This window comes from Saccostrea echinata, unplaced genomic scaffold, assembly GCF_033153115.1.
Source record: "Saccostrea echinata isolate AGI-Se365-2 ecotype Australia unplaced genomic scaffold, CSIRO_AGI_Sech_v1 ptg000053l, whole genome shotgun sequence".
Classification (NCBI taxonomy): domain Eukaryota; kingdom Metazoa; phylum Mollusca; class Bivalvia; order Ostreida; family Ostreidae; genus Saccostrea; species Saccostrea echinata.
In genome coordinates, this window is record NW_026889802.1 from 1,307,104 (window position 1) to 1,379,192 (window position 72,089).

At 33.0% G+C, this 72,089-nt stretch overlaps 5 protein-coding genes across 6 annotated transcripts in view; 4 read left to right on the plus strand and 1 right to left on the minus strand.

The window, feature by feature from the left end:
* Window positions 1-393, plus strand: part of LOC133204476 (tetraspanin-5-like) — a 14,953-nt gene extending 14,560 nt beyond the window's left edge. Inside the window, exon 8 of the mRNA XM_061340216.1 lies at window positions 1-393. This exon is cut by the window's left edge and continues 1,254 nt beyond it. The gene's annotated coding sequence lies outside the window, so the exon portion shown is untranslated.
* A 10,025-nt stretch (window positions 394-10,418) lies between these two features.
* Window positions 10,419-22,931, plus strand: LOC133204488 (glutamate dehydrogenase, mitochondrial-like). Its single transcript, XM_061340228.1, has 12 exons — window positions 10,419-10,904; window positions 11,437-11,637; window positions 15,758-15,844; window positions 16,003-16,091; window positions 16,280-16,378; window positions 16,783-16,920; window positions 17,005-17,142; window positions 19,283-19,363; window positions 19,545-19,668; window positions 20,108-20,202; window positions 20,328-20,390; window positions 21,352-22,931. The coding sequence occupies exons 1-12, from the start codon at window positions 10,514-10,516 to the stop codon at window positions 21,469-21,471; spliced, it is 1,626 nt and encodes a 541-aa protein (XP_061196212.1). The 5' UTR covers window positions 10,419-10,513; the 3' UTR covers window positions 21,472-22,931.
* A 5,271-nt stretch (window positions 22,932-28,202) lies between these two features.
* Window positions 28,203-38,608, minus strand: LOC133204377 (uncharacterized). The gene is made up of 9 exons (XM_061340093.1): window positions 38,590-38,608; window positions 36,612-36,759; window positions 34,525-34,744; window positions 33,586-33,675; window positions 32,050-32,121; window positions 30,295-30,424; window positions 30,072-30,181; window positions 28,633-28,726; window positions 28,203-28,411 (listed from the first exon to the last, which is right to left on the minus strand). The coding sequence occupies exons 1-9, from the start codon at window positions 38,603-38,605 to the stop codon at window positions 28,239-28,241; spliced, it is 1,053 nt and encodes a 350-aa protein (XP_061196077.1). The 5' UTR covers window positions 38,606-38,608; the 3' UTR covers window positions 28,203-28,238.
* Window positions 38,609-41,741: 3,133 nt separating this feature from the next.
* LOC133204432 (CCR4-NOT transcription complex subunit 6-like) lies at window positions 41,742-45,991 on the plus strand. The gene is made up of 4 exons (XM_061340158.1): window positions 41,742-41,862; window positions 42,864-43,127; window positions 44,981-45,079; window positions 45,888-45,991. Exons 1-4 carry the CDS (start codon window positions 41,742-41,744, stop codon window positions 45,989-45,991), a joined length of 588 nt encoding a protein of 195 aa, XP_061196142.1.
* Window positions 45,992-69,252: 23,261 nt separating this feature from the next.
* The window catches only part of LOC133204471 (uncharacterized), a 19,073-nt gene continuing 16,236 nt past the window's right edge, over window positions 69,253-72,089 (plus strand). The window contains exons 1-2 of one of the 2 annotated variants that reach the window (XM_061340210.1): window positions 69,253-70,427; window positions 70,890-72,089. The exon at window positions 70,890-72,089 is cut by the window's right edge and continues 257 nt beyond it. In XM_061340210.1, the coding sequence (XP_061196194.1) occupies window positions 70,408-70,427; window positions 70,890-72,089 (1,220 nt within the window). In that variant the 5' untranslated portion in view covers window positions 69,253-70,407. The remainder of the gene's footprint in view (window positions 70,428-70,889) is intronic. The other variant, XM_061340209.1, reaches the window with a different exon arrangement.

Sequence of the window (72,089 nt, forward strand, 5' to 3'; positions counted from 1 at the left end):
CACCCACTCATCACTAACACACACACACACACAGTGCACTTTCTTTATAATAAAGAAGTGTACATAATTAGATATGGCAGTTAATCATGTAATTTATTTTAAAAAAAAAAAAAAAAGTCAAATTTGTACTTAGGCCATTCCAAGTTTTTTCTATGTTTAGCGCCCGCGTGCGCCTTGGTTTTTGACACTCCATACCAGAAAAAACAAACAGAATCAGGAGTCCTGAAATCAGTTATTCTGGTCAATTTTTTTTAATTCTGTCAATTTTTTATAAATATTTGTCTTCAATATGTCATATTAGGAATATTTTAAGCATTTAATACCTCAGTTTTGCTGAAGAATAGATCTTTCAACGAGGAAAATAGATTTATCAAATCTTTTGAACAACGTCATTTTTACGACTATAAAGTCTTTGTTTTATTTTTTGGTTTGTGTGTTTTTTGCGATTAGGTAGGTAGGTTTTTGAAAGATGGGTGGAGGCTAAACAGAGAAAAAACTTTGAATGGCCTTATTTGTAGTGCATGTCTGTGGAATCATTGGAATTCATGGGAGCAAACTTTCATAAGTTCTTCTGAAAGAACATCTTTTTATGTAAGATAAATCATGTACCTGTATTGTATATCAATATCCTCAAGGGTCATGTAAAATTAGTAAATTATGCTAAAATCCAGGAAAATTAAACCCCATGAAATTTAATGGTTTCACATTGTTATTTTTGGAGGGTTAAGGTTTAGAATGGTTGTATTAATTTTTGGGGACATTAGAACTGTGTTTAGTCAGGTTGTAATCCGTCCTCCAGGTCATAAGTTTTAAGATTGGTCATGCATTTTTATGCATCATTTTCATTAGGTGCATGTCATTAATAGTGTATTCCTAATAATTCATATGTTGTGTAAAGCCCCCGCCCCACCCCTCCCCTTTGTTTATGATAAGAAATACTTGGTTGAATTTTGCAACAAACTAGTTGACTATGCTTGATATTTAGAAGATCAGAAAACTTCAGTAATTTACCCTCCCAAACAGTAATGTGTTATTAATGAACATTGCAGCATACAAATAAAGAAGTGTATCATGTTTGTGGTTTAAAATGCTAGAAGCAAAAAGCTAAAACAGGTACAGTTGATTAGTATGATTACATTTAATTATATTTTAAGAAATTTTATTGTTGTTAACAATTTTTTGTAGAATGTTTCAGATATCTTTTTATGTACTTGTATATGTATGTAACTCTTGCGAAAAATAATTCTATTCTAAATAAAATAAATTGGCAAAAAATTACCAGAGTTTTGTAAAAAATCACAGAGAAATAAATAGTCTATTTTATTTTGTATAGGTGTGTTATAGTTTTATTTGGTTATAAGTACCGGTAATGTAGTGGACTTTGATAAGTGGAACTCCTGTATGGAATCCACTACAGATTTTTGGGTACCCTACCATTGTTGTAGTGGTATGAACATTTTATTTGAAAGAAGTGTACTTTCCAGTGTTGGTTGTTTTGTGTAGCCCAACGACATGTACAAATTACAATGCCAGCAATTCAATGTAGTTTTATTCAGTGCAGAGGGAAAAAAAGGCAAATTTATGACAAATAATTAGAGATTGGGGGGGGATACAGCAACTTGGCCTATCCTCAAAATTTTGCCAAAACAATGTTCTGACATATGAAATTTAATCAGGTACATAGCATTATTTGGATTGGAGGGGGGGGGGGGTCCGAACTTCCCTGGAATTTGCGGAGTTATTAATTGTACATGATAAAAGAACTAAAAAATGACCTCGGACACCACCTAGGAAACGTGGACCCCTCTTTAGTTGGTAGAGAGTCATACTTACGAAGTTTAAGAAGTGAAGGAAAGCCTACCCCCCTTTCCGACGAAATAGGTTTTTCACGTTTGGGAAAGGGTTTTTTCTTTGTCAACAAACTTCTGGGTTGTATTTTTTGGAGTTGGGATGCCCCCCCCCCCTCCCCCTGTAAAAAAATTCCTGGATCTACATCTGGGTAATTGTCTAAACTCAAAAAAAATCCACACATTTCGGGGGCGGGGGCATTTAAAACCATAGTGTAACAAAAAAAGGGGAGCGGTTTTTCAATGACAATGTCCATATAGCAATTTAACAGCAAAAGTCTATACTTGGAAAAAAGGGGACAGCCCCTCCGATACTACATGTACGTGCCTACAAATAACAGACAGGATATTGTTCCTCAAATTAGCAGTAATTGCAACAATATAAACATTGGCCTCCCAGCACGGGAGACTATCAAAGTTATCTGAAGAATAAAGCGCCCTATGGTTTTTATGGTGGTATGGGATAGTGGATACCAAACGAAATATACCAGGTATATATATATATCCCCGAAATTCATAATTATAAAGTTTCACTTTGGAAAAACTTCGCAAAGACTTTGTTATAGTTTGAACAGTCTAGTCTTTCGTTTTTCATTGTTATGAATAATCAAAAGAAAATGGGGTCTTATGCAAATGTGTAGGTTTTATAGCAAAAGTTTGGCGTTTATTCGCGAAAGTTACGCGTTATAACGCGATTTTTTTTTTTACCTACGAAAATGGTTGTCCGCATGGTGCAGTGGTTGTCTGCTCTAGAATCGCGGAGTAAGGAACTGGGGCCCGTTTTACAAAATAACTTACGAGTAAGACCAAAATTTAATTGTGCTTATTTCTTTCTAATTTACATTGATTTTGAAAATGGTTTTAAAAAGAATTTAACAATTAAGATATTTTAATGCTAGGAATTTCAAACAGCATGATTAATCTTGCAAAATTTTACAATCAACTATAAAGTTTTTGATCTTAGTTCTAAGTTCTTTTGTAAAACGGGACCTTAATCCTTAATTACGTCGCGGGTTCGAATCCACTGTAGGACGTGGAGACCGGTCCAGTGGATGAGACCGTATTTAAACCGAGGTCTGATGTCGCAGAGGTCCCGTGTCGCAGTAGGCATGGTAGGTGTTGGCACGAAAAAGAATAGATCCCTCACGGAGTCACGCTCAATGGCCCTAAGTGCCGAATGTAGGTATACATTTGCAGCCCGGCCTCCACCGGCAAGCGGTGGCCTCTCGGCCATCTGAGTGAAAAATCATCGAGAGGGACGTACATTAAACGACAAACAAACAAATAAACAAACAGACTTACAAAATGAGCTCAATGGACTTTCGTATTTAAGAAATTAAAGAATATAAATTTAAAAAATAAATTTAATCAACAATTATCCTGTCATTTTTCTCATTTTATTTCCAACTAGATTTGCTTGAAATTGCAATAATTTTCTGCATAATATCATTACTTATATGTTACTATAGCATTTCACATGGAAATATAATAAAAGCGTGCTCAGAAACTTTTATCTTGAAATTATTGAAACTACGAATTTCGGGACGCGTTTGATTGACACATCCTTGCACTTTCACAAAGTAAACTTTATCCTTAATACTTGAGAGAAGTAGAAATTTTGTTTTGTATTAATGAAAAATATTAAAACTATAATCCAGAAAATTCAGAGTAGAAACGTGTGAAAGCAAAACCTACTCGCCAGTATAGTCAGTCCGTGGTCAGTGATGTGTGCAGAGTTTAACAAATGAAACGTAAACATTAACAAAAACCAATAGTCCCCTCCGGTTTCACCGGTAGGGGACTAACAAGCATTCTTAGAGTATTGCATTAGCAATACTAGTCCCCTACCGGCAAGTGTAATCTGGTTCCCGTTAAGAATTTCCGTAAAAAATCAATGAAGCAGAACGAAATGCAAAACTTGATCTATATATATGGCACGCCAATTTCACAAAAATTAGCGAAACTTAGTTTCACAGTTGATAAACTAGGTTTATCGACTGTAAACTATAGTTTACAAACCGTGAACTATATAGTTAACGATTCGTTAACTATAGTTTTCATCTGTAAAACTATATTTAACGGTTGTTAACTATAGTTTACGAATGCTAATCTAAGTTTATCTGTCTGTAATTAAACGTTAACAATAGATTTTGTTGATAAACATAGATTCACATCTGTAAACTATAATTTACAATCGTGAACTATGGTTAAGAGTTGTTAATCATAGTTTCACAAATCGTGAAACTATATTTATCAGATAAACTATGTTTTACATTCGTTAACCATAGATTTCTGTTGTAAACTATAGTTAACTGTCATTTATACTCACAAACTATATTTAACAGACGTAAACTATACTTATCGATCGTAAACTATAGTTTTGAGAGCTAAACTATGATTCACATTTGCCAATCATAGTTTATCGTAATAAACTATAATTCACACTCGTAAACTATAGTTAAGAGTTGTTAAATATAGTTTATGAATCTAAACACCTGTTAACTGTTAACGATAGTTTTCAGTTCGAAATTTCGCGGCACCAATCGCGAGAAGCAATAATGGGGTATATATGTCTCTGGTTTTATCAGTGCGGAGAATATTAAGGACACGTGTTGGGCATTATCTAAAGCAAAGACCGAGTTATATATAATCAATATTACTTTCTCTATTTAAAAAGGATTAATTGTATTTGTTTTAAAATGTCGTGTATATATACATTTCCTATGGGGAAATTTTTAGAAATATGATAATTTTTTTTAAATTTTTTAAAAGACAGAATACTACGAGATTTTTGCTCAAGCAGAGGAGGGTGAAGCGCGTTTTACAATGTGCCAAGCATTTTCCCGCCACATCTCATCACCAAAACAAAGAAACTGAAAGAGAGGAAATGCAGTGGCGGATATAGATAGGGTTGTGGGGGTTTCAACGTCCTCCTTTGAATTTAAGAGAGAGAGAATGAGAGAGAAGTCCCATATATTTGTTGTGTTTGTTCCGTGAAAGGCCACTTTTATTTATGTATGAAGAAAATTCGGTTGTTGAAAAATAAATTCCGCGCCTGCAATGTTACATGTACTGTGTTATGTCTTTATTTACAGATGAATATAAGATATACATGTATTTTATTAATGACAGATCACGCATTTCGGTCTCTATTTTTCTCTTTTAAATAAAAAAAATAAAATTTTAATCAATAATTTTCCAGTCATTTTTCTTTTTATTTCCAACTAGATTTGTATGGCACGCCGATTGCTTCAAAATTATTTTCTGCACAACGATTACGATTTTATACACGAGCTTGATGAAAAATACACGAGTAAAATAAAAATGCACGTATCGGTAAAAATTGCACATAGTTTGAAAGATTTTAACACAAACATAACGAAAAATACACGAATCCGAAATGTTTTACACAATTAATGGGTATAAAATGCACAAACGTAAAATCAAAAACTGCACGAGCAGAGGAAACTAAAAATTACACAAACAATTTTACTGCGCATACAGCTGCGCATATCATTAGTATGCACATAGAGTATTCATTGTGTTCTTGGTTTTCTGTACTCTTTATCTCTTCTTGAATGTTGGATGTAATCGAGAGAAAATGGCGTTGACGATGATATGCATGTTTGTTTGCTTCTCTATTTCTTTGCAAAAACTCGATCCGATTTCTAGCTAATGCCAATCAAACGAATGAAGTGTTTTCTTGTGAACTGTGTGAAAAAAATTAAAAGTTGTTCGGAGATATTATATTTTTCTTATATTGACCGAGATCCTAGCCAAAATATGGAGGTATTATATGATGCCGGACATAAATTGTGACAAGAAAGAAATCGCGTGTTTGTGTTATAATGCGGGGGAAAAAGTACCATTGCATATGATGGACTCGACTCTGAACTAAAAGTAATACACAGCAAACTCTAAATTCCTAACGATAAACAGATCTTGCTTTAAACAATGATAGAATTATTAATTTATTTTCTTTTTTAAATATACGCTCTATGGCCTTTTAAAATTATCTAACTTCTAGATACAACTTTAAAGGAAATTATTTGTATAAAATAAAAATTAACACATGCATAATAAAACGATTAATAAAGTGGATTCTTCATGAAAATGATGGCAGAATTATTGCTGATTATAATCATTAAATTGTAGAATTTATTTCTGTACTCCTCATTTGCACTAATCATGATTTCATTTGAGCAGATTTTTTTTCATTTGGGAGTTAGCTGGATATATTTTTTTTTTTTATTTTCAAAAAAATTAAAAAGTGGGGATTACCTGAACTTAGATATACACAGTATGTTTTTAAAGTCAAACATAAAAAAATATTTCTAATAATACATGTATCTTTACTTATAAAATATGAGGATATCAATTTTGGTTGGATATCTGTAGCCTACACTGTTAAGAATTCCTTCCATGATATCGCATATTTTCAGTCAAAAACTACCCAATAAACAACAAGTTATTCCTAAGGGAAAGCGTTACCCTCATTCGTAATGGCGATTACTTGATAAATGTTTTCACTTTTAATAAAAAGGACCAGATAAAGGAAAAATATATACTCTATGTGCTTTATATACATGCGGTTTTGTGTTTTGTTACTTAAAATTTGTCCAAATGAAATAACAAAACTCTTCTCAAATGATCCTGGCACCGGTTAAACTAATGACATTAGTGGCGGATCTGGTTCGTGGATGGATTGAGTCGCAACATCTGAATCTATGTATTTATTAAAGTTTCAAATCGTTGGACAATAATGATACGTCAGAAATTTTAAAACATGGTGAATTACTAAATACATCTACGTACAATGTTACAAATAAGAAAATGGGAATGGATATTATAATAAATAGAAAGAACATAGAACGCGTTTTATCGCTCTTGAAAAATGCAAATAAACCATGTTCTTTATGGAGCTCGAGGTTTGACAAAGATTTTCCAAGATAACAAATTTTCTTTACATTTCGAATTTGTATGCATAAAATTTTAATTATTATCCGAACACTTGTTTTTTTGTAATAACACTTTTTTACCCAAAGATATAGTCATTATAAAAAGAACGACTGCATAATTATAAAATGAAAATAATCTTCAATAAGGAACATATTTGATACAAGCTCCACTTTGTAAAAGATTATTCATGTGCATATATAACATTTTTGAGAATTCAGATTATGAGTTAAAAAGAATGATCTATGCAATATGAATTTTGTACGTATATATGTACAAGTAATTAAAAAGCTTGCTTTATAGCAATATTGTACATGTGTATCAATGGCATCAACCAGGTCTTGTTTTTACTTCGAGCATGACGACGAATAAATATAAGAAAACATATGATGAATATAAACTTCAAGAAACTTTTGTTTTATTACCGTGTTCAAATTTATTATTGTCAAAATCTGCATTGAAAATAAATATCCATGTGTAGCCAAGTCCCAGCTAATTAAGTTCATCTTGTACATCTTGAATTATGTCTTAGAATATCGTTACAAATCAGTTAAATTGCTATCCTGATTTCGAAAACAAAGTGGAAGGTGCCCCCCCCCCCCCTTCGAAATAGGATTTTCGAATTTGGACACTTTACCTTTTTTTCATCCTCGCAAGCCAGGGGCCCTGAGTCAACACGTTGCCGTTGGACCCCTGGCATATTTCATTCAATATTCGTGGGCTTGCTTCTCTCATTGAGAAGCACCAATCAAATAAGCGCTTTCATAAATAGTTAGATAAGGATTCAGTTGATACCTCGAATGCACGTGTTACAAGTTGTTTATCATAGAATGGATTAATGTGATTGGTTGAGAGATAAGAAAAACATTCAAGATTTGTAATTTTTCTGAGAGATGTCGCTACAGTCAGCCCACAAATATTGAATGAAATATGCCAGGGGTCCAACGGCAACGTGTTGACTCAGGACCCCTGGCTTGCGAGGATGTCTTTTTTTTTTTTTTGCTTGTCAAGGTTTTTTTCAGGTAGGTTGTCAAAAAAAAAAAAAAAACTGGTTGCCCCCCCCCCCCCACCGATACTACGTGCCTGTATTTTATAATTTTAAATTTTCTTCACTCCTTTATATGCATTTTAACTATTCAAAATAGACTACCGCCGGTACATTAAAAACAACATAAGATTATGCTTTAATTCAAATAAGTAAAACGACTGTATAATTTTTCTACAGTTTCATGGAGTTTTATGAAATCACCACACGTTGGTCAGAAGTTAAGACTACATGTACTACTTTGTTACATACATATATCAAAAAGTGAGATATGCGTTTCAATATTAAAATTTCAGTTGCGCAATTTTTTGCTCGATTTTCTTTACTGTTGACTTCGAAAAAGTTTTCGGTCAAATTCCACAACCCAGATGATCGCAACATTGCTTCAAAATCTTTGTATGAATCGCCAGTAATCTTTAATCAAAAGGTATTATTGGTGTGTGAAATAGCTATAAATCGATTAGCGTACAGGTGTCTTTCGTTCCAGAATCAGCAGGGAGGGATCTCTGTATGAAAAGGTCACGCATGCACCTCCTTGATTATTACCAAAAGTACACTCAGTGGGTCGTGGAGGAGAAGAGTGTTTGATTTGTTGTTAACTCTCCTGTATTATATCACATGTTGTTTTTATTTATTTTAATTTAGGCCTATATGTCATTGTTTTAAACTTTCAAAAGAAATTGCTATATAGAGGAATGACCTACTAAAAAAATCCAACAATTAAACACACAACTGTAATATGCACCCCCCCCTTTTTTTTTTACGTTATCTATACATGTATTCTTTGTAGAATGTTTTTTATTCGGGAGTATTCATATACTACAAGTTTGAGATTGTGTGCCTGTCAATTTATCTACATGTATAATATATGTTGTACATATTCTTGAGAGTCTAGCGGTATTTTAAAAGAATCTTTTTTTAAAAAGATTACTAACACTTTACTCCTCCTTTTGTATTTATAGTGTGTTTCAAGCATCCAAGCCACATTGACCTGTTTTCTAATGAATATTAATGAAATGTGCGCAATGAGGATGCGTTGTGTATTATGTCGATGTTGTATTCTCACTCGTGCAGTTTTCGTTTTTATGTTTGTGTAATTTTCTCACTATATCGTGTAAATATTTTGTTGATTGTGCAGTTTTTCAATAGTTTGTGTAAATTTCAATAACTTCGTGTATATTTTCCTCACTTTGTGTAAGTTTTTACTTACTCGTGTAATTTTTGTTTAAGGTCGTGCAGAAAATAATTTTGAAGCAATCGGCGTGCCATAGATTTGCTTTAAAATAATAGAACATTTACTTAATATAACGCCAACAAGAAATATATATGCATATATATTTAACAACAATTGTCGTTACATAGCAAAATCTTATAATGCTGTAACTAGGATTAGCCGATCTATAATTTACAAAAAAAAAAAAAAAAAAAACAAAACTATTGTTAACTATAGTTTTGATCGTAAACTATGGTTTAGAGTCGTGAAATCTAGTTTCACAGAAAATTGTGTATCTCGGATACAAAATAAGAGATTCTGTTCCTAAACTGTGTTTCTCAAGTGTAAAACTATGTTTATCGCATTTTTGTGAATTTGGCGCTTTGTATGTCTGTAAAGTATATTTTACAAACCCTAACCTATAATTTACATTTGTTAAGTATATAGTTTAGAGTTGTAAATCATAGTTTACAAATCGTGAAACTATATAAATCAGATAAACTATATTTTGCAGTAGCAAATGATTGTTTTCCGTGTTAATTATAGTTTAATTACGCTTGTGAAACATAGATTATCGTGTAAACTATAGTTTACATATGTGAAATATAGATTATCATCGTTAACTATAGTTTACGGTCTGTAAACTATAGTTTACAGTCGATAAACCTAGTTTATCAACTGTGAAACTATGATTAGCTCATTTTTGTGAATTTGGCGTGCCATATATATAACGCATCAAGGTAAAGTCACATACCAAAAATCAGCTCAATATCTGTAAGCGTTTAGAAAAAAATTGCGGAAAACCCTGAAAAATTGAAAAGGTCGTCAAAAAATCATTGAAGCGGAATGAAATTCAAACTTGATCTGTAACTCATCAAGATACACACTCACATACCAAAAATCAGCTCAATATCTGCAAGCGTTTAGAAGAAAATTGCGGAAAACTAAGTGGGACAGACAGACAGAGGGACAGCTAGACGGACGGGCAGACTCAGCAGGAAACCTATAGTCCCCTCCGGTTTCACCGGTAGAGGACTAATAACAGGGCTCGTGCACTGTTTGCAAAAACAGATGTTTGACGTGATGTAAAGAAGAATGTCATTGTTATTGAATTCTAAGAATTTTCATGCAAGTTCAATTCATTTATCTGCCTTTATTTTTTGAATCAGCATACAGAAATTTAAAATGTAAACAATGCAACTGTGTCCAGACCCCTTTGAGATTAGGCCTAAGAGTAAACATTTCGTCATCATAATGACGAACATCCTTTGACCTGCGCAAATATAACGTATCTTTTGATTGGATAAATTTATCGAATGTTAGACACACCTTCTAACGTATTTTTCTGCTTTGACCAATCAACGGATGTCTTACATCGCTTACTTCAAGGTTATTTTAGAGGAAAAGTGAAAGAAGCAGTTGTTGAGTATCCTGACACACAGCGTGGACAAAATGCTGCGATCAATCTCAACGGAAGTCTTAAAAAGTGTTTCTAAATGGGGAAGCAAAAACAATTTGAAGAATTCTGCCAGAATTTTGTCCCCAAAAAGTAGCTACAGCACCGAAGCTGATGATGACGATGATAGTTTGTCGTTTTCGCAAACAGTAGACAAATTTTATGACAGGGCGTCGTCTCTAATAGAGACCGATTTGGCAAAAGGCATGAGAAGTCGAGCTTCGATGGATGACAAGATTAAAAAGGTAAAGGGTATACTGAAGATTATTAAACCAGCAAACCACATGATCGAAATCACCTTTCCATTGAAACGCGACAATGGCGAGTATGAAATCATTGAAGCTTGGAGAGCACAGCATAGCCAGCATCGCACACCTTGCAAAGGAGGTAAATGTCATTATTTTTGTTAGGTCAATGACATCTAGTCGAAAGTAGAAAAATTGTGTTCTATTGACCCCAGGCTCAAACTTCGCCAACACTGGCAACAGTACTAGGATAATAGTATAATTCTGTGTTTATCGGGTTGGGACCACTCGCTAAATGGGATATAATAGTCTGTTTGGATTAAAGTATCTCATATGGGATGTAAATTTACAGTGCAAGAAAAAATATTTTGCTAAAAACCTTTTGCAAGCACGTTTTTCTTTGACCCTACAGTGTCAGGTGGATCCCCAAGAAGATTTAGTTCTGCGAGATCAATGTCCTAAATAGTAGGGATACAGAAAAACTTATTTACCAAAATTTGTTTTTCAGTTATCTTTATGCAGATTTTATATCCTCTTTGTGGAACTGGTCCCAACCTGTTTATTAAAAAAAGAAATAACGAAGTTTATTATAATACTATTAAATATTTTATGATTCAACATTTTCACTTCATTATTTTCAGAATGTCTTAAACATTTTGAATATATATATACAGGTATTAGGTACAGTATGGATGTGTGTGAGGATGAGGTAAAGGCATTAGCTGCCTTGATGACCTACAAATGTGCAGTGGTTGATGTTCCTTTTGGTGGAGCCAAGGCTGGAGTCAAAATCAACCCTGCCAACTATTCTGAGAAAGAGCTGGAGAAAATTACCAGGAGACTAGCTGTTGAACTTGCCAAGAAAGGATTTATAGGTTTGTTCACAGGGACTGACAAATAGATTTTCTAAGCACTTGCCCATGGTCAAAATTCACTTGCCCTACCATATACTATATAATAAAGATAAATTAGAAAAAACTCTTATGACAAAATAGTTTCAGTTGCATCCAAAACAACAAAACGCATCTCCTTTAATTCTTTCATTGTTGTCCATTATCCAGCACTTCATATTCATTATAATGAATAAAATTCATCATCAAATTGAAAAATTTTCGCATCCTAGAAAGTGTTGTTTGAATATTGGCAACATGGATGGGGTAATCGTAATCGAGTAATCGTAATCGATTGTAATGATTACTGTTTTTCAAGTAATTGACAGTAATCTGTAATCGAAGAGATTTTCGATTACTTGTAATCGTAATTTAATCGATTACAGCTAAAATTTTCAATGTAATTATAATTACTTTTTCGATTACTTTCGATTATTTTATACATAAATGGATGTTATTTTGGAGAATTAATTCCAGTCAACCACACATAAATATCAAATATAAACCACCTAGTGTAATGTTTGGATTTCCTAACTTTTCTTATCATAAGTTTAATAATGTTCTCAATAAAATTTGCATTATAGACCTACTGGTCTAGTATTAAATAATTCAGAATTGTATTTCAACCATTTATTAATAAAATATACATATTTTCCGTGTGCATTTTACATTTGACCCACTGTCCTCTTGCTGCATGTCCTTTTTCATATTTCAGATGTTGAAAAACTTTGTCTTGTAATAGAAAATTATAAATAGCAAAAACAGATTTAAGTGCTGTATTAAATATAAATAATTTGGTAAATAAACTACATAGTACTCGGAAAAAAAAAAAAAAAAAAAGATGGAAATACTTATTCAAATCTGAAAATGTTTGAACAACTTCAAACTTGTGTTTTAGTAACTTTAAAATTTGCAAAATCATTCTCATGTTTTCATTCAAAATTGTAAGGTTGCTTTTATATCAGTGAGGGGTTATAAGTGCCTGTAAGAGAGGGAGTAAGTGTCACTGTGTTTGCTTATCTCAATTGGCTAATTAATTGACTGAGACATATCCCTGATTGCAGATAATGAGGTGTAAACTGTGAACTACCTTGTGTTTAACTATCATTCCATTGAAGACAAACAATATTATTAAAAGAAATAATAGCTCTCAAAACACTTATTTCAATACAGAATGAAACTGTGTTACATGTATTAGTTAAATTACTTAAAGACACATTTAATTTACATGTTAATTACTAAGAGTTCGTTCTAATTTACTTATTTTTTTTGAAAAAGACACGTACAGGAATGTTTAATGTGTACTGTCAACATATGGACAGCCCAAATACTTCTAATGAAGTAATTCACAATAAAATATTAAATAATTTTTTCAACAAGTCAATAAATATGGAGGTACAGATCTAAGGTTGAAAGGAATAATTAATTCCTAATTGTAGGAATCATGTCTCCACTTTCCATGGTAGAAAATCCCTCACTTGGGCATTTAGTGAGAATGTTAGCCAGAATAAAACCTTAAAAGAATCTGCACTGAAACTGCAGAAACACATTCAAACTTCAGTGGATAACATCAACATTTACCATTTAAATATTGCTTTGATATTTGAAGGGATAAAAACTTGGAAGTAATCGATTATTAATCGATTACATCTTCCAAAGTAATCGATTATTAATCGATTACAGGACAAAAATGAGTATAATCGATTAATAATCGATTAATAATCGATTACACAAAATTCCTCTAAGTAATCGATTATTAATCGATTACATTTTTCAGTAATCGTGCCCATCCCTGATTGGCAACAGTTGAAAACTCCCACCTTAAGTTGCATGTCACTCACGTCGGTATCATACTATAGTCACTCGTTGCTATCATACTATAGTCACTCATGTCACTATCGTACTATAGTCACTCATGTCGCTATCATCCTAAAGTCACTCATGTCGCTGTCATACTATAGTCACTCATGTCGCTATCATACTATAGTCACTCATGTCGCTATCATACTATAGTCACTCATGTCGCTGTCATACTATAGTCACTCATATCGCTATCATGCTATAGTCACTCATGTCACTATCATACTATAGCCACTCGTGTCACTATCATACTATACTCACTCATATCGCTATCACACTATAGTCACTCAGCAGTGATTCATTTTGGTGTGCGTCCTACGTAGATTACGCACAAATTTTGCCCAGGTCGCATTATTTCAGTAAAAGTGCATCCCAATGGACGCAATAAATTTATAGGAGGAAATGTACTATTTAAAATTATTTCGGTATAATCTGATTCAAAACTTGACTGATTGCATCATATCCATGTGCTAAGTGATATGCATGAACGATTTTAACAGGTATAAGGTTGCCAACAACAGGTCAGATTTCACAACTGCAGTTAAAAGCAATTATCAGAAAATATTTGAGAGTTAGATAGCATAGTTCGATTATCACTGATGATGTCTATACTGTGGAATGTTTGTGAAGCGAATACTATACCTTTGTATTTAAGTTGTAACCTGTATCATTGTTTTTTTTTTTCTTTTCGTTTTTTCCTTACAAGCTAAGAAGTATAAAATTTAATCATTTTTATTTCAGACTATTTGTCATTTCTTCTTAAACTTTTTTTACTTCATTCTGCTTCTGTGCATTTTATGACTGATAATATGTGTGAGATCGTATGTACGATCTAAAAATAGAACCAAAGTGCACAGTGGACAATATATTATTTTTATGACACAAAATCACGTAGTACAATCTTGGACAATTGATAGTAAAAGTATAAATCACTCACAGCTACAATAAAACATTTGCACTCTCGTGCAATACCCTTTTTTATTTCACCACAATTTCCTCTGTAACATCTAATATACAGTACCCTTGGATTTAGACGCATTGATTTTGGCACGGGACTCATTGTTTTCATTAAGAGGGGTCCTTTGGACCCATGATAACCATTTTCAAAATGAATCACTGACTCAGGTCATTATCATACTTCAGCCATAGTCATGATTCTTGTCATCTGATAAGAATAATTGTTTCCGTTGTTTTCTTTTCTTGTACTTGGTATGCTTAGATGATTTTGTGGTTTTTCACTAATATTGTTATTGCGTGACCACTGTTGATGTACATATCATCATTTTCTGATTGTTTTCTGCCTCATACTGTTGTTAAAACTTTCTCCATTTCTTCAATGCCAGTTTGTCAATTTCAGTTAATAAATACTTAGAACTTTTGGTAAGACATGTACTGAATTGAATAAGGATAACAAACTGGTTGACATACAAAGTTTGACAAGGAAAGGAAGATAACTCTTAAGACAATATAGTTTTGATTTTGTGTAAAACTATGACATTTTTGATTGATATTTATAAGTCATTTGTCCATGGAAAAGTGCCTATTAAAAATTCACTTGCCGGCCTCTAAAATTCATTAGCCCCGGGTGTCAGGCAATGGGATTTGTCAGCCCCTTGTTCATCATTATACCCAATAGACGGGACAAATATATACATTCGTATCATAATTATGTTTACAGAATTTAAAAAATATATTCCCTTACTAACTTAACCAAACTACATTGGAAATGTTTCATTTGTTTCTCAATCAGATCTGATGATGGGTTTAAAAATAAATGGTTTCTGCTATAATTAACTTCAGACAGAGCTCTGAACACCTCTGACAGGAAGTAGGGGAAATCAAATATCTACTGGATGTGTGTATGCAGTGGATTTTTTTTTTATGATTAGGGAGAGGGGTTTGTGAACTAGGAATAAATGATTGTAATACTTCTTGAATCCAGTTTCCAAGGGAATAAAGTAAAGAGTAAAGCACACTTATAACAAAGTTCCAGGGATGGATGATTTTGCTTCATTATAAGTGTAATTCATTATATCTGTTAAGTTTACATTATATTTCAATTCAAGGAGAATGAAAATCACTTCCCTGTAAGCATCAATTTATTATATTAAGTGTTTTTGCTCTAAACGTGTGTAATGCATACTTGTCAATAAATTTTGTTAGCATCTTGCAACAAATAAGTCCTAGTTATTGCTTACCAAACATCATGATATAATTTATTCAACATCAGTTTATTTTTAATCAGGTCCAGGTATTGATGTTCCTGCTCCAGACATGGGAACAGGAGAGAGGGAGATGAGCTGGATTGCGGACACATACGCTAACACTCTCGGTAGGATCCTTCAAAGACCTTAATTTCTTGATTTGATTGTAGATCACATTTCTCTTTACTTAATAACCTGACCTTGAACTGAATATGGAAATTTCAATGAAAGCATTTGTATTTCTTTTATCCATGAAGTATTATTGTAACTCTTTTTCTTTTTACAGGTTACAATGATATAAATGCAAATGCCTGTATCACAGGAAAGCCAATTACTCAAGGAGGAATTCATGGACGCATTTCAGCAACTGGTCGAGTAAGTGTCGTGCAAAGCACTAGTGTACTTAAAGTACTCTTGGAATGCTGGTACTGTTGTATGACTGTAATAAAGTACTGATAAAGTCAATGTACTATATGAAAACAAAGAGTTTTATTGTTTTTTGCTAACCAATGAAACTGAAAAAACATTTGGAGACTTGAATTGATCGTTTGATTTACTTGTAGGGTGTGTTTCATGGAATAGAGAACTTCATCAATGAGGCCAGCTATATGAGCATGATTGGACTGATGCCAGGGTTTGGCGATAAGACATTTATTGTTCAGGTACCAACAGTAAACACCATACATTTCTGACACATACATGTATTAACAGGCATATTGAACAACACATAAAAGGCATATTGAGCAGCACATATTAATAGGCATATTGAACAGCACAGATTATTACAGAACATTAATACTGTATGGAAATTATTTTACAAAGAGAAATAAATATGATTTGAGTTCTGTCAGGTTCTTGGGCCTGTTTCTGGAGTATGTTTTTAATCAAGTTCATTTTTAGATCAGTGTTTCTAGTATATTTGATGCATGCTATACACTTTAGCAGTCTACGGAAAAGTTTGCAGATTTTATGATTTTGAGAAGTGCATGGTATAAGCACCTTACAACAGTGACCAAACTGCAGTATAAAGACTAAATGTGAATATAGTCTATATCTATCTCTGTAGGGATTTGGTAATGTAGGACTTCACAGCATGAGGTACCTCCACAGAGCTGGTGCTAAGTGTGTAGGAGTAAAGGAGATAGATGCTAGCATATATAATCCAGAAGGAATAGATCCTAAGGAACTGGAGGACTACAAACTGGTATGGATTTTCAACTTCAGTGGAAAATTTTGTTGTTCACGTAAGTCATTTGAAATTGTTTAAAACCTGATCTGATTTTTAAAGGAAAATGGCACCATCAAAGGATTTCCCAAAGCTAAGCCATATGAGGATGATCTGTTGTTAGCGGATTGTGATATACTGGTTCCTGCTGCTAGTGAAAGACAGTTGACAAAGGAGAATGCACATCTAGTTAAGGCCAAGGTAAGATTGAACTTAAAGAAGAAAGGAATGAGGCACCACTGAATGACAAATTGAATTTCAATTCAACAGCAAAGAAAACAAAAAAAGAATGGTTCAGTAACGATCAAAATTCAGCAATATTACTGAATTTGGGGTAGTTGCAAAATATGGAAACTGCACTTGTAAAATTCAGAAAATTATTTCTAATTAAATGCAGGGGTATGTTAAGGAAGCATTCAAATCATTTCTCGGGAAATTTAGACTTTTTAAAGAAAATTAAGTTTGATAATTTATCAAAGCTGCTGATAAAATGTAAACTATTATTTACTACTGCATAAAGACAACTGAGTGTCTGAGGCCAAGAAGTGCACCACCACACATCATCACGTGACTGCTTTTAATAGCTAAATATTCCTTAATAAAAAAGTTAACAGAACAACACTACCCCGTGGATTAATAACTTCTTTGAGTAAATAATATAATTAAAAAACATCTATTATGCCTGAAAAGTGCTGCTAGAATCCCATTGTCCGGTCTGGAAAATAATTATTCCACTTATTCGCATGAAGCCTTACCCGGTGTTTTGAATTTTATACGTATAATCCGAGATATTTCTTCAATCCATGTTTACCTCGCGATTCTAGCAGCACTTTCCTAGTACTATAGAAGGCAAGCTTTCGATCTCTACAAATCTTATGTTTTGAAGTATCCAGCTTAGTGTTGTTCTTTTGCATTTTTGTTGTCCTTAATGACAGAGGACAGGCCGACTGGGATACGTAAATAGCTGACTGTCTTCAGTAGAAGATAAAATCAATTAAAATAATTTAGCATACCTGTTTAACAAACTTTAACTCCATATGAATCGCACATAATATTCATGGTATTTGCTTCTAAACCCCCTTTTACATATCTTTTTGCATGCTGTCTTAGCCAAATTCTCATTACACAACATGATCAGTTCCCAAGTTACTTGTTGAACACTTATGACGTCCAGTGATTTTTCTTCATTTTTTAAATGGGGCCTGGGCCTTTACGATTGGGAAAAATTATCGACATTTGTGTCAAATTGGGGAAAATTATTAAGATTGGAATTAACCTTAATTGACAGGTAAAATAAAATATATAAGTAAATGTAACATCTTTTATTCAAAATATTTACTACAAAATAACAAATTAGACACAGTTCTACATTTTTAACTCCTTTTTTAATCTTTGAAAATTGTCATTAATTGAGACTGTCCTATAATTCCATTCTTTCTTCTTTTTTTTTTTGCCATAATGGTAGACATAAGAGAAAATCCTACTCATAATAGCCATTGAAGGTGATATAACCTGACATGATTTATAACAAATCCTTTTTTTCTAACTAGTTAATAAAGCTTTTTAAATTACCCTTATCATATTGCTGCAATTACCCTGCAATATTAGTTGCATCTTCCTGGTGTTACAGAAACAGTTGGAATCAGGCTTATTGTAGAACTACTAGTACTTTGATTTACAAATAAATTTAAAGCTATGTTTTACCGGTTCACATGCATCTTACACTTTCTTACGATGCATTTAGTTTGACATGGTCCAAGTGTTTTTCTATATCTTGTAAATGCACAAAATAATCAGCTGTTCTTCACTATTATTGACCGAGAACAATATTGTTCCATTTTAGATAAGTACTACATAAAAAAAATTCAATATAACAAAAACAAGAACGGTTTTATTTTGGGAAAAAAGCAAATGAAATTGGGAAAAAATAGGTAATTTTTGATAGGGGAAAGGGCCGATATTCGGACCTAAAATGGGTGTAGAAAAATCACTGACGTCATTGGTCGGAGATTTTAATCCAAGTGACAGATACAGCATAACAAAATAAAAGCATTTTATTTTTGTTAATATTTACATGTTTCTATTCATTTTCTGGAGTTAAATTACATCTCTAAATACCAGTATTATGAAAACTTGCATTCTAAAATTGATGTCATCTAGCCTATTGTGACGTCATAAAGTAGCACTGATTTAGTCAAGTCAGAATATCTGAGTGTTTCCTTAACACACCTGCGTGTAGCGTCAGTTGAATTTAGATAGAAATGAGGTTTTGATCAAATTTAAGATGCTGTAAATGAAAGAAAATGTATTCTTCTTCATAAATACCATAAAAAAATTTCAGATTATTGCTGAAGGTGCTAATGGTCCTACCACAATGGGAGCAGACAAGATCTTCCTAGAGAGGAAAATCCTGGTCATCCCGGTAAGTAGAGATATTTACCTTGATGATAAAATCAGTCCATACATCACCAAAAATCATAGGAAAGGTGGTGCAGATTTATTTAAGGTGCATCAAAAAAGGTTTTTTGTTTTAGCAATCTAGTGTCGTATAAATGTAAAGCTATTTTTTTAAATCCATGAAGCATACATTTGTTTCCCCATAGGATCTGTATATCAATGCTGGTGGTGTGACTGTCTCGTATTTCGAGTGGCTTAAAAATCTGAATCATGTCAGTTATGGACGTCTGACCTTTAAGTATGAGAGAGATTCCAATTACCATCTGCTGGGTAAGTACAAAGCTTTATCTATTTATCTGACCAATACCCAGTACTCATCAACACTAGAGTTGTATTGAAGGAGGTAAAATAATCAAGCTAATAAAGTAATTAGTAAACAGATGAGAATCTCAGCGAAAATTATTAATGTTACACAGTTATCGGACTTAGTCTTCAAGGAGTCTGATGTTCTAAGATTAAATCAATTCACAGGCAGATTGAATAAATTATAAAAGAGACTTGTGGACCACAACATTCAAAAGCTTATTAACAACATGCTTTTGTTTGTTAATGCTATGAGTATAGCATAGTCAGAAAGAATGATATTTTTGTCATGGATAAAGGGGATATTTCCCCTCCCAATTCCCAAAATTTGGTATTACATTTTTTATACATGAACATTTCAAATTCATTTATAATAACATAAAAAATCAACATTTCCATTAAACAGAAAGCGTACAACAATCCCTTGAGAGAAAGTTTGGTGGAGGCAAGAAAGACACTGTTCCCATTGTACCGTCCCGAGAATTCCAGGATAGGATAGCTGTAAGTATTACACGTGTATTTCACAGATTCTATTATGATACAGAGTATGAAGAATGCTGAAGAATACAGAATCAAAAGAATGCTGAAGATACTGTTATTAACTGTGTTTTAATCCTGGATTGTAGGGGGCCTCGGAGAAGGACATTGTACACTCAGGACTCGAGTACTCGATGCAGAGATCTGCCAGGGTAGGTAGAAACTGAAGCTGATTAAAATCAGGGACTGTAGGATTTGTATTTATATATTAAATTAATTTCCTCCATCAGAACCTTGGATGGTTTAATTTAATTTTATAGTGGAATCAGGGCTTTCAACAGAGGGCAGCAGGAAGCGATTTATCCCCGTTTCAATGACCGGAATTTGCCACTTTGAATTTCTTTATTTGCAAAATAAATTAATGGAAATAATTCTAAAACAGGCTCATCAAGTGGATAAATTCACCTCCTTACTTCCAAATTATTGAAAGCCCTGATGGGTTTCAGTTTGTTATATCCTACGTAACTTGTAAGACAAGTTTTGATTGGTTACAAAGCAGGGTGTTGGTTACAAAGCAGGATGTAAATTTCTGTACACTTGGCTGAAGATGGGGTTAAATGTTGTGAAGTCAAAATGAATTTGTCTCTCTATAGCAAAAAGTAAATAACATGATGTTACAATGCATTGTACTGTAGTACAAAGGAAATCTTATCAACAGTTTGAAACACCATTGATTCAATGTGGCATCATGTACATCATCTAGCCAAGGGTTTTTGATCAAATATTCTCACTACACACCCTTGGCCTATTGTGCTATCATAAGTTGGAATTTTTTTCTCAAGATGTGATTGGAGTGTATTGTTTGAATCAGTGAGTGTATGAAATATGTGCAATGTAGGGTAAATCCCCGTACACCCTTGGTTAAACCTGGATAACTAATAATATCCCTGTTTGTTAATGCGATATCATTCTCTCATTCTTTGTTAGGAGGAGTGTCCTTCTGTTAGAATATGGGATATGTATACATGTACCTCATTTTATTCATACTGAAAACTGAATAGATTCTAGCATTATGTTTTATTTAATTGATGTATAGTTTATTCTCTTTTTTGCATTGAACTTAAGTACTTAAATGATATTGGTGACACTGATCTTGGAGATTTTTTGTTTTAGAATATTATGGACTCTGCCATGACCTACAACCTTGGTCTGGATTTACGGACTGCCGCCTACATTACCTCCATTAAAAAGATATTCAAAGTTTATGAGGAAGCTGGTCTCACCTTTACTTAGATAAAATTTTATTTAAGATGGCATTACAACAAAACTCAGTCTTCATACAGAGCTTTCATTGATAAGATTTGCGTTTTGCACAGATTTGTTTTATCTTATGGTTGTTGATCCCTTGTACATGTTTGTTAATTATCATGCGATTTTAGCAAAAGAGAAATCAGATTATAATGTAAGAATGGAGGAACTTTTAGTGCCGTCATTTTTTCTTCTCTTATTTGTAGCATGCTAGATACATGTAGAGTACTTGGTTTTATATTATATGCCATTATGCATTTTTATTTTATGATAATTATTGTAATTCTTTAGTATATACAATACCTGCTAGCTATAAACTATGTAATGTTAGTATATGTATAACTAATTTTCCAGATCACAAAATATATCTTTAACATTGAATTGCTTGTACATGTATTGATGAATTATATATATACAGTATCTCTATATATAAATTTATTGTTGATCAAATTATTCTTAAGATTAATATATTGGAATGAGTTTAGATGATTGCTAGACTAAACTGTAAACCTTGTTTTATTGAAGATCAAATGAGTAAAAAAGAAAATTAAGACATGAGCAAGATCTTCTTTGGTATTTTTTAATATCAATTTTGTTGAGTTTTTAGTGTAAATTTGAAGAATTCACTAAATATAATTTTACACTTCTTGTTATGGTATGTAATAGGAAGGTTTCAGACCAAGTGAAATTTGGTTTTAATCCTAGGTTTTGTAAATTGGGCCCTGACATATATTAAGCCCTATATTGTTTTACATTCAGGATCACGTTATGCTGAATTTTATAGCATTGGACTAGTTAGTACTAGTGTAAAAGTAGAATTTACATTTTCTTAGAGAGGAGACTTTTTTTTGTATAGGTCAGGTTATTTTGTTGGTGGAAAATGCTGGTATGATTATTAAAACAAAGGAACCAGAAAATGATTCACACTGGTCATGTGACAAGCAATATATTAATACTCATTTATATGAAAAATTGAAGAAACAGCAAAGGCAGCTGACTAACAAATTGTCCATCACATTAGTTTATAGCATTAGTCTGTGAGATCTGGTTTTGGATAACAATCTCTTTCTCCAACATTTTTACAAGTACATTTATGCAAGTAAAAATCCAGACTTCTTTTGAGCAAATGATGTTTAAATGTTGGTTTTCATCAATAAGTTTCGTTTCATTTTACATTTTTTTCTTCTTATTTTGCACTAACTAATGCTTAGCCTGTGTACTGTGAAAACACAATTGTTGTGTTGCATTTTTATTTACTAAAATGTGATATGTTCCCTCAGCACATCCAAATTAAAACAGAGTTTTATTAAAGTATTTGTGTGTGTAAGATTATTTCATTGAATTTTATAGCTGTTGCTTAAGACAGTAGGAGTGGGCCAGTTCCAGGTGATATTTTCCACTGATAGATTTTGATATAAAATAAAAAGCTGTATAATATAAAACAAGTTGTTTTTATTCAGCCAAGTGTTCCTCGAGCAATTGTGCCATTTTCTCTCTGACTGCACAAGCCTTAATTTTGCCTTTAATACCCAAGGATAGTTGTGTGTCCCATCAATATGAAGTGATGGTATTGTATAATGTACAATTTTACATCTGTTATATTAAGTAAATGTCCATGTTGATTCCAATATAGGATTGACTTTTCACTTGCCTGCAAGTATTGAGCTAGATTTTAATGGGTTGGCTATGGATTGCTGATCAAGGTCAAGTTTCTTTACTAGAGATACTTAATTTGTTGTACATAGGTATCACCTAATATAATGTGTAATGGCCAGTAACCGTAACCTCAACCATTATTTGTGACACGAAAACAAATATTAGTTGTCTTCATTGAAGGGTACCTTATCTTTGAAGTAAGCAGGAAAACTACAGGATAAAACTAGAGGTACTGTGAGCAAGGAACTCACAAAATGATACCCCTCCTCCCATTTGAGTATAATGGTTAAGTCAATGTTTTGCAATGGGAAACTCCAAATAACTCTCTCATCAGCACAAAGTATAGGTATAGGAGTAGTAGATAAGAGATTGGTACTCCAGAATGGCAGTGTCCATTTTTTGCTATGGAGAAACCCAAAATATGTGTCTGATACTTAAAATAGGAGATGCTCAATGCCACTGTTGACTGTGTAATAAAGATTTGGTAAAAGTTTCGTTAAATCTTAATCAGAGGTATAAGATGAGTTGGGAAGAGACTGGTACCCCCATTATCACAGAAAGAATGGTAGTGTCTATGTTTTGCTATGGGAAGCCATAAATACATGAAATAGGAGGTACACAATGACACTATGTAAAAAAGATTCAGTGAAAGTCTCAAATTTTATTCAGTGATGTAGGAGGAGTTACAGACAAGAGATGGATACCTTCAATATTATAGAAAGAATGGCAAAGTCCATGGTTTGCAATGGGAAAATACAAAAAATAGAAGGTGCACTATGGAACTATGTAACTAAGATTATGTGAAAGTCTTTAATTTCATTCGGTGGTATAGGAGGATTTGTGGATAAGAGATGGGTACCCCCAATACAATTGAAACAATGGCAGTTCCATTTTTGCTTTGGGAAACCCAAAATATGAGTCCAGTCAAAATATATAATAGATGCTCAATGCCATTATGTAATAAAGATTTGGTGAAAGTTTCAGTGAATTGCATTCAGAGGATTGCATATAAGAGGATTTGGGGATAAGAGATGGCAACCCCCAAGTGTTACAGACATGTGGACACCCTCATCACTACATGTATACACCCCCTTCTTTTGAAGCAGGGTATAAAAATGCACATTATTGCATCAAAATGGCCATGAAAACAATGTGGACCTTTGATCTTGACTTTGATCCAAGATCCAAAATCTATTCAGCAGTATTTGACATGCAATCCCCCCTAAAAGTGACAAAGTTCAGTCTGCTCTTCAATTCTGTTGTATGTGTCTTTCTCCAAAACCATTCTCTAAGTACCATAGTAAAGTTTGACATTTACAAAATGTCAGAGTTCTTGCATCACAAAGGTCTTATTATTAATCTTAAACTTGACTTTTGACCAAATAATCAAATTACATGTCTTTTGTATCTAGATGTCATTCTCTGACCATTTTCCTTCTATGTTGTAAATATCTATTATTATACAATTATCTAAATAGCAATTATCTTGATCTTTGACAAAGGGACCCCAGAAACTATAGTTCTTGAAGCATCCTACACCTAACCAGTGAATAAACAAGAAGCCCAAGACCCTTAACGGTCACCTGAGTATAATACAACACTGTAAAAGATCCATAGATTTATAAAATAAAACAAAATGAAAGATGAACTATGTTATCCAAAAGCAAGAAATATAATGATAAGGGATCAACAACATAATTAGTCTAGTGTTCCTTAATAAATCTTAACTAGATCTATTTAGTTGCCTGTACCTGTCCCCATTTGTAACAACTGTCTTGTAAACTAAACAAAACAATAGTGCTTGAGCACTATTGGTAAACCTGTCTCATTTCCTCTCACAATGGCCTCTCTTGGTCTATGAAGAACAAGTCTATTTGACCATTAAGAACTATGAAAATACTTTGTTGTATAACATATTATAAAAATTCTTGTACAAATCTCTTATAAAATTGACCTTTCAATTACATTATCTACAGTGATTAATTATCATAGGCGAATAGCAAAGGGAAATAACTTCTCTCAATAGAATACAAATTAATAGAGCCCTGCCAACACCAGAACACTTGACCAAGTGGTCGACTTGACCCCTGCCCCTGGAGCCACAAATTTCAAAATTTTGGAAGATGCACCCTTGCTCATCATACTATGCATTTAATTTATTTGCTAAATACCCAGGAGCAGAGGAGAACATTTTCAAAGAATTAATGCATTTTCATTATATTATCAAAGAGACCCTTCCTAACACCAGCACCCCTGCCCAGGGGCCACGAAATTCACATTTTTGCAAGAGGCATCCTTGCTCATCATGACTATGCACTAAGTTTGTTTGCTAAATACCCAGGAGCAAATAAGTAGATTTCAAAGAAATAATGCATTTTCACAATACAATCAATAGAGCCCCACCCAAACACCACAACCCCTGACCCATGGGCCATGAAATTTATAATTCTGTATGAGGCACCCTTGCTCATCATAACTATGATTTAGTTTGTTTGCTTAATACCCAGGAGCAGAAAAGATTTTGAAAGATATAATGCATTTTTCCCTACATAATCAATGTAGCCCCACCCCCAAATATCTAGAAGCAGAGAAGAAGATATTCCAAGAATTATGCATTTTCACTATATAATCAATAAAGCCGGGGCCTAACATTAGAACTCCTGACCCAGGGGCCATTGAATTCACAATTCTGGAAGAGGTACCCTTGTTCATCATAACTATACACTTCATCTGTTTGCTTAATACCTAGGATTTTCAAAGAATTTTAGATGCATTTTCACCATATAATCAATAGGGCCACCCTCCATTCACAGAACTCCTGACTCAGGGGCCATGAAATACACAAATTTGGAAGAGGAACACTTGCTCATCATAATTATGCATGTAGTTTATCTGCTAAATATACAGTGGGAGTGGAGAAAATTTTGAATAATTTATGCATTTTCACTATATAATCAATAGAATCCCTGACCCAGGGGCCATGAAATTCAAAATTTTAGAAGAGGCCTCCTTGCTCATTATAACTATGCATTTAGATTGCTTGATAATTACCCAGGAGCAGAGAAGATTTTCAGAAGTGTAAAATCATTTGTAGATGACTTAGTTCTTGGTCGGGGTGTTGTACCTAGTAGAGCAGCCACCACACTGCGATCTATTGAGACTAAGCCTTTCGACTAGCCGATTTGTCCGCTTCAGACGGGCATCTCGCACAAAAAGATTGGCGCACTACGTGGTGGAAGACACACTGAGTCGCTACTAGCATGGGATCAACACCCATCTGAAGATGGTCCTCAAGAACGGAGTCAAGAAGGGAGTTCTGAAACGGGTACAGGTGCCATTTGAAGAAAATCTAACAAGACTTAAGCAAGTGTTTGATCGGATCAGAGATGCCAACTTAAAATTATTAACAAAGAAATGCTCATTTTTTAAAACCAAAGTTAAATATGTAGGACAAATTATATCAGAAGAGGGTGTAGAGAACTAATGCATTTTCACTATATAATCAAATACATCCACCACCAGAGCCCTTGACCCTGAGGCCCCAAATTTCACAATTTTGGAAGAAGCACCCTTGCTCATCATAACATCTGCTATATATACAGAGGGAGAGAGGAAGATTTTTTAAAGAATCTATGCATTTTCACTATATAATCTAAGATCCCTACCCTAACTCCAGAATCCCTCACCCTGGGGCCATGAATTTCACAATTTTGGTAAAGGGATCAATGCTTATTACAATCATGCCAACAGCATGACTGCTTGATGTCCAGGAGTAAAGAAGATTTTTAAAGATAACATTAATTTTGTTGGTTTTAGCCCCACCCCTCAGGCCCCAGAAGAGCGGGGACCATGAAATTCACAATTTTTGTTCCCCTTTACTCATAGATCCTCTATGCAAAAATTGGTTCAGCGGATCCAGAGAAGAAGCTGAAAATGTTCAAATGTTAATGGACAATGCACATCGCACGATGACAGACAAAAACAGATTGCAATAGGTCACCTGAGTGACTCAGGAGACCTAAACATGCTCCTCAGAACATCAAAAATACAATGAAACTGATATTTGAATGTTAACTGATGTTTTTCATACAAATTGTTATGCCATTCATTTTACTGAATTGTCTATGGATTTTTCAGTTTACCCGACCATGACAAAGAGCACATGGAAGAAGTGACTGGTTAACACTGGATGTTTACTCCTCCATGGCACCTGATCCTACCTCTGATGGTTTTGGAAGTCCATGTTTGCTCTGCTCACAATTTGTATTTTTCAATGGACTTTTGAGCTTCATTACTGTTCATTATCTTCATATTTTTTGTTTGCGAAGATTCAAATTTGAAAGAGTCATGTCCCTTCGATTCAGTATGGGGCATAAATAAAACTTCAAAGTTTAATCCAGAAATATAAATGAATATCTCCCCATAAGGAACTAAAGAAAAAAGCAAAATTTCTCAAATAAAAAGTGTAAGTGCCCTCAAAGGGAAAAAAATTCAAGTTGAGCAAGGCATAGCCCATTTAGTCAGCATGGGCCACCTAAGAGTACAAAGATTTATCTAGAGGAATATAAGCCTTCCACTTTATACAATTGATATCAAATAGAATGTATATTAAAATAGTTCCAACAATTATGTTTTGAGTTCCAATAAACTTCAAATCAAGGGGTTCATTCTAATATCTCTTTTCATTTGTCAAAAAAAGAAATGACTTCGGTGAGCATTGTTTCCCATGACCCTTTTGTAATTTTATTGACTGAATCATGGTCAAGTTAAAGTTTGACCCTTATGGTCTTTTTTACCGGTAAATACAAATAAGTTTTTTTAAGTACTAAAGCATTTCTAAGTTGGTTGTATGCAGAGTACTCAACTATATCCTGTGACAAAAATGTTAGCATATAGTTTTTACTCAGTTGCTTATTATGTATATGGACTCTTAATTTCCATATCTAGTCCTGCAGATAAGTCTTCAGACAGATATATCTGGGTATAACTGGAAATGATAAAGGGTGGACGGTGTTAAACATTTCTATACATACTCTTCAAACAACAATATATCACATATTTTTATTTTTAACAAAAAATATTACATTATAAATTCACTATTTGATTTCTTCAAGCATATCTTCTTGTTCTTCTTCTTCCTTTTGAGTGTCTTTCTGTGATTTTCGTTTATTAGAAGTAGACGTCACAAATCGTTGAAGTTCCTCATCTTTTAACTTTAGCTGCTCAGCACACGGTGGAACAAGTAATCGTGCAGAAGTCACAAAATTTTCTTAAAAAGAAATAGACCACACTGCTACATCTTTATTACTGCATGAGTTAATACATGTTAGTAGAGAAGATTAAGTCTAATATTTAGTTTCTTTATAACATTATTGTAAACAGGTCTTCACATTTTTTTACAGGTAATGGAAATTCCATTATGTGCAATGTATACTTATATGAATTTTTTTTCAGTTTTCTTTTAAAAATTTGGTTAAGAAATCCCCTTACCTCCTGGCTTGACTTGAGCTGCTTTGGGATGTTGTAACAGAGATGTGAAGAAATAGTCAAAGTTATCCACAATCTTTTCTATCCCCATGCTTAACTGAAATTTGATCATGCCTGTTGTTTAAAATTGTAACATAAGTGATTATAGAGTTCATTCTATTAGTCCCAGTGATACTTTGTGAAAACAGTACATGTATAGCCAAGAAATTAATGTATTTGGTTGTCTGATTTATAAATAATGAGATCCATGCTTACTGAATCACACAAGATCAATGTACCACAAAAGATGGACAAACTTCAGGTCAAGGTCACGGGTTTAAAAAAATCCTAGTACAATTGGAAAGGTCTTTTCACAGGTAATGTACATGTGAAATATGAAAGCCCTATCTCTTCTCCCTCAAAAGTTATGACCAAGGTTAAAGTTTTTGTGACAGACAGACTGACAGATGAACAGACTGACACACAGATGAATGGGATTCAATGTCCCCTCACTTTCATGAAAGCGTGGGACAATAATGTTTCATACTACATACCTGGTATATGAAGTTAAATTATAGCCATAAAGTTTGGAAAAAGTAAATTTAAATTAATCACAACATCTTTATAATGGATATAGGACTAAAAAGGCAGTATAATCATATTTACGAGATCTTGATCTTAGAATTCAGAAGGATCTGGTCTCAAATTTCTTAAAATACAGTTGAACAGGAACACTGATATCTTGAACACCATGGATACATGTATATTGAAGTGATTTTAAAGTCCCAAGTGCTCATTTCTTAAGTATTTTACCCTGGATATCTTGAATCCTCGGATACCTTGAAGTATTTTCTTGATCCCATGCAGTTCCAGATAAAGAGGTTTGACTGTATATGATACGGTAAATCCATATAATATGTCATATCCATACTCAGGCCCTATATCAGTTCCTTGGCCCTTCAGCCTCGGGCTGATATGGTACCACTTCAGTTGATATGATGTAAGATATGGATTTTAGTATGTAATATTCTCTTTGTATTTTTTCCCTCAAACTTGAATATTTTTTTTCTTTCCTGAATGTATACTTTTTCTAACTTATCTTTCAAAATGTCTCAAAAAATGTATGAATTAAAAAAATTATATCAGCAATTAAAATGATTTCCGTTGGGGTAATACATGTATAGGAAATACCATTGTCCTGAATATTACATAGATGCCTGGTAATGTACCTTGATTTTTTTTTTTTAATGAGGAAACTTGTTAAAGTAGTAATATTTTAATCACAAATTCCTGGAAAAATTACACAAAATTGAGGAATGCGTCACCTGACCTTAAAATGAACTAAAACTACCTGTAAGCTCAATAGAGAAATCATAGATTTATTTTGCATTATTTTATCAGAACCATTAGATATATGACAGAAAAGTTATTATCTTTAATTACTGATCCCTTTCTATGTTTACCTTTCCAATAGGAATTTGAATTCTTCCCGTTGGTCCCTCCTTCTTACACGTATAGGAAATACAGTCCTTTTGTTTAAGCATCATCTGTTCAATATCTGTACCCAGTGTAACTACAAAAGAACATCTATGTGTAGTAAGATTTAGGGATGTCAAATCAAGATAACTGTCCATAATGATCTTCAACTCACATACATAAAGCAGTGACAAATTCTGGGCCACTCACATGTTTCTGCTGATGGGTATATGCCTTTCAACACGTGATTCCGCAAAGGAAATAGTGCCTCTTGCATTTCTGGGATACAGAGAACTAGGTCAAAGTCATTTCTTGTCAAATCTCCTTTCTTACGGTCCAGCTGAAAAAGAAACCTGAAACTGAGATCTGATTCAAACCTGAATATACACAGTATACCAATTAATAAAGCTTCAACTTCAGTTTTATTTCTTCTGGTCCATTGGTTTTAGACCAGTTTTTTTAACAAACCTTTTTTTACATTCATTGATACCGGTAATCTTCCTTTGAAAGAAACCTGGTCCTTCTTTTAAAAGATTTTGTTATCCTTCACCCAAAAATATGCTGTGCTAAGTTATAATAAGATTGGTTAAGTAGTTATTGAAATGGTTTAAATGTGAAACATAAATGACAACAGGTGAATGATAAACTTGGATCAGAAAAGCTCACTTGAGCATCTGTCTGCTTCAGAGGAGCTTATAAAACTGATGACGGTGAGATAACCGTTCTGCTTCCATAAACCTACCCAGTATCTATCTTACCCTCTGGTCAAGTGTTTCATCCCCAAAGTAAACTTCTCAGCTGTTCGAGTTATTCATTCATGACATAAAATTGTCCACCTTAAGATTGATTCATGCCAACATAAACTAACCCACTGTAAGATTGATTCATCCGGACATAAACTAACCCACCTTGAGATTGATTCAGCCCGATATAAACTAATTAACCCACTGTAAGAGTGATTCATTCCAGATGTAAACTTACCTGCTGTTTAAATGATTCATTACAAATGTGAACTTACCTGCTGTAAGAATGATTATCCATAATGTAAACTTACCTGCTGTAAGAATGATTCACTCCAGATGTAAACTTACCTGCTGTAAAAGAGATTCATTTCAAGTGTAAAGAGCTAGGTTCACTTTATGCATAAAATGGCCCTGTAGATATACCAATTTATTGACTAATACCCCGTCTACCATTTTCAACATTAATATAAAGTAGAGACTTAGTGCTCTCTGTTTGTATAACAGAATTTCCTTTGAAGAGTTCAGGCATTGAAAAACAGGTTGTGTGAAATTGCAATGTTATGGAATTTTGCAGAAAACAGGTGTTTTTGAGAACCTTCAGCAAAGAATTAAAATATGAGCACACCCCTCGATCCAAAAATTAAAATATGTTTTATAATCTTCATTAACAGTTCTTTTATAATATATTTGAACACTTTGGATTGAAGGTTGTGCTGTATATGAAATATTGAAAAATGGCATCATATTTTGGTCATTTTTGAAGAAATATTCAGGATATGTGAATAATGACGAAATTCATGACGTCATAATGCATTGACTAGAAAGAAAATTACGTCATTTTCAGTAGATATTCATTCGCCAAGTGCTCAAGTATTATTTATTGCCTTGTTGATTAAAAGTATACAGTTTTGAATTTTCAAAAATTCACAGGGCCAAAAAAGGCCCTAAGTGGCTCTTGCTCTTTACCTGCTGTAAAAGTGATTCATTGCAGATGTAAACTTACCTGCTGTAAGAGTCATTCATCCCAAATGTAAACCGTAAGAGTAATTCATCCACTAAGTAAAATTACTAGCTGTAATAGTGATTCATCCATAACATAAACTTACCCACTGTAAAAGTGTTCCATCCTTGATGTAAACTGGCCCACTGTTAGAGTGATTCATTTCTGATGTTAATTTATCTGCTGTGAGCATATTTCTTCTCTGATCTCAATATAACTTACCCTCTGTAAAAGTGATTCATCCCCAACATAAACTGCCCCTAACTTTTGTGCAGTTGACATATCCTCCTCTGTCTGCAAAATAACAAGGATTTTATGTTACAATTATGTTGTAATCATAGTGTGACAGAATCTTAACCAGAATTAGCCTTGTAAACCACATCACTGGAAGATCAGGCAGGGCAGATATTAGCCATACATTTGTCCTTCTTGTATTGATGTTTAGCAAAATGTTTTTTAGTTTTAACATTCTACTTTTGATTACATGAAACTTGACAATTATAATTGCCAAATTGTTCATACTTCTCACCAAAGTCACATCTGACCCTGTTATTCCATTGATAGTATAACATATCTCAACAAGCATCCCCCTCCCCCAAAAGTTTATCTAGAGTCAAATGTAACATAACAATCGATTTTACAGGAAATCTATTTACGTATAAAATGGGCATTGTTCAACAAATATTGTCACCCAATCAGTAAAAGCTGTACTTTGGAAATGAAAATGAGCATTTACAGTGTTGTGTACGGAAATGAAAATAAGCATTTACAGTGGTGTGTATTAAATAATGGTCTCTGATTGTCATCCCTAGCAAATGATTATGATCCCCTACTCTCCCTTTCATCCTAGATTTAGAAACTAGAGTGTTCACCTGCTTTGTAGCTTCATTAAAGATGCAAATAATTCTAAGAGTGGTCAGCTATTTATTTACTACTAGCATTAGAGTTCATGTAAAAAAAAACATTCACGGATAGTATAAGACTGTGATACAATCTGACAATCAAAGAAAATATTCCCTAACCCTCAAATGAATAGCTAAACTGAAATTATTAAAAAAAAATTATTTATCATTTTATTAGTACATGTTTTCAACAATCTTCCAAAATAGATTTCAGTCTCTCTTTACTACAATTGTCAGTCAACACCATCCATTGTGGAATACCGATCCCGATGTATTTTCATAGAATTTGAATTACAAGATAGTGTGGTAGCTAAATATCATACAGTTTCAAAGTACAGTATCATAAGTTCGTAAACATGTATAAATGCTAATTATCAAAAACCTGCATCTCAAAATTCAAAAGACATGTTAAATTAAACAGTCTGGGGTATTTTTTGTAAAGCAGGTCAAAGGGTCAAAGTCAAGTGGATTGTAACACTGGCATTTTTCATAATGTTTTATGACAAACAGTGCACATGCTAAATAGCATAGACTTACCTCTTAAATGCTAAACATATGCTGTATATAAGCACTATGAACTATTTTGAAAAGTAGGTCAAAGGTCAAGGGTCACAAGGTCAGTAATCATGGTAAATTACAAAAGCCATTGTGTCAAATATCAAATCCATGCCTCTTACAGTTATTGAGATACGCGATGTGACAGACTGACAGACAGCTAAGACAGAAAGACAGATGCAGGGTAAAGTTCCCCAAGTGTCGCTCTGCAGGCGACACAAAAATTGTTGTAAATTACACAAGCAATGAAACACTACCAAAAGTTGTGAGTGTGCTTGAATTCCCTATACCTCAAGCTTACCTTACAGAAAACTAAACATCTTCTTGGACACTCAACTTCAAAACTGTGAGGTAAAAATAACCTTTCTGAGAATTCTGATATAAATTTGGTCTGAAAAAAAAAATGATTAACAATATATTAACATTATATATGATATATATATACTGAGTTGTATGTACACAAAGAATTTAAGCAAATCATTATCACAACCGATTTTTTTTGTCCACTTGGGAAAATCAACATAACATTGTAATCTAAATTTTCATAGAAGTTCCCCAATTACATGTATTTACTCCCCAGAGGAGCTGACAAGCTTCTGTGCTCCTGTGATTTTTAAACAGGGATCTTAAAAGAATTATCAAGGATATCTACATCATTTAAAAAATTGTATATACCTTTTCAAAAATATTTACATGAATTATACTCAGCTGTATCATTTGCAGTGTAATGAAATTACCTACATATATCCTAACTTCTGAATTGTTTAATATGTTGTGGCATTCACAAGTTCAAAGCATCATTTTGACATTAAGTCATCATGATAATTTTCAGGTCTGCTTGTTATGTGAAATGTGTAAATGATTATTTTACAGGATCACTTATAATAAATGACAGTGTAATGTAAACAATAGATCTTAAGATGGACCTGGAAATCTAAGTGATAGAGGATGCTGACATGGAAAGGTTTGCCAGTGAAATCTAGTGTGTCTTACCACAAAACTGATTGCAATAGTAAGCTCTCCTACAGTTTAAAATTGCAAAACATTTCATTTTGTGGTATTTTTAAGTGTTATTGTGTTAAAAAAGATATTTTTTGTGTGATGTCATAGTAAATAACAAATATAAATTAGGTCCTGCCTCCTTTTGGAGCCTTTACTGTGCTGTGATTTGAGGATAATAAATATCACTTGTGAAACAATACTGAAACATAATCATCAGCAAGCACAAGTCTTCTTTTACCTGCTTCTTAGTTTTCATGTTACAGATGACATCTAAATATACAACTCCCTCAATATTGTTCAGAATCATAGGATCTGCATAATCCAGCTGCAGTTTGATAGCATCCTTTAATGAAAATTCAGTTTCTGGAAAGAAGTCCAGAAAATAAACAGTATCATCAGGAACTCTTGATAAAAACTCTGTGTCTTGTTTCTTCTCCTCCAAAACCACTTTCCTTGCTCTGAAATAAAACAGAATTAGAAATAAAAAAATCTTTTCCTTATGATTTTGTACATCTGAAAAAACAGTGCACCTTTGGTTCCACATGTTCTTACATTTTTAAATTGTTTTCCTTCATATTCCCATGAAAAATTGTGACCCCACAATATGGCCCCACCTTAACTCTTAAGGGTCTCTGAATCCACACACCATCGGATGCTTCAATATCAATATGACTAATATGGTCTCGCAGAAGATTTTTAAAGATTTTTTTTTTTATATTTCAATGTAAAATTTGATTTCCTAATCTATTATGGCTCAACCATACCACTGGGTGCAATGATTTGAACAATTTAGGATTTACACAATATCTGGAAGCTTTCACATAAGTTTCATCTTCTCTAGTCTAGTGGTTCTTGAAAAGATTTTTTTTGAAGATTTCTTCCTATATATTCCAAAGTAAAATATGATCCCCTATTGTGGCCCACTCTACCCCTGGTGAAAATGATTTGAACAATTCATAATCTATGCTACATCTGAAAGCTTTCACATAAGTTTCTTTTTTTTTTTTTGGTCCAGTAATTCTTAAGAAAAAGATTTTGAAAGATTTCTTCCTATGTGTTCAATGTACAACTTTGATTTCCCATTGTAGACCCATCCTGCCCCTTTGGGCCATGATTTGAACAGTTTAGAATCTATAATACTTAAGCAAGCTTTCACATAAGTTTCCTCCTGTCTGTCCCAGTGGTTCTTGAGTAGATTTTCTAGTGACCCTACTCTATTTTTGCCTTATCTTGATTATCTCCCTTTGGTAAGGGGCTTGACCCTTCATTTGTACAGTTTAGAATCCCTTTACTCAAGGATGCTTTGTGCCAGCACTGGTTAAAATTGGCCCAGTGGTTCTGAAGAAGATGTCCATGTGAAAAGTTTACAGACAGATGGACAGCTATACAGCTGGACAGACAGCTGGCCGGATGCCAGACAACAGGTGATCAGAAAGCCCACTTTGGCTTTCAGCTCAGGCAAGCTAATGAAACTACTGAAAACATCCAAGAATACCCTTATACATATCCTGTGATTGCTAAATAGAGAGTTTACATGACTTCTCAGAATGGCCTAGGTAACAAAGGGTCTTGAGACAATTTGAGCAAAAACTCACATTTAGTATAATACTAGACATCAGTTTTTGCTTAGATTGTCTCAAAACACTGTGCTAGATAAAGCCTGTAACTGTTGAATATAATACACTGTGACTTCCTAGATTAAGCCTGTGATTGGTGAATAGAGAAATTACAAAAACTCCTAGATAAAGCCTGTGATTGCTGAATCGAAAAATAATATGATTTCCTAGATAAAATCTATGATTCTTAAATAGAGATAATGATTTCCTAAAGCATAGAGAGATACTAGGACTTCTTTAAAAAGCCTGTGACTGCTAAACAGAGAGATAATATGACTTCCTACATGAATTTTGAGATTGCTAGATAAAAAGATAAAATAAGTTCCTAGACAGAGCATATTAATACTGAATAGAAAGATAATTTGACTTCCTAGATAACATCTATGACTGCTGTAATTGTTAGATCCAGTATTGTGACCTTGGAAGGAATAACCATAAAAATATTATTTGTTTTGGAGTGAGGAATCGGGTACTGTAGATTCCTAAATATACGCGAGAAATAAATTATCGCGTAATTACGCGAGAAGCACCGCTCATGAAATAAAATTACTCGCTTTTATTTTTATGATGCTTTAATGTATATGAAATATCTAGATAAATCACCCATTCGCGAATTGTTGTTCTCGCGATTTGACGTCCTTGGTCCAATTCGTGATATTAAGTACTCGCGTAAAATAAGGAATCTACAGTATTTGAAAATAATACTTACTTTGGAGTCCATACTTTTTTATTTTCATTTTCTTTGTAAGACCTAGTTCTTGCTTTTATTCCTTTGTTTAATGAGCATGCTGGTACCAGTACAGGTACTGTAGAATTCAGGAGCTTTGAAATGGAACGTGCTCTAGATAAATTATATACTGAAAAATACAACATCAAAAAACTTTATGTACACATAACGTTTTTATTTCAAGATAAAATATTAATATGCTGACAGTGCGACTGTGGGGGCGAGTGCAGTTGTTTATAATTTATTACTAGATATCTATTCGCTTTAAATAGAACTTAGATCCGCTTCTTCAAACTGTAAAGACATTTGGAACATCTAGACTTTGACGTCACATGACGCTGTATGTAAATTACATTTCCAAAACAAAGTCTCAAAAAAAAGGCTAACATTTAACAGAGAATATCTAATCTATCTATTTTCTCTTTGCAAGTGAGCTGACGAACTTTTCATTGGTTATCTTGAATGTGAGCCAAGGAGCATTACCGCAGTTATGGAAAAACAATCTAATTCCATTGCATTGTGGGTCCAGAGGTTACCGCAGAAAAAATTCATTTAGATAAATGTGCACAGTCCTAATTTTTTCTTTGCCTTGGTATTACTTTAAGAGCTTGCAGTGCAAGCAGCATTTTGTGTCCCTAGCTGAGTTTGCTATTAGTATAAGTTTTAATAAACAGTCAAAAATTTAATATTCTGAATTCATAACCCATGCATATGTATTCAGCAAGGGAAAAAAATGTGAAGGACCATACTGATATTGCAATCTGGGCCCTCTGAATGACTAGTCAGGTGAGTTATCTGGCCACTGGCCTACTATCTATAATCCTCCCTCTTTAAATGTTTTAGCCCCCCCAAAGACACCAACCCTGGGTCCTCACTGGCAGGTCTTTCACCTGCCACCTCCAGGGCATGGCATGGCACCAAATGTAACTGGTGAGGGTGCTCTACCAACTGAGCTATCAAACCTGCCTGACCACCACATGTACATATTCCAATACTTGCTGCTCCTCTAGAGTACAATAGAATGTTCTATCGTTAAAATGATATTGTCCTACGGATGCAGTTTAATGATAGAATTTGTTCTGTGTATTGGCAATGTAGCAAAATAAACACGGGAGATAACTTTAACTCTGTGCATTTCCTATAAACAATCCAGAGAGTTCTGAGAGTCAACATGGTGTGTGAATTTGAAGCAAGAAAAAAATGTTGAGAAAATGAAATGAATTTTCGACTTTATATGAATTATTTTTTAAGTTAAAAGGCATATACAATCTTGAAAAGGTTTGTTTTGATTGGTAGTTATTTTCAGCACAACTCCTTTTTTATTCTTCAAAATCATTTCAGAGCGGATATACTCTGATTTGCTACATTGCAACTATATGGGACATATTCCAACTGTGGTGAGGGCTTGTCCTGACACACAGTTTACTTAGATCATTCTAACTACTCTAGAGCAGCTGTGTTGATTGCATAATGTTTTTCACCTGAATTAAAATAGAGGATTGCTCCTGTTGAGCAACCCATAAGATATGGTAAAAAAAAAATTGTGAGCATTTGTCATGTGTGTTCTGATAGCAAGATTTAAATATTAATTAATCACGCCATAGGTGATAGTGAAATAATTATTGTGTTGCTTATTGCTTATGGTGCTTCAATTTAACAGTGACCTCTAAGCTTAATAAAATAAAGAGTGTGAAAATATAAAAATTTGTGTCCCTTAGAATTGACATTGCTAAGAATACAATCTAACTCTTCAAATGATAAACTTTTCGAATTTCCTCTTAATACAACATCAAATATAATGATTGTAAGGAGACGTATTATAAATCTAAAGAGGAATTTTAATCTTGAACCTAACCATAATATAAAATATGGTTTTGTTGTAAGTTTTACAATATATATTACAATATATATGCAAACATATAAGTAATTAAACGTGTTATATTCCTGAGATGGTACACACCTATGGAGGCCGCCATTTTAAAAATTAATTATTTTGAACGTAAAAAATTCTGTTTATTGATTTTGAATAAGTCGCGCAATATTTTTGTGCAGTGAAAAACAAAATAGGGAGAATAATATTGATCTCCTAAGGTATGTTACAAAACCCTTGTTTATTAATGTTGTTGTGAAGAAATTCACTCACCTACAAACATATGTAAATCATGAACGAACTATCTAAAATATTACAAACGTAGTGGCCATTTTTCTTCACAAAATTTTATCGAAGCTGAAGATTTTCAAAGAAAACGCATCATATTTTTGAATTCCTTTCAGATATCGATGAAGGTAACGTTTTAACTTAATGAGTAATTGAGATTGAATTGATTATTAAATTTGTAATTTGGTAAGTATGATGTACAGCAATACAATGCGCAAATGTCTAATTTCGCTTTTTGTTTATATTGTTTGAATTTGGGATTGCGAACAATATTACGAGTCCATTCCCTCGTAAGAATAAGCTATTTTTTTAAATGCTTTATTTTTATATAATTTTTTACGTCATACTAAAAGATATTATTTATAAAAAGGCTGTTACATTATCTTTTCTTAAGTTCTGTACTAATTAAGTTCGACTTAACCCACAAATTTACATTGTTCTCATGCATTTTTTACAATGTTGAATAATTACATTCATCTCATCTCTGTTCTCTCAATTATAAAATCTAGGCAATCAGACTTCAAGGGCAGTTTAATAGCACCCATTTTCTTTTAACTAACTATCTTTGTAGTAAGAATAATCTAACTGTGTCTCCGGGAGAATGTATGTTTGTTCACCCTAAAACAGGTTCGCCTAGAGTCCATTTGCTCTAAAACTCATTCGCGCAAAGTCAGTTCGTCCTTCATATGTTAGTTGGTTAATTTTTCATAATTTCCTTTGATTTTATTCAATTTCATGAATTTTCTGTTTAGATTATAATTTATTATACTTCAAGTTTCAGTATAGGGATGAAGAAATAAAAAGAAATTGTAAAGTAATCGATTTGATACTCGTTAATTTATTAGTAATATTTTATAATGTTATATTAAGTTGATAATGAAAGATTCATCCAAAAATGAACCAGTTACTCAGACGCTGATCATCCCCAATTAAAATGGCCTATAAACATGATTCACATCAGAATTTCCTTAATTATTTCTCAAAACATACATGTAATATGAACCTTAAAAAAGCAAAAGAAATAAAGTATTCCCTAACTTACAGTACTAAATTAAACAACAATTAAACCGATTATTTGATAAACATTAAAATCGAAAAAAAAAGGTCAATAATGATGGAAAGGAAATATATAAAAAGTTTACTAGTTCTATTTAATAACAAAATTTAAAAAATAGAAATTACTTAAAATATTACGATAATGATGACATAAAATATCATCAATAGGGCAATAGCATATATGGCAAACAGGATGCAGGGTGAACAAGAATTATGGCGAATAGATACTGTGGAAACAGACTCATGCGAACAGATAGATAGCGCGAACGTACCCTATACCGTCTCAGGACAAGCCTTCAGGCTCACCACAGTTAGAATGTGTCCCATATAGTTGCAATGTAGCAAATTGGAGTGGATCTGCTCCAAAATGATTTTGAAGGATACAAAAGGAGTTGCAGTGAAAATAACTACCAAATTAATCAAAACAAATCTTTATAAGCTTGTATATGCCTTAAGCCTTAAAAAATAATCCTTGTAAAAATTCAACTCATTTTCTGAAACTTTTTTCTCTCTTTGAATTTACCTGTCATGTTGGCATTTGTAACTCTCAGGATGTGTAGATTAAAGTTATCTGCCCCTGTTTATTTTGCTAACACATGAAACAAATTCTATCGTTAAACTGGGTCTATTCAGGACAATATGATTTAAAAAATAGAATATTCTATCTTACCATAATATACTAATCTCAACCAAAATTTAGTAATACATTTGCCATAATAGTGACTACTTAATATAAAACCAAGTTTTAAGGAAATAACACTGTATATTTTGAAAAGGTTTTATTGTCACCTTTAAATATTTTTGAAATGGCCAATAGACTATACATCTATGGCAGTTCATGTATATAATGTTAATACGTAACTTAAGACTTTAAAGATGCTTTATAAACTCAACAAGATATTGCGCAGCATTGTAGGTGTATTTCATTTACTTATGCTTTCATACAAATTCGAGTGTAAATAATACTCTCTTTCAATACTTGACACAATTTCTTGTTAGGTGATGAAGTAGCTGAAAAGCTGACATCAATTCTTAAAGCCATTTGATGATTTGGTTGGAAATGGCAAAAAATTACTTTTTTGAAAGATAATTTATTAAAGAAAATAAACAAATGAATAAAAAGTATTTTTTAAAAATCATCACAATGCCCTGTGACTTTATGGCAGATCTAGGATTTTTTATACCTTTATTCAGTTTACTGGACGTATGTCCTGTAAGGCCATCAGTAAAAAAAATTTATTTGATGTACTTTGACCCACATTTCTCAAGGTGGGTAGGTAGGCAGGTAGTTTTTTTTTGTTTTTTTTTGGCAGTATCTTATGGTTTCTAACAAATTGATAATTGTTATAAAAACCACAGGCTTTGAAACATTAAAATACACTAGACAGTTAGACAGATTTTATTAATATTTATTGCTTATGAAAATGTTCAGTTGAAAAAGCTTCTTAGAGAAATTATAAACCTTTTATATGTTAAAATGAAATGATCTCTATTTTCCTCGAAACCAAAAAAAGTTACTTAAAAATGAAAGTACTGAAAAAAATGATTGGGTTTTGACTTGTCAGTCAGAGTTTATTAATAGCACACAGACCATAACAACAGCTTATACGAAGGTCTTGGATGACCTAGTAAAATAGATGGAGCTTATCTTTTTTTTGTTCAGAATCTGTGAGAGTGTAATATAATTCTATGTTAAGCATTACAAAAAAAACAAAACAAAAACAAAACACTTATTATATAAAGCTGAAGTGTTGTATTTGATAAGTAAATGTTGGGAATTATTAATTAAAATAATACTAGGAAAATGTCTGAAGAAATCCTTCATGAATTCAGTGCCCCCAACAGTGAGTGTACTGATCTACATTTATTCATGTTATCAATGGCTGACAGGTTAGAAGATGCCTAGAGACAAATATGACAAGTACGACTCTCCTAATCCTCGACGGACTCATACATTCATGTCTGCCGAAGATGTAGCGGCAGGAAAAAAGTCCACATGGACTGAATTAGAAATTACTGGTAAGTATTTATTGGTGGTAATACTGGTATTCCAATTGCAAGTTTAAAAGGCAATAATAAACTGAAATTAAGAATTTTTCTAAATTTATATAAGTAGAGACCAAATGGCATTATTTTCATTTTCTAACAAATTTTTCAAAAACAAAGATTTATAGTACAAGCAATCTCAACATTCTTGTGTTGATTTCTGCCATGACAACATGTGAATCCCTTGAGACAAGTGAAGTAGATGTATATAGAAGTTTATATTGAGAGTAAATCTGTTACAACCATTTAGCAGTTGTGATATAAAAGGCACATTATGATGTCATGTAAATGTATTAGAATTGGAGATATTGGAGATAATCTTAAGGAGACACTTTTCAGATCTGGTTATTGCATTTGATTCATTCATTGTCATTGTAAAGACAAAAATGAATAGACAAATCAAAAGGGACCATGAATTATGACCTGCTGAAACTGCCATTAAAATGCTTTTATATGCATTCATTGATGAATATTTACATCCACTAAATATGATCCCCTTTATTTCTTAAGAAAACCACGGTTGTTAATATTAATCAGTCAGTAAATGCCATAAAGCAAGCCATCTGTATAGATTTGTTCTATCAATGAAACATATAATGATGTACATTTTAATAATATAATATTTAACATACTTGATCTTACTTTATGTTATTATTTATGCAGATGTAAATATAGACAATAAAATGTCTTTGGTTGTTAGTTTGGGAATTAATATTGCAGCTATTGCAGAAAAAAAATGCATAACTCGCTTATGCTGGTTATGTATTTTTTCTGCAACAGCTGTATCATTAATTCCCGTACTAACAACCAAAGAAAGAACTTTATTGTTTAAATATAAGGTAAACAAGTCTTGCAATCAATATTTATTTGCTTTTGAAATGCACTATGTCTTACTGTTTATATGTATTTATTTTGTTCTATACCATTAGATGTAAGACTTCCATAATGAAGAATTGAATACATAATATTTTTAGGAACTGTGAGAAACCTGGGTCCAGATTTATGGAAACTACAGCATTTGACCTCTCTGTACCTAAATCTAAACAGCATTACAAGAATCCCTCCAGAAATAAACAGGTTGACTATGCTGACCTACTTAGATTTGTCCAGTAACAAACTGAGGAGCTTGCCGTCTGAGCTTGGTGACCTTTCTCAACTCAGGGAACTTCTGCTCAACAACAACCTGATCAGGATGCTACCGTTTGAGCTTGGAAAGCTGTTTAATTTACAGACATTAGGTACGGCTGCTTCACCTATTAAAATTGTCTTTTATTTGGTGCATTTTTTTAACTGTGAAAACATCAAAGAAATTATCAAGTCCCAATTTTGGTTCTTTTTTCCCCTATTATTCTCAGTAAAATTGATATAGGGTTGATGGTCATTCTTTTTCTCTTTTCTCAATATTCTTTAACCTGAAAAATAAATTCCTTTTAACTTAAAATAAACGTATATATATATAAATTGAAAGACAATAATTAAAATACAGGAAAAGCAGTCTTCATAAAGCTAGCTCAGAAAAGTAAGTAAAATATAAGAGACATGAATAAAATTAGCTTCAATATGAAGTATATAGTTTTTGTAAGATGTTGTATTGCCACTTTCCAGATCTTGTGGACCTCAAATTCAATTGACTTTTTTCTTACTAAAAGGAACCTGCATATGAAGAAATTATTGCCCTTTCTTAAAGCCAATTTACACTAAGGAGTAAATTTAATTGACCTGGATCAAATTTGATGAAAAGATAGTTTGGTATTTAAGTCCGACAGTTTGGTATTTATTTTAGGAATGACTCTAATTCTTGGCCAAATAATTTGGCCAAGAATTAGAGTCATTCCTTATAATTTAATTCTAAAATCATTAAACAACTGTGGGTGTAAAATTTCGTTGCTTTTTATTAGTTCAAATTTGCCGCTCAATAATACAACCCTAGTAACGGAAGTGATGGGAAGCGAGGGGAGGTAAAAACTGATACATAGTCCTAGCAGCCATGTTTTTTGTTTATGTGGTAAGATCCGAGTTACTGTTTGAAGTTAAAGGTACATTTATTAAATCTGGAATTTTCCATGAATCCCGAGGACTGGAAATGAGCGGATTGCATGGATACAGACGATTCAGCTGGTTGTCAGGGGGGTGTGTCCCCATACCAAACCAGGTTACACAGAAATAATTCGTGTTCCTTTTTGGATATTAACCAATCAGAGGCTAGAATACAAACAAAATTAAATTATACTCTTATAACATTAGCCAAGACTTAAATCCACCTATTGAAGGATAAGGAATAACTGGGGGAAAATCTAGCACATATGCTTATGAAATTATACTTGGTAAATATAGATTCTGGTGACATAGTATATAAATGACATAGTAAGATTAAAAGGTAAATGTTTAATATTGACATATATTTACTAATTCATTGTATTCACACACAAATCAGACAAGATTTGTTATTGACATACAACCTAAGATAAAGATTGCAGACCATGAGCTTTATTTTATAATTTACAATTATTAACCATTACATCTCTCAAATGATAAATCAGTAAAAACTCACCAGTCATACTTAAACCATTGATCTCTGGTTAAAATTAATAAATTGATAGTGAACAATTCATATACTCACTTAAATTAATCCCAAAAGTAAGTTGTTTGTGTACACACTGCAGGATGAAACCATTCATAGAGAATGTTGATGATGATGTAATACACATGCTGTAGATTTGTATTGTACACTTACAATGTCATCTGTATGTATGCTTGTAGAAGTGACAATTTTAGCTGTCGATGCTGTGCAACAGATTTTCAGAACAAGTACTTGCAAGGCTATTGAGCTGCAAGAGATTCTTGTATAATGTTCAAATGTCAAATATATTTTGATCATAAAAGTTGAAATATTATTTTTTGCCATTTATAATGTGCAGCTTTGAAACAGTGCACAGCTCAATGTCAGTTAGAGTTACTCCTCTTGGGTCCAAATATCAAATTACATAGGAGACAGAATTAATGTAGTAATTAGATTTCTGAAGAACACAACAAAAATGAAAACAAGTGGCCTCTTTTCTTTCTGAGCCTTGACAAGTTCTTTGTTTTGTAGGTTTGAAGGGGAACCCATTGAGTCCAGAGATTCTCAATATCTATAACCAGCCAAATGGAACACAAAAGCTTCTCAGCTATATGTTGGACAATTTACCTGGTAAGTTATGTGATTTCACACAAGGTGTGCCATTATACATGTTTAAACCTAATCCACATTGTTTTTTATTTCAATATTTTGTTACCCAGATTTTTTTGCGGAGTACACCAAGAGTGGCTTAAATTAAATGTGACATCACTGTGTTTTATATTGCATATTGTTGCATAAAATCAGCTCATTAAAATATTTATCATTTAATAAAGCGAAAAACATTTGATCTCTGGAGTTCTCTTGAAAGTGTATGAAGGTCAAAATTTATTTGAGTGAAGCATGTTTTGTTAAATTAATTTTTTTGAAATTGGTTACTTCATTTTTAGATACATTAACTATCTTTATTGCTCATGGGTCATTTTGTAAACCATATCATGAAAATAGTTTGGTTTCATTAAAACATGAGTAGTTTATGTATGCTGCATGTTTCCTCAGTTGGGAAAGAAAAGTAATAGGGTTAAAAAAAAAAATCAAAGCTCATTCAAGATTAATATTCCAATTGGGTATCAACATGAATCAAATGAAAGTTTAGATTATAAAAAAAAAAAATTAATTTCGGAAAGACAAGTTAAAATTATGTATGTATGTTGAAAATTAACCATGTCAATTCCTAGTACTGAAATTACAATTTATAATAAATATGAAGCTTAAAATGGAGAGTCAATAAGACTTTTAAATGGTTGGTTAACTACCGAGACTGTAAACAAGAAAAAATAACTGATGAGACATGACAATCAATTAACATGTAGAAATGTTCTGATTGGCTTGTTTATGTTCTGCCGTTGTGATTATGTTTTGTTCCTCCATTTACTTCCAGCACCAGGACAAGGCTGTGAGTATCATTCATCATTTTTCTTTGTTGTTGTACGAGCTGGGTCAGCACCAATGAATGAGTTAGTGGAGAAGATCAGGGGCAGATAATTCAGTACATACTAACACAATACACCTATAGTGAAGTGTGTATTGTATTTAACTTAGAGTGTGTACTTTGTAATTATAATAATATCTAAAATGGAATTTTCTCGGTTTAGAGATGCCACAGTAAATGTCTGTCCAGGTTACATACTGTCAGTCATCTATTACTCTGAAAGCAAGTTAAGATATTGATCTTAATTGCTATGACCAGTAGAATATGGGCCAGGAATTACTGATACAAATGACATTAAATGATAGCTTACATTGATTATGTCTAGCACTATTGGTTATTGCATGGTTGATTATCTGTCTGTCTGTCAGAAGTCCAGCCTAAGCCTAAACTTTGAAGAAAAGATGTAAGTGGGCTCAAAATTTCATATGTAGTTAAATATAACCTCAGCATATTTTTCTCATTCACGAAAATGTGAGTTAGTTATAATTTCTGGTCACAAAATTGATTTTTTGGTTGCAAATACAACCATTTTAGTTGCAACTTGGAACACTGATCCTGGGCTGCATTCAAGGTTGTAGAGGCTAACCTAGCTGAGTAGCAGCTAGGTGTTAGATATCTATCTCAATTGAATGGACAGATAAGTTCAGCCACTAAGTGTTAGATTTCAGATAAAATTATATCAGTAAAAACTAATTTTTGGAACAAAAAAAGTTTATTTCAAGCAAAAATATATATGTAAATTTACATTTAATGCTTAGATGTAGAAAATAATCCCCTTTTTGTTAAAATCTTTGCTGCAAAGTTGTAACTAGTAAGGATGTCATCTTGGATTTGGTACTTTGCTTCAATGCCTAGATCTCTCTACGCTGAGGCAAGGCTAGCTTAATGATCAAGGTCGTAGCTTTATGTAGAGGCTACGTAACTGCTACACTCTTGAACAAACCCCTGTTTATATGGCTTATTTGGAATGAATAACTGATGTGTAGAGAATTCTTCAGACATCAGTATGTGCATTAATTACATGCATGTGACATTATAGTTTTGTTACCCATTGCCAAGTGGGATGCTAATGCTGACAATTAGATTTCAGTATTAAAAATGAAACGATAATAATTCATTGATATTATTAGGCAAAAAAAAAAAAATTAATCAGTAGTTTCTTAAGCCAAAATTTTTTCGGAAGCAATTGTTAAAATTAAATACCTTTTTTTTTCATGTCAGTCATTCAAAAAAATGATGACATCAACTGATTCTTACTTATTTTGTTTGTTATTTACATTAATTATGATACGTATTTAACTTTAAATAATGTTATCCAAACATTTGTTTAAAAGTGAATTAAAAAATACAATATTAACAAGAAATATATTTTTTATCTTATAAAAACGTCTAGCTATTATCATTTATGAAAAGGGGAATAACTCGATTTTCTTTTTTCAACTTTGAAAAATAGAAAATTGAGTTATTTACCTTTTCAATATGTCCAATAAAATTGATCAATGCGGTAGTTTTTGACCTGATACGACGGTGCCTGAGAAACTATTGATGAATTTTTTTGGCCTTACTTTTGGTACTTTAATAGTCAGAAAAAAGTTCTTGTTTGTTTGTTTAAGGAACATAAAATGCATATACACTTTACAGGTAAACCTGCGAATAAATTTGTTCACATATCGTAATCCTTGAGTTCTCTGAATGTTTTTGAATGACACACCAAACCCAACAATAGACACCTAATAGAAACAATAGGTCATCTAAGTGAAAAATGTTAATGAAACTTTCACACTTGTTATGCATGGTTTCAGTATTGCCATGTCTTTATACCGGTAGTAAGGATTTTTTAATATTCAATTATGTATGTATATTCACAATAAAATTCGTTATTGTCAGATTTCCTTTTCTGTGATATTTATTAATCATATGAGTTATTTTGCTAGCTCTTATAGTGAATGTCACTTGAATCTAAAACATAAGGATTATCAATAATTTTCTGCAGGAATACTTTTTTATGGAAGTGAAACAAATGTTATTGTTGTCATGTCCCTTTCTCTGCTATTAAAGCAGCAAGTTTATTATAATAAATCAACCATTTTTATAAATTTTATGAAACATGCTTGGATTCCAATTCTAATATTGGAAATGTTATTTGTGAAATTGGATTATAATTGCCTTTTCTATTGAGCAGACAAAATATGATAGAGTATCTTATTTATGGCAGTGTGTAAGACACGTTAGAAGTTGGGAAAAAAATGGGCATTGTGCATTAAAAAAAATCTGATTAAATGTTTGTTAATTAAATTATTTAATTGATTTTTATTGCCAAGAGGGCTATACAATATAGATCTACATCCTTTTGTTTAGATATTTCTGCGTACATCTGTGATTTATCAGCTGTAAACGCTATAGTCTGCATACAGATATCCCCATTAACTGAATTATGTTCCACAACCACACATTGTGATCTCCAGATTTGATGTCTTTATTCATCTTCCTACTTTCCATCCTGAAATTTATGTTTTTCTTTTTCCTGTTGAAAAATTTATTAGTGATCGTTGATCTCTATAATTAATTTAGATTAAATGTATGTGTAGATTTGGATGCATTTATCTGAAAGAGAAACTGACAATTTCTGCTTGCATAAATTAAAATATTTATGTATGTATGATTCTGATAATTCAGTTGATTTGTATTTTGCATCTAAATTATTTATCAGTAACAAAGCCTTACCAAATACAAGAAAAGTTTTGATAAATAGTTACGTGTATAGCCATAAACACAAGGTTGTTTGTTGATAGAAATTTTTATTATCAGAACATATGATGCCTTGTGTCACTTACCTATTGGTTTGTGTGTGTATATATATATATATATATATATATATATATATATATATATATATATATATATATATATATATATATATATATATATATATATATATATATAAGGATTAGACAACATTTTAAATAATTGAATTTATCGAAAGGGACTTAAAGATTACATCGTATTAGGCAAGATTTAGGAATATATACCATAATTTCACCGTAACTATATTTGCTTCAGTCAATATCTTATACTGTCAAAATTCCAGTCACTTTTTTTAGCCGGGCTTTGCTGAAAGCAAAGTCCTGGCTGTAGGCATCGTGATCGACTGCCTTACTATAAATAGCACATGTTCAGAAAAGTAAACAAAAAGCCTAACAGCGTCAAAGCAGACGCTTCCGATAAACAAAATAGTCACATTGAAAGACGATACTTAAACAAATATTTTTTACATCTCAATCTACGGAATTGTTAATTGATCAATATTTTTGTTTGAGAATTAAATTGAAAGAGGAATTAGATATTTACTTTATTAGGGTAATCGTGATATAACAATTTGTGCACATACACTACTGAATGCATATTGTAAGCGAACTATTTTCAATAAGCGCGGGCTTTTCGACAGGTTGCCTATATTTCATATCGTTTTCGTCGATGTTATGTGAGTGGTTATATTCTCTGTTTTGTCTTTCAGCAAATAAATAGATAAGTAAATTGGAGTTTAAAGAATTAATTAATGTGCGTTATGCCTGAATTTACGATGGCCGATAGCGGCCGCCACTTTCTGATTAAGAATATTGTCATTTTGTACAGCTTTTTTGTCAATTTTCGTTGACATATTACAACTAAACTGGTAATGCTATATGTACATGTACACTTTTTACACTGACAATTTACACCAGCGAAAAACATTAAAATTCTTTCGAGTGATATGAAATTAAGATACATAAAACAGGTGGCTTGAAAGAGACAAGGAGCATTTTAATGATTTTCACCCTCAATTAGTCTGAGATATCGTAACCCAGTTAATCCTAGATTAGACGTAAATCGTCATTCTGTCACCTTGTTGTATCATTAAAAAGATATTCTTGGGATTGTAATTAAAAAGGCGAATAAAAATAGTGCGTTTGTTGTAATGGATATACATGAATATAATGGATATATCTCGATCCTCAAAGTGTATGAGACAACTCGATTCTACCTATTATGCAGAGGTAGAAAAACAGGATTTAGTAGCTCTACATGTGAGCATCCAATCAAAAGTTTATGGAATGTATCAAAAACAAAACTTTAGATACGGAAATATACCCGTTTTTAAGCAAGAATAAAATGACAACCTTAAATGTGGGAGTCTGTATTTGCTCTCTAAACACATAAATTAATAACTAAATGCTTGAAACACTTTTAAAGGCCAACGCAACCTCTCAAGACTTCCACCTGGTCGGCCAATTATTTTTCAATGTGGCACGGGAATGAAAATATAGGTACATGTAACTAAAGTGATCATTTCCTCGTGCGCATTGTTTAAAAAAAAATTCATACATCAAAGACACGTCCGATTATGAACAAAATCAAATTTCTCATAGACCTGGAAAATTTCATCCTGGTTACCTATGATGTGACCAGCAGGTACACCAACATGGAATTTTATGAATTAATTACTACAATCTGTCGAGAAAGCATATCTAGAAGACAATACTAATCTGTAATCACCCCGACCTTGCTGTTCTGCTAGAACCTTAAGCTTATCACCTTCAAGTAACCTGTTTTATGTATCTTCATTTCATATCACAAGAAAGAATTTTAATGATTTTCTCCAGTGTAAATTGTCAGTGTAAAAACTGTATATGAACATATAGCATTACCAGTTTAGTTGTAATTTGTCAACGAAAATTGACAAAAAAGCTGTACAAAATGACAATATTCAGAATCAAAAGTGGCGGCCGCTGTCGGCCATCGTATGAATTAGGTCGCCTGACAATTGTACATGGTGTATCTGGTGTATCTAGTCGGCGATAAAAGTACTGTTTGTTTGAAACTTTAAGAATATCTCTAAAAATATGTGCATTTCTTTAACTATGAATTACATAAATTATTAAACCAATATGAATATAATTTTTTTAAATAAATTTCTAATTCAAATATATCTAAAGAAAAATCAGCAAACCATATGGTTCAACATTCTTTTAAAAAAAAGTTTGGCAATTGACAGACAAACATTTTTTGTAAAAAATTAATTGTTTTCTTAAAAGTTAAAATTAGTGACCTTAAATGTTTAAATTAGTGACATTAAATAAAACAAATGATTATATATTCTCCTCACTAGCCATATGTTATTGGTAGAATTAAAAAAAATTGTATGACATTTTTTGTTCGTTTACTGATATTATAGTATAATTAGTCTGAATTTACGTCCGTGATGCATGTATAAACAGTAAGCTCACTGACAATGTCGTGATATCTGTAATTGTTTTTTTAAGATCAGTATAGCATTAAGGTGTCTTGAATGGCAAGAAATTTAATGTAATAATGAATTTTAAAAACATCGGTGGTCATTTATCAGAATGATGTAATTTGGTACGATACCGTGTTAATTTCTGCTGATATTTTCAGGGTTGATCTTGTGAAAACGGCTTAACAGGAGACAATTTATTAAATTTTTCCTTTCAAAATAATTGCAAAAAGATGATGATTTTATGATTATATTAACGGCATAAAATAACAGCGAACACCGACTACTTGCAGCAAACAAGTGCGCCGCCATTACGAATTCGTAAAACAAAGAGACAGTTACGGATACTCGTAATTTTCTGAAAAAAAAATGTGTAGGAGGTCAGTCGGGTATAACCGGAAACAAACAATTTTTTTTAGCCTAATGATGTATGTATGTAAATATTCATGAAGATTAATCTTACAGTTGTAATACTGGTAATGCTGTAATGTTTTCAATATATTACTACTCAAATAAATAAGTTAAAATTTGAATGCGTTTAAAGAAAAGGGTTTGAAAATACGGTATTACTTCGATAACCCTGAATGCAATTAAAATAACTTTCTCCTTTCTAATAAATAATTTCGAAAAAAAATCCTTATGATGGTTAAGATCTTGTGTTTGTTTGTTTGTATGTTGTTTAACGTCCCTCTCGAGAATTTTTTCACTCATATGGAGACACTACCACTTGCCGGTGGAGAGCTCCAAATTTTGTCCTCTACTCGGCACTTACGGCCATTGAGCAGTGAGGGATCTTTTTCGTGCAAGCACCTATTGCGACACGGGACCTCGGTTTACACGGTCTCCACGTCCCACAGTGGGATTCGAACCCGCGACGTAAGGATTAACTCCTTACTTCGCGACTCTAGAGCAGACGCTCTTACCACTGCGCCACGCGAGCGGCTAAGATCTTGTGTAAAGGTGATGTAAATGAAGTTCAAAACTATTTGTTTTCTTTCATAATATGAAATAAACAATGCGATTCCATTTGGTTAATATTTTAATTTAATAGTATTAATTTAAATGACTGGGATAAAGATTTATATTCTGTGAAGCATGGAATATAAATAAATAAAAATGTAAACTTTAAGATAGAAATTTCATGTGAATATGTTTATGTATAATATATAAATTATTTATACCCATTTAACAATCAATTTAGCGTCGAAAATTTTTATGCTTACAAATTCAGATCAAATTTTTAGTGAAAAGTCAATGGTATGTTTTGAATGTGAAAATTTTGTTCGAGACTTCTCACCTTGGATTCATCTCGCATGTGCTCCCAAAGCGCTTTACAGTATATTGAGCGTGCGCGCGCATTCCAAAAAAAAGGTCTTAAAACACATGCAAAGCTCTCAAGGGTGCTTGGAAATAAAATTCGTTTATGTTAATATATAATTAAAAGAAAACAACATATAAAAATGTTCATTAGTCTTTATCTAAGTACAACACATTATAATTTTTCAGAAAAAGTTGGTTAGTCTTTGCTTCAAAACTTCCTGTTCAGAATGAAGAGCCATCTATGTACGAGCCATAAAGACCTGAATACATCATGATTTTCTCAGGCAATGACCATTATGGCCGAACCTGGAACTAGAACTAGACTCATATTCATGTCATAAAGATTAGATAATTATAATTTTCGTGCAGCTGGTTTCCTAGAGGACCAAAAATAAAGAATATTTCTTTTCTGATTAATACAGGCATGTAGTATCATTATCAGAAAAAAGGAGAATTGTCCAAACCCGAAAATCCTATTCCGTTGGAGAAGGAGTAGGGGTGGGCTACAACTTACTTTCACATTTCGAATTTCATTAATTCATTACCAAATTACCGTACTTTTAATATGCTACAATAAAATGATGGTACAATCTAATTAAAATTAGACTATATCCATTTTGCTTTTAGTAAATCTGTTCGTCGCTCGTGATAAATACCTGGTTTATATTACGAAGAGTGAGATGAAAGTTCCAATTTAAATTTGATTGCGAAGAGTCAATCAACCTTTCAATGTACAATGTCCATTGTAAAAGTTTATGTATGAAAAATGGTGACACCCCTAGCTCCTCCGATACTATATATGTGCCTGTATGAATCAGCAAAACCACTCAAAGTGCACTGTTACCATGCATAACCACTGTGAGCTTAATGTTTAGAAAGGTATAAATGTATTTTCATGAAAAATATCACCAAGTCCTATCCTGGGGTCTTAACGTTGGGTTCTGGACCGTAAATTATTGGTAGATGGGTTATTGTTAATCATAATCATACATACTCTACCTGTTAAATATCAATGGTCAGAAAGAAAGATTTTCAAATATGTACTAATTTAGGATTAGACAATACACTCGAACATATTAAAGCCCGGCTTTCAGTACTTTCAGTACTTTGATTGTGCCCAGGTAATTGAAGATTCAGGGGCATGTAGTTTTTGGTCTGTCCATCTGTCTGTCTGTCTATTTGTCTATTAATCTGTTTGTCTGTTTTGTCCACAAAACCTTTAACCTTGCCTATAACTTTTGAAGGGTTTGTGCAAGGGCTTTCACATTTCACATGTGTATTCCTTGTGACAAGACCTCTCTTTGGATACCAACCTTTTTAAAATGTTTATCTTGACCTTAGCGTTCAACCTACATTTGATAAAAACTTTAACCTTGGCCTTAAGCTAGTTTTTTTTTTTTTTTTGGGGGGGGGGGGGGGTTTGGACACTGTCATCCCTCATTATTGACTAATGAAAAAATTGCCTTTGCAAAAAAAGTAGCTCATGATTTAGCAATGATTACTTTTAACAGTTTAGTTTACTGAACTATGTCATATGAAATAAGTAATGTTAAGGAATATATACTCAGAATAATTTATATGTTCATGTGTATTAAGAAACAAAATTATGATAAGTTGCTAAACCCAGCAACAACAAGAAAACAACTAAAATATTGGAGGAGTTGAATTTACATCAAAATTCATTTTTTATGAAAATAAAAATTCAGTCAACATTTTATAAACTGTTAATTTTGGCTAATGTAAGACAATGTCCTCTAGTCTGTTGAAACCATGGAGGTGTCCCCGTATGACCTTAGAGCAAAAAATAGGCATAGGAGACTTCCGGAATCTACACAATTTAATCTTAGTAAAAAATAAGGTGATGTCAAGATAAATTCATAAGATCTCATTAGAAAATACATGTATCTTAAAAGAAAGGTATTATTTTCTGACATTTAGAACAACTGGAGCAGTTATTCTCATTGTTAATTATCGCTTTATCAAAGTCAGTGTAACACAATTCATTGTGTACTATACTAAGAATTAAAAATGTTTCTTCAAAAGTTAACCTGACCTGATTTGATATTAAATTTGATTTTTGATGAGAGGATATGCTAATTAAATATGAAATGACAGACATTAGAGAATTAATCAAAATAATATGCATAAGCCTTAAGGGTAGATCTGCCTTAAAATAAGTATGGTCGTTGATTGATAGTCTGCCTGAGCATTAAGCTAGTATCAGCCTATGGGAAGGTTTTGTGGTTCTTTTTATGGGGCTGATCTTCATTAACAAACATAAAATGATGAACATTACACTAGTTCTATTAAGTTAACAGCCAAAGGCAGACCTATGCTTTGTCTCATATAGACTCAAGTGCTTCAAAATCAAACCAGCGGGTTTCTGTAGGAGTTATTTCTCTTCTGAACCTTCTTACACAGAAATGTACTGTACTGTTGTGGTATAGATAATACTATGTTAAATTCAGGAGTATGCAGAGGGTGAAGCAATTTTAAAACTAAAATTCAACCTTATAAGAGCCAGCCTTCATAGGTGTAGTAACGCCCCCTCCTAGAAACACAAACACATTTTAGTATCAATAAGCAAATCATTAGGGCTGCGCCATACTATCGATATTCCGATATATTGCGATTCATTAACAAAAAATATCGTATTGCAATATGTTTTTCCAGTACCAATAAACCGGCAAGCTGCCTGGGCTTTAGATTTCTTATTAATAAGTAAAATATGAAAATATGTCCGAAACGTTTACAATCATGCCAAACAGTATTAAACGGTAAATATGCTGTTGTATGTTTGCATTTTGTTCCAAAACTATAGTAAAATTAATAAAAAAAATGTTACAATGTATTTACCTTATAATAGTTTTACACGCGTTGCTTATAGAAGTAGGTTAATAAAATAAGAAAAAGAGCATTTTAACTGTCATTGAAAATATTGAAATACATATTGCAATACAGTTAAAAATATCGCAATATATCACAATACGAAATTTCCAGCCGATACCCAGCCCTACAAATCATGCAAAATTTCTCATCAGAAAATTTCTAATCAAACTTATTTGTTTATCATTGAGCTGAGATTTAAGTTCATCTACTTATATTTCTAGGATTTGAGTCACATCCCCTCCCCCCACACACACACATGCCACCCCATCCCCCTTTTCATCCAATCTCTCTTGCAAAGTTGTCGTTCATTCCTCTAGTAGGCACCTCTGCAATGGCTCACATCAAGCTTTTTAATATAAAGTATAAAACACAATATTCCAAGGATTATTTATAGTTCTAGATCTTTTTAGTTAATATCTATCTTAAAGGACAATCATTAGCACAGACATTTAATTATAATGAATTAAAACAAACACACTATTTCTCTTGCTTATCTTATCAATGCGATATCTGCAAACCAACGAAAGAGGTGAATGTATGAGCTGATGGTGGAGAGTGCTTTTCATCTTGTGTGATCAGGCCTTTCATCTCAATGCATGTCTTCTTGTTTTTTAATTATAATCAATAGATTTGCAGATAAACTTTTATTAAATATTAGCCAAAAAAAATGATTCATGATTTCCCAGTCCGATTGACTTTTCTGTGCAAATGTTGAAGACAAGAAAAAAAAATACAGTCAGGTTAATTATTTCAGCATCTTTTGATTTCATAAAACTGTTAAACTGTCATATAAAAAAGTTTAAATCATAATAAGTATCATTTTAGTCAGACATTTAATATTTATTTTTATCTTAATTATACCATCTGATATACCAGTACATATGTTTACAACTGGCTGCAGAACTTGGCAAAAAGAATAATTAGTTAGCAGATCTAAGAGCTACACATGCAAAATGTATGGTACTTTTGGATTTATTTTCCTAAAATGGCATATCTCAAAAAAAAATTCTTAAAACATTCATTTCTGATGTTATCACTTTATATTCCTAAGAAATTGCCTTCATTAGGCACAGAAGATAAAGTTCATTTAATTTTTACTGATCCATGATCACCATTTTTGCCGTAAACAAAATCATTCTTCTTTTTGTTTCTGAGGTTCACAAAGGTGTTTAATTAAAAGAATTTCTGAGACAAATAGTGATATGTTTAATGCAAAAATGTCTTCACAAATTTTTTTGTTTAAAGAAACTGATGGAAGGTCTGTATTTATCGATAGAGTGATTTATTTTTTTAATGATTTGGTTCCCTGACCACCCCCCTTCGATCAACATTCTTAACAATCTCCAGCTGTTGAAAGGATATTATACACTTGTAACCTAATTTTTGGAATTTTTTTTGGGAGGGGGATGCCTCCCAATGCTCCCCTCTAAATCCTCCAGTGCTGCCCAACAGAGGTTTAATTTTACTATGTCTGTCCAGATTGTTTTTGTCTGTGTAAGTAATCTCCATTATAGTGATAATTACTGGTACGTGTATAATGTAACATGAAAAATAATAATGATGATAAAAATAACCTTTAAGGTTATCAGGAAATTACGACTCTCTATTGTACATGGCATAATTATAGAATAAGGCAATAGCAATGTCTAAGGAAGCAGAAATTTACTTATTTGGCTAGACAGAATGCTGACTAAGCTTACTACATGATGTAAGAGTATTTGAAATACAATATCATTATGTCACTCATTTGTCTCGGGGATTTTGGCGATGCACACCATAATCTTAGAGATTTTTCATTTCTGCTGTGCATGCTTCTGACCAAAACTGATGAAACATCATCCAGAACAAACCTAGTTTTCTTAAAAGAAAAACACATCTATTTTTGCAATATCCCCACTTGTACTTTCTCTGTATTTTTTGCACAATAGGCAAACATGATATCAGTACCTCAGATCATTTCCAACAATTTGACAGCAAGATACACAACTCTGTCCTGGCTGGAGCATTTGATGTAGTCAGGTTGAACTTATCCTCTACCATCAGCTTGGTGTCAGCATCGTAGGCTAAAGTTGTTGGAGCAAGACCATTTCCAAGTAATTTTAAGTCCCTCATGGCTCTGGGGCCATAAAGCTTAGACGAGCTCACTTTTGATCTCAGTCTTACTTTTACATAAGGAATATATAGTGGAAAAGTGAGACTGAGATCAAAAGTGAGTTCATCTTAGTTTTATGGCCCCGGAACCTGGACCAAACTTGGATGATACTTTTAGGGATACTTACGAAGGGTGAACTTGTGTGACATTTGGTCTGAAAAAAATTATCAATGTCTTTGATATCTCAGGCGTGTTTCATGGTTTTCTTCTTTTAAATGGAATTAAAATATATGTAGTGTTCTAATCAAGCATAAACAAATATTACTATTTAAGTCTTCTTGTGTATGTGAATAGAACTTACTTGAAAAAAAATATGTCAAGAAAATGTGTACATGTATTTTGATATGATTAATTAACTGGTTAATCGATCAGAACATCTTGCCCTTAACTGATTAGCAATTCTGCATTCGTTTGCCATCTCTAGTAATATCTATTGCATGTGGGTTTGGTAAAAGGACCCTGTCTCAATTGAAATGTCATTCTTTTTTCACCAAAATGAAGTTGAAAATTTAATTCCCAAATGAAATGCAAGTGCCGGTAGAATTTTTTTACTGCTTTAGAAATCTGAATTTTCAGTTTAGAATAGTTCACAATGATTTGAATAGAGGATAAGCAGACAGTATACTAGCAAACTGTATTTATTTTACTGTAAAACATGTCATAAATATTTCCCCATTTTACTGCTTTTTTGATTTAAAATAAGCAATTAAATATGTGCATGCCCCAGTACCAAAAAGAGTCAATTAAGCCATTCCTACCAGTCATGCTCTGTATCAGGATGAGTGACCAGCATGAAGATTTTGGAACAGGTCCATTCCCTGGACCTATAAGTTGTAACTGGACCAAACATAGATGATGCATCCAGAGGTACATACTGAAGAAGCTGCAAGTGTTGTTTTAGTTCTTTAATGAAAGGCTAAATAATGATGAACTTGCATGCAACTAATGGATGTAACTGAACATTTGCTTAACCTGAGTCTGTGCCTTACTTAAATAGGTTATTCAGGTTGGTTTCTGTAGTTTAAGTTTTATCTCTACTGGTCTCTTCTACCGCTCAAAGACCAAAAGACCTTAATATGCATTAGTAAGATGTAGGTTGTCCATCTGTTAGTCTGTTTGTGAACAATTTTTCAAAACGCTACTCCTTGTACAGTTTTAGTCCAATTTCAATAAGACTTGGTACACAGGTAGACTATTCTAAAATGCATAATTCTATATATCAGTGTTTGATTTCGACACATGCTATTGCCATGGTTACTAAATATAGAAAGGACTATATTCGGTAATGGCCAATACTGTGGAATCATTAAAATTCATTGGGGCAAGCTAGGCTTTCATTCTACAGATTCATGGGGCCGTAATTTCAATTTATTTTCTTATACCTACAGAAGGAAATATGACTTTGTAACAATAGTTTATTAATTCATTGAAGATTTTAATTTGTGAGGTACCCTCGAATTCCACAAAAATTGAGACAGAATGAAATCTAATGATTCCAGGGTATTTGCCCCAAAATTCAAATGTTGACGAAGAAATCTATGATTATCTTCTAAATCGGGGATACCTGCAGACTTCAAAGCATTAAAATATTTTCATCAGCCATGATGCCATATATTAAATATGACGTCAGTAGAGTGACATAAATTCAAAATTTCAATGATTCATAGGGAAAAAGGTGTATATTTCATCGATATTTTGAGTAAAAGTCACCAAGCACAGGTCTGCTCCAACTTACTGTTTTGATATAATGTGTAGAATGATAATACCAATGAAATATGTGAATATTATTATGGAGCAGGTTTGTGATGTTTAAATTATATAGTTAAATTTTAACAAATTTTGTCCATTTTGTCCTCTTTCTGAAAAAAATTGCAAAATCCAAATAGTTTGTGATGTCATACAAACAAAATTTGCCAACAACCTAACGGGTACTTCAAAACTGAAGTATTTTTTGTAGATCGACTCAGATTTTTATACAATATATGCAAATCAGCTTATTTCAAGAAATTTTCAAAATTTGACTTTTATGGAGGCAAAAATATGCATATACCGCATATAGTTCTTTCTTCATGAAATTCTTTCAAAACTCTTCTCCTCCTGCAGTTTTGATCTAATTTCAGTAAGACTTGGTACACAATTAGACTATTCCAAGATACATAATTTGTGTATCTCTGCCTGATAGATAATGAAAACCAAGCCTGGGGATTTACTTTGATTTCAAAATAAGTGATTTTTTCAAAATAAGCGATGTCAGTATAATTGGGGTAGACTGTATTTTTAGCTCAGCTGAGCTGAAAGCTCAAGTGAGCTTTTCTGATCACCTGTTGTCCATTGTCTGTCTGTAAACTTTTCACATTTTCAACTTCTTCTCAAGAACCACTTGGCCAATTTTAACCAAAGTTGGTAAAAAGCATCCTTGGGTGAAGGGGAGTTTAAATTGTTAACATGAAGGGCCAAGTCCCCTTCAAAGGGGAGATAATCAAGAAAATACAAAAATTGGGTATCTTCTCAAGAACCACTGGGCCAGAAAAGCTGAAACTTATGTGAAGCATCCTGGGGTAGTGTAGATTCTAAATTGTTCAAATCATGACCCCTGGGGGTAGGGCAGGGCCACAATAGGGAATCCAAGTTTTACATTGAAATATGTAGTAAAAATCTTTAAAAATCTTCTTCTCAACAACCACTAGGCCAGAAAAGCTGAAACTTATGTGGAAGCATTCTGGGATAGTGTAGATTCTAATTGTTCAAACCATGACCCCCGGGGTAGGGCAGGGCCACAATAGGGAATCCAAGTTTTACATTGAAATATGTAGTAAAAATCTTCTTCTTAAGAACCACCAGGCCAGAAAAGCTGAAACTTATGTGGAAGCATTCTAGGGTAGTGTAGATTCTAATTGTTCAAACCATGACCCCCGGGGTAGGGCGGGGCCACAATAGGGAATCCAAGTTTTGCATTGAAATATGTAGGAAAAAATCTTGGAAAATCTTATCAAGAACCACTGGGCCAGAAAGGCTGAAACTTAGTTGGAAGCATCCTGGGGTATTGTAGATTCTTATTGTTCAAACATGGGGGGGGGGGGATCTGGTGAAAAACAGCTAGGCCAAAGTTACTCAGGTGAGCATTGTGACCCATGGGCCTCTTGTTTATTTTTGATAAACGGTATAGCTTTGATGACTTATATTGGAATCATCTGCTTAATGAAGTTACCATTAGCCCATGTTTATGATATCTGTCTTATGTCCATCTGCTTCTCTGTCTATATTTTTATATATTTATTTAAAATGCTGCTCCTCCTAAGAAAAAGTCATTATAATACAAAGTGGAAAGACATAATCATGCCTTTGAAAATGCGTGATGGTGGTAAATGGAAACTTAAGGCATTATAACTCAATGTGAAAAGGCATTATTATATGATAATGAATATATGAAGGATGAGATCAAAGTCATCTTAATTCAAGCTTTATTTTAAGTATTTTCCTGCTCATCTAGCAGGCAACTGTTTGCATGAGTATAATGAGGAATCAACCATCTACTTTTGAAAATTCAGGACTCCTGGGTCCATGCAGGATTTAGGCCCAGGGTGGGGCTTAGCGGGTCATATATAGAAAATTTATTCAAATTTGAAGATCTATTTCTATCCTCCTTGAAAGAAAACAAGCAAACTATTTGCCTGGTTATAATGAGCAATAAGTCTTCCACCAAAATTGTGAAATCTACCCTTGGTCCAGGGTTATGGCATCAGAGAAGGTTAAGTTGGTTACAGATTGAAAATATATTACATATTTAAAAATCATTCTTCCTGGATGTCTTGCTGAAAACTTTTTAAATTATTTTATGAGCAATTAGGCCTATACCAAATTGTGAAATTAATTCATGTCCTAAAGATCAATTCAGGGTTCAACTCTGGGGTGGGGCTTACCGGTAGATGGTCATGTATTAAAAATACACCTTTGAAAAATCTTCTTTACTTATTTCAATCTACCAGGCAAACTATTTGCTTGATTGTAATGAGTGCTTATCTCCCTAACAAAATTATGGCATGTGCTCGGGGTATACATACCCAGGATTAGGGCTGTGTTGGTCAAAGATTGAAAATTCATACATGCATTGGAAATTGTAATGAAAGCTTGGACATGCAAGTTGTATGTTTGTTTGCAAAAATCTCCAAGTCCTTTAGCAAAAGCCTTTGCTTGCACATAAATACAAGGTGCTTGGACACAGATTTGAAGTTAATATTTTCTCAAATCTTCTGTATAATTTCATGACTTATATGTTGCTATAGCATATCATACTAAAATATAATAAAAATCTTATTTCATCTCGAAGTTATTAAAACTTAAAATTTCTGGATGCATTGGATTGACACATCCTTGCGCTTTCACATATTTTAATTTTATTCTTAATACTTAAGAAAAGTGTCAATTTTGTTGTGTATTAATGAAAAATATTAAAACTATAACCCAGAAAATTCAGAGTAGAAATGTTCGAAAGCAAAACCCACTCACAGTATTGTAAGTCCGTGCTCAGTGGTGTGTGCAGAGTTTAACAATTGAACACACCCAGTGAATCGTAAACATTAGCAATAACAGAGCTCTTGCCCTGTTTACAAAAACAGTTTACGTTTCACGTGTGTGTTCAATTTGTTAAACTTTGTACACAACACAGAGCACGGACGGACAATACTGGTGAGTTGGTTTTGCTTCCGAACATTTCTACTCTGAATTTTCTGGATTATAGATGTAATATTTTTCATTAATACATAACAAAATCGCTTCTTTTCTTAAATATTAAGGATAAAGTTAAAATTTGTGTAAGTGCAAAGATGTGTTAATCAAACGTGTCCCGGAATTCGTAGTTCCAATAACTTCCAGATAAAATAAGTTTTTAATTATATTTTCATGTGAAATGCTATTTCAATATAAAAGTCATGATATTATACAGAAAATTGGAGAAAATATTAAGTTCAAATCTGTGTCTAAGCACCTTCAAAAGACCTTACTACACTTTTTGATAGTGAATTATAATGCCTTTCCATTTCGCATTATTATTATGCCTTTCTAAAAGGTGTAAAAATGCCTTTTTGAAATGTAAACACCATATGCAGGTGATAGTGATGTCATGCCTTTGTTCTTGCAGTCTAAAAATTTATCTGTAGCCGTCCGATAATAATAATTAGCAGTCCAATAACATATTATCGGACGGCAGTGATAACAAAATCGGACAGTAGTTAAAAAACGACAACTAGAGTGAAATAAAGGTTTAATTTGTCCAGAAACCAAAAAAAAGTTAGGAAGAAAAAAGTCGGGGAAAGCGAACGCGAGGAAATTAAGTTGATAAATAGCAAATCCAAGAAGAAACTGGAGTTTTAACCTTCCTCAAAAGTAACACTTTCCATTTTTTTTTTTTTTTTTTTTTTTTTTTGCAAAGCTTTTTCGAAACAGCACTGTGAATAAGCCAAATTGAATTTAAATCCATTTCTGATAAAGAACCAGTCTGCGAATCTCTTCATTTAAACCCAAGATCTAAACAAAATTTTTGATAAAAATCCGCGTTTTTACTTTAAATGCATTTTGAAGATATCATCCAACACTGTATCTGTATCAATGTCAAATGCACTGAATAAAAAAAATATTCCGAATCATAAAAAAATTCTTCATCACCTGACCACTGTCCATAGTTCCTGCTAAGCCAAACGACTGCCATTGAATGAATGAAACAAAAGAGTTCACTCACTGATTTTACTGACTGAAGAAAAAAAAAACTTTCTCTTTTCTTTTGTCTACTTATTAGATGGTTTCAGGTAGAAAACTATTGATGCCTGAACTCCTATTGTGTAATTATCGGACTCCTCCAGGTAACTTTTGGACATTTAAATAGCAATGTTTTAAGTAAGATATATGCCTCATACAATTCTATATGTAAAATTATCAGACTGTTTTTGGCCCTAACGGGCCTCAAACAGTCTGATAATTTTACATATAGAACAGTATTCGGCATATATCCATTTCATAAATAAGGAAAGTTGATAACATCAGCTTTTCCACCATCAACGTTCCTTATTTATGTAGTAATATCCCGCTATCACCTGCATATGGTGTATACATCTCCCATCTTATTTGATACTCAAGAGTGTGCTCAGATTACAATCAATTTTTAAACTGAGGCAGGCTACTGACAGATAAGTTGATGTTACAGGGATTTCAACAACCTTGTTTAAAGTCAGCATTTCATAAATTCTGTGGTTGTTGTAATGATTTGGTTAGCAAGTATTACCTGTAGGTTGTGTTTTGGCTGACTTATTTTATACCAATTGTTGGGCCTTTGTTTTTATACTAAACTTGACTACAGAATGTTTGGTCTACCTGATCAATACATACTTACATAGGGCTCACAGCAGGTGTGACCTGTCAACAGGGGATGCTTACTCCTCCTATTCACCTGATTCCACCTCTGGAATTTCCAGGGGTCTGTGTTTTGTAACCTCTCCACTATTCTGTATTGTATAATTATAAAGATTTTCTGAGATCGATCACTGTTTCATTGTGTTCACTTTTTATCTTTTCACTTCATGTTATTACATCTTTCTAAAAGAAGTTATTACACCTTTCAATAAGATGTAATACATGTAATGTCTTTTTTTAGCATTATTATGCGTTAAAATGCCTTTCACTTTTCATTATTATGCCTTATTAAAATTCACAGTAATGCCTTTTTGAAAGGTGTTATAACACCTTTTTACTTCAAATTATTTCACCTGTACAGGGGTAATAACTTTTTTGGTGTTATTGCACCTTTTTCTGCATCATGATGCATTTCACTTTGTGTTATAACAAATTTTAATTTCTTTTTCCTCCATAGATTGATCCTTATAGGCTTTCATAGATTTGAACCAAAATCTGATATAAAAGAAACACATTTTCAATGAATACTGTAGCCACAGTGTTACTAAAATTGAACCTGTGAATTTTTTTTAATGTTGATACTTATTTACCAGGCTTACATAAATAGAGCATCAATGTATCAATCAACTTGGTCACACATATTTGTAGGACTAAATTACTTCCTAAATAAGACCTGTAATTTGAATCTTGGATTAAAAATAATTAACATCTAACCTCATTATCTTGAACTTGATTGGTCTCAGAGAAGACTTGAGATATTGAAGGATTCTATTCTAAATATTAAGTCAAAATACATTAAAGAGAATGTGGTTTAGACTTCCAACTCATTCCATGGTGTTTGAGATAGCGATGTTCGAATTATTGAAGTTAAGCTGTACTTCTTTGTGATGTATAATTGTTATTTGAACACTAAGGACTTCTCATTGTCCCTTTTACTCTTAGAAATAAATTCAGAGCTGATGATGAAGGAGACCAATTGATCCAAACAATGGAAAATGATTAATGGCAGAACTGTACACATTTAATAACTTCATCAACTGCAGCAAAATTTAAATATAGATTTGAAATACAATTGTGGTTGTCATTTGCATAATTTTGCAATTGTTTTTCCAACATGTTTATCAGTTTTTGAAATTTATTAAATGTTTTGGCAACATGTAGGATGATTTGATGGAGTAATTTTTGTCACCAAGGGGTCCTAAATCTTTAGCTGTCTCATTTGAATAGTGCAGCGTCTAAAGTGTGTATTGACTGCTTGTGGGTTTTGACCCTAGGAAATAATTGAAATGCAGGGCTATCATTGTCAGTCACTGTGTTATGAATTATTGATAAAAGCTTTATGCCACTTCCAAAGCCAGCCATTATCAAATGTAAATTACACACTCTGTATTTTGTCAAAATCTCATAGTCATAACCAAAAAATATAACAAGGTCATAAACCTCACAGCTTGTAACTTAAACATGATATTGAAAAGTGGATGAATTTTGATTACTATGTTAGCTTAAGGACCAGTGCAAATGTTTAAGATATTTTCTAAGGGCATGTAATTACACAATTATCCACATCATAGAAATGGTATGCACAGGTAATGTTATAATTATACGCTGTTTAAAATGTTAATAAAAACAAGTTGGTTAATTCAAGGGAGATAACTCTACTAGTGTAATGATCAAGCAACTTGTTGACTGCTGTTGTGAACTCTTTGATTTACTGTAGTCAGTTTCACAATGATATTATTGTATGTAACAATATAAAATTGTTTGACGCCCCCTTATGGATCGGTTTATAGAATAATGTTATTTTCCTCCCTTTAATTACCACCAGAGACACAAACATGGGGATTCAGATGAGGACAGACAAACATTAAAATTCAGAGCCCTAGAGAAAATGTTAGTGGGCATGGATTGAAGAGATAATTGTGCCATCGATGAGGGATATCTATTATATTACTTTTTGTATGCATTCACATTTGTTTGACAGTTGGAATGAGCTGATTATAATTTATTGCCATTGAAATGAACTCATTTAACAGCTTCCAATACACTGTTATTCACAGAAATATAAAGGACTTTTGTTTGACTTTTTGAAGCATGATAAGTTTAATGATTGGAAGAGTCCAGAATCAATAGTGTGTGATGAAGGGGAAACTATAATGGCATTTTTACGATGTGTCCCATTTAACACTTTGTCGGTTTACTTGTGTGGCTTTGAACAACACTTCAGAGCTACCCCTATTTGTCAGATAGGGCCATTAGAACCGAGTGTGATGAATGGTTTTTTAGGAAGTGCTTACACTGCAGTCATTATTATTTCTTAGGTTTTTCAATGTTTTTTTTTTTTTAAATAAAGATTAAGTGAAAAAAAATGCATCCAGATATACTGTATACAGGGTTATTTTTGCCACATATTACTTTTGCCATTTCCTAATTGCAAACAATTTTGCCCCATTTTAAATTTGCATAGACACAGTTGTGATTAAGGGAATTAAAATGCAGTCTTTTTTGAATTCGCCCCATATTAAATTTTCCCACTTGCAATAAGGACCAAAGAGATGAAAATAAAACGGGGGTGAAAATTACCCTGTCTACAATTGTCAGTGTTTATAGTTTCAGGAATCTACTTCTCTAAAAAATGGAAGACTGTAGAATGATTAACAATTATATATAATGATATGTAAAGCATGTAAAGGCCCACAATAAGCAACTTATTTTTTAGGTAGACATTTTAGAAGTTTCTGTTTTGTTTTGTGTGCAATCGGGAAGGATTTTCTTTGTTGAACAACATGCAGTGGCAGTAAACAAGTGCTGAATTAAAAATTCATGATATTTTTATAAATATTACATAAAGTATCAACTTAAAGCATTTAAAAAAAAAATTACAGAAGTTGAACCTTGACTGAAACTTTTGTTTTCTATAGTTTCAATTAATTGTTTGTCTTGGAAGAATTCATTGCAGCAGCTTCACTGAAATTGAATACATGAATAAGGAAAACCTTGTGTATGAAGACTAGAGATGTAGGTGAATGTTTGCAGCAGCCATTATTATCCCCTTGCAACAAATTTGGAAGGGATAAATGTATAGTTATGTGCTTGTGTGTGTGTGGTGGTGGTGGGGGGGGGGGGGGGAGGGGGTGAGTGTGGGCAAAATGGAAGTTGCAAAGTAATAATTTATATCTAGATTGATGTGTTTTTTGCAAGGGCATGTTCTGCTTTTCAGTGCCCTTGTTTGATGTCTATCTATGTCATTGTGTCATCACCTGTTTTAAACTTCTAGAAAATTTTAACCAGATTGATCCTAATTGAACTTCAGGGTGTAATTTTACATATTACTTGTCACAATACTGTATGATATACCAGGATAACTGATATTGTGACCGTAAACTGACTTTGACCTTCTGTGAAAAAAATCTCAATTTTGCCCTGTGTATTTTCAGGCTTAAGTGGCAATGTTTTGATGTTTGGCATGCATTTTGTGTGTGTTTGTCCTTTCCTTAAAAAAAATCTCTGACTAATAGAACAGGAGTGTCTTGACCATATCATCTTTACATTTATGACTTAAAAAAAAATTGTCCTTGATACTAAAACTAGAAAATTGACAACTCTAGAAATGTCTTATTCTCAGAAAACAATTTACACTTTATAGTAGGTTCAATTTAAATAATTGATTAAGATCCTTGTAAAGCTGACACTGTTTTGTCTTATAGAGATGGCTGTAAATTATTTCTGCTATTCAATCATATGAAATCAATTCAGGTGAACAACATAGGCTTTTAAGAACCTATAACATTTGTATACTTACTGATTTTTTTAAAGGGATATACATTGTACCACATAAAGATAATCTTTCTTTAAATCCTTTTTTGAATTTCTTTGCTTATGTTTGTTCATGCTACATAGCACCATTATAACATTTTAAGCTCTACAAACAAATAAATATATGTGTTCAGATTTGATTTCCCTGTAGAATATTCATGATAAATGGCAGCTTGCATAATGATATGCATAATAAATGTGCTCAGGGACATCAAGATAAATTTGTCTAAATTAAATTGTAAGATTCTTTGCAAAACTACGATTGTCTTTTGAGAGTTATGATTAGGAATTATAAGCACGTGTATTATACTTATGGTGAGTCCTACACAATGCATCTTGAAGCAGAGAATTCTTTATGAACTAGCTGAAAAACTTCAAAACAAAACTCAGTGGATGTCGCTTATATGGTGCAGTAACAATTCTTCTCCCCCAAACAATTTCTCCCTTTGAATTTGCTTTGAAATAAAACTGTTGCCAACAATTGCATTGTTTTAGGTGGGTTTGCTTTCTACTGATGATGTTTATGGTTTTTATATATATTCATTAAAATGAGGGGGTAATAATGATACTAGGAAGCAATGTCTGTACCTTTAATATAAACCTTACAGTTATAACTTTGATTAAAATCACTCTGATTGTGTATCATTTTCTAAGAATTGATTATTATATAATGCCATATTATACACAGATAAATCATTCATACTGTGATATTTAATTTTTTTTGTAAGTCATGAATCTGTTGAATTTTTAACTACAATCAACATAACACTACGTCAAAAATCTGCTCTTTGAGACGCATGAATATTGATGTTGGGGAATGACAAAGTCATCACAGTCAATTTTACTGACAAAACAGTATCACCTCCATTGCTCCCAGAGGTAATAAACTAAGAATTTTACAATTTTTTACTCAACAAATTTTTGTAACACATTTAAAATTACATCCTGCAGGGATAGATTTTAAGAAATGAAAGTTAAGTCTTAAACTGTGATTTAATGGTCATGAAAACTCTGTCATAGGTAAATGATTTCTCTGAGAGTCCACAGAGAAAGAGAAAATTGACAAAGATATTCAATGTTTGTAAGTCATTGACCAGAAAGAGAAATTTCTCTCTGTCTTTCTGTGTCAGTACATTGACCCACTATTTCTATAGATTAATTGTCCGCTCTCAGTACAGGGCTTTCCTGATTACAACACACAATAATTTGTGCTTGGGTTTCCCAAAAGTACACATATATACGACAGTAAGTTGAGAATTGATGAATTTGGCATTGCATTCCTTTCTCTTTATTATTGATGTATATTTTTCAGACAATATCATTAATTAAAACAAGAAGCAATCTGTCTTTTCTTGTATAAACATAGAATACCATGTGACTGTACATAATTACATGAATTAGCATATATTAGCCATCTCCGGCAGCCTCTATTGTGCTATCATCTTTGGGTCATGTGATCTGATGCTAATTATGATGTCGTCAGCGCAGGTGCCTTCCCTTGGCAGAGAATTGGATTCCACCATTTTCTGTATGTAACTGGATTCAGTTGACAGAGGAGGGTTATTCCTTGTTTATACTGCTGCCTTTTTTATACTGTGAGAATAGCTCCAGGCATGCCACAGACAGTGGATTTATTCAGTGCTATCTAACACATCTAGCAAGACATTAACTTATCTCTGTTTTGTATCTCTCCTTCAAGACAATGTCTTAATTAGGCTGGTGTATGTAACAGGACTACACAGACCAGGGGAGTACTACTACCTGAACAGTGATCATATCCCAGGAGAGTTATTTCTTGTGAGTCAAGTACCTTAACACATAGTTGTTAGATAGGTAATCGTTGGTGATGCTTGGATTGTGTCATTAGATGTCAATCAGGAGAATTTAAGTGACAGGTCAAACTTAGGTGTTTAAATGATGTGAAATTGTCAAACAAGGATCACAGTTCCAACTGCAAGGTGAAGAAATAACAACATGTGTTTTTAAGTGGTAATGTAACCTCAAATGCCAGAAGTGTTCTGCCTTCACTAAGGAAATCTGAATAATGACAGCTCATAGAGGAATAACAAGGAGTGCTATAGTAAGCAGTGATATGAGGAGAATTTGATGGCTTGATAAGAGATATTACTACAAGGTGATAGTAGTACACCTTCAAACACGTGTTTGCCTGGTATAAAGTACAGAGATTTTTTCTTCACATGTCTGATCCTGTAGTGGTTATAAAGCCGATTATTATTCACCAAGATTGTTTATCCTACTCTTGGCTTATGTAGACTTCATATTTTTAAAAAACATTTACAAGGATCATTTACCGTGTTTGGACTTGACGTTCCACCTATTTGGTTACCTTGTTTATAGGATAAGGAAGGAATATGAAAGGACTACAGTGTTGTACCAGCGTATAGTGACCGAACTGTTTGTGCCACATGTAACTGAGTCTGCCCCCTGGGCGAGCGGGAGGCTACCGACCCCTAAGTCACCACTCAGCCATTGGTGGAGGAGCTGTTATAACTGACCAGCCAGTCACCCCCACATGTGATAATTAGATACAGGTTTATGCACATCTCTAATCTCTCAGGATATCCTGGAGGATTTGACCTCAGGCAACCAGGATTCTTAACATGATGCAGAGTTGTTCTGGGTAGGTAAACATGTACGTGTGTATAATTATTGTCTTAGAAAGTAAACAGCCTAAGGACGGCAGTGGTGAGAGGGCTGATCAGAAAGTTAGCGATCTCTTTGTTTAGTATAAATTTATGAGACATTGATCCACCCGCACAAACAAAGAAACTCAAGGTGAACACGCTGTATGACTAATGATCATCTATAAATGAGGTACAATCTGCCATAGTTTCACTGACCTTCTTTGTGTTTGTATGTATTTTTAACTGGAAACACGGATGAGTGATTTTAAACCCCGAGATTAAAAAGAGGAAGGGTAAATTTGAATGTCTTTGTTAGAGAAGCAGGAAAAATGTGTTTCTTCCTGCTAAGTGTTCTCTTTTTAAGCTGCAAGTTATATTAGTATAAAGGATTTCTCTGAACCAAACAAGGATGTTTTTGAGTGAATTTCTTAATTGTGTATGGTTATTTCTTTATATAGAATGGATTGCCAGCAAGGAGACACGACCATGTTTGTGAAGCGGGAAGTTGTGAGTATTACTGGAGCTATGCAGCTCGATTTCAAAGATATACCCACTGCTCAAAATAACGTGTACAGACTCCCACCCTCATCTTGTAAAAAGTGTCTCAAGGAGAGAACTGGCAAAAACAACAAGTGGAAGCAAAAACAATTACGTAAGCAAACCAAAGCAAATACCCCCATAGTGATCCAATTAAAGGACACTTTAAAGGCAGCCTTAAAACAGAAGCAGCGCACCTTGGCAGATACCCTGCACAAGTCTAAACAGCGAGAGGACGTGGAAGATTATAAGACCAGTAATAGTGATGCTAGTTTGTTGTCTGATGAAGAAATCGCGAGTAGCAAGGAAATCAAAACAAAAAAAGACGTTAAAAATTTAAGTGCCTTGATCTCAGTCATAGAGAAAACTCACCGAAAAGACCGAAAATTTCATGTAGGATCTAATAATCTTGCAAGAAATACTCGATCAAAAAACTCTAAATTTGTGGCAGATTATGTTCTAAACAATGCTACATACTCCTCCGAAAACTCTGACCAAGTCATTAGTAAACCTAGAAGTATTGCTGAATGTGAAAATGTGCAGGTCATTTGTAATGACTTTAATGAAAGTGACAAAGGATCTAATGTGGAGGACACTGAAAGTGACACTGTGTCCACTATCTCAAGTTCCGAGTCTCAGTGTGACTCAGACATCTCCAACTCACAGCCTGAGACAATGGAATCAGACATGACTCAGGAGGAGTTGGAGAAGTTAGCGCAGTACACCACTGGATGTCCTCTGATCCGCTATGACTGCCCTCCCTCAGAGTGCCCCCAGTGTTTGTCTGAGTACTACTACAGTTACCAGTATTACTATGACTGGGGACTCCATCAGACCTTCCAGGTGCCCCCCGAGACTAAAGACACAGAACAGGAGAGTCATGAAGATGAGGGAGAGAATGGGCATGAAGCTCAGGAGAAAGGGGAGGATTCAGCAGGGGAAGAGGTCCCCACTGATGAAAAGATGGACACAAACAGCAGCTCAATAGAGAAATCAGACTGCGCAGGAGAGCAGGGTGCTAAAGCCTCACCCAAGCAGCTGCTGGAAATCGGCATCAAGTCCTCCGAGGAGTCCCTCCCAGATGATGTATTTGTGGATCTGACAGATACTGATGTGACTTT

What these genes read in the sequence shown, in the direction of transcription:
- LOC133204488 (XM_061340228.1), top strand. Translation starts at nt 10,514, where the DNA reads ATGCTGCGATCAATCTCAACGGAAGTCTTAAAAAGTGTTTCTAAATGG. An exon ending in TGCCAAGAAAGGATTTATAG is followed by an intron (nt 11,638 to 15,757) that starts GTTTGTTCACAG and finishes ATTTTTAATCAG; the next exon opens with GTCCAGGTATTGATGTTCCT. An exon ending in AACTGGAGGACTACAAACTG is followed by an intron (nt 16,921 to 17,004) that starts GTATGGATTTTC and finishes TGATTTTTAAAG; the next exon opens with GAAAATGGCACCATCAAAGG.
- LOC133204377 (XM_061340093.1), bottom strand. An exon ending in GATGTTTAGTTTTCTGTAAG is followed by an intron (nt 32,122 to 33,585) that starts GTAAGCTTGAGG and finishes GTTATTTTGCAG; the next exon opens with ACAGAGGAGGATATGTCAAC. An exon ending in ATACCCATCAGCAGAAACAT is followed by an intron (nt 30,182 to 30,294) that starts GTGAGTGGCCCA and finishes GTTCTTTTGTAG; the next exon opens with TTACACTGGGTACAGATATT.
- LOC133204432 (XM_061340158.1), top strand. Translation starts at nt 41,742, where the DNA reads ATGCCTAGAGACAAATATGACAAGTACGACTCTCCTAATCCTCGACGG. An exon ending in GACTGAATTAGAAATTACTG is followed by an intron (nt 41,863 to 42,863) that starts GTAAGTATTTAT and finishes TAATATTTTTAG; the next exon opens with GAACTGTGAGAAACCTGGGT. An exon ending in GTTTAATTTACAGACATTAG is followed by an intron (nt 43,128 to 44,980) that starts GTACGGCTGCTT and finishes TTTGTTTTGTAG; the next exon opens with GTTTGAAGGGGAACCCATTG.